General features: G+C 47.1%; 3 protein-coding genes, 1 long non-coding RNA gene and 2 pseudogenes across 4 annotated transcripts; 2 read left to right on the forward strand and 4 right to left on the reverse strand.

Annotated features, from left to right (window-relative positions):
• The first annotated feature begins 300 nt into the window (after positions 1–300).
• On the forward strand, positions 301–1119 carry LOC103629584 (60S acidic ribosomal protein P3-like). Its single transcript, NM_001329682.1, has 2 exons — positions 301–578; positions 707–1119. The coding sequence occupies exons 1-2, from the start codon at positions 378–380 to the stop codon at positions 866–868; spliced, it is 363 nt and encodes a 120-aa protein (NP_001316611.1). The 5' UTR covers positions 301–377; the 3' UTR covers positions 869–1119.
• An 852-nt stretch (positions 1120–1971) lies between these two features.
• On the forward strand, positions 1972–3035 carry LOC100277347 (uncharacterized). Its single transcript, NM_001150939.2, has one exon. It carries the CDS (start codon positions 2186–2188, stop codon positions 2828–2830), a length of 645 nt encoding a protein of 214 aa, NP_001144411.2. The 5' UTR covers positions 1972–2185; the 3' UTR covers positions 2831–3035.
• Positions 3036–5031: 1996 nt separating this feature from the next.
• Positions 5032–7736, reverse strand: LOC103629585 (uncharacterized). The gene is made up of 3 exons (XR_554502.3): positions 6474–7736; positions 5599–5973; positions 5032–5327 (listed from the first exon to the last, which is right to left on the reverse strand). It is a non-coding gene; the product is annotated as an uncharacterized lncRNA (long non-coding RNA).
• Positions 7737–8079: 343 nt separating this feature from the next.
• Positions 8080–12293, reverse strand: LOC103629586 (polyadenylate-binding protein-interacting protein 11-like; annotated as a pseudogene).
• A 257-nt stretch (positions 12294–12550) lies between these two features.
• On the reverse strand, positions 12551–14061 carry LOC103629587 (formin-like protein 5; annotated as a pseudogene).
• A 287-nt stretch (positions 14062–14348) lies between these two features.
• Positions 14349–16867, reverse strand: LOC109940621 (uncharacterized). The gene is made up of 4 exons (XM_020540214.2): positions 16635–16867; positions 15907–15971; positions 14871–15014; positions 14349–14706 (listed from the first exon to the last, which is right to left on the reverse strand). Exons 1-4 carry the CDS (start codon positions 16686–16688, stop codon positions 14649–14651), a joined length of 321 nt encoding a protein of 106 aa, XP_020395803.1. The 5' UTR covers positions 16689–16867; the 3' UTR covers positions 14349–14648.
• Positions 16868–72089: the final 55222 nt, after the last annotated feature.

Raw genomic sequence — 72089 nt, forward strand, 5'->3', positions numbered from 1 at the left:
AACCAAACACATGGATAGAGTACCTACGTGTGTATTGCTTGATGTGAAGTTGTTTTTGATTAGTCATAGGTATTGTAGTGTTCATGTCTATTATAAGATTCTAGCATACGCGAAAGAGCTAGCATATGGGTCGAGGCACTGAAATATTTTCCTCGATCGCCCCAGGCCCCAGCAGGGCAACAGCTAAGCCCAGAAAAGTCCTAGTCCGACCCACCAACGCGGCTCTTCCCGCGCCAGCATGGGCCCAGGAAAACAACCACTACACATAAAACCGGCCCACCCATCGCTAGGGTTCGCCCCACCAAAGCCTCCGCCCCCTTCTTCCCTGACACCCTCGCCGCCGCGCACGCACGCACGCAGGGAACCAGCGAAGAGAGATGGGCGTCTACACCTTCGTGTGCCGCAGCGCCGGCGGCGGCGAGTGGACCGCCAAGCAGCACTCCGGCGAGATCGAGGCGTCCGCCGCCACCCCCTACGAGCTGCAGCGCCGCCTCGTCGCCTCCGCCTCCGCGGCCGACTCCGCGTCCGGCGTCCAGTCGTCCTTCTCCATGGTCACCCCCAGCTCCGCCGTCTTCCAGGTCCGCTCGCCGACGCTGATCCAACGTTTGGGCAAGATGTGTCCCTGTATTGGGCAGCGATGGGTCTAGGCTGTAGTTTTTTGTCCATCACCCACACATCCAGATGTTGAATGCTTAACCCTGTGCAGGTGATCGTCGGTGGTGGCGCGATGATGGTTAGTGGCGGCGGCGGCGGCGGCGCGTCCGCCGCCGCGTCGGGTGGTGCTGCGGCCGAAGCTCCCAAGGAGGAGAAGAAGGAAGAGGAGAAGGAAGAGAGCGACGACGACATGGGATTCTCCCTGTTCGACTAGAGACAGAGTTAAGCTGCGTGTGCATGGTTGCTGTTCGGTCGTGTCGCGAAACGTGAAGAGCTCAAGCGGCCTTTTTGTTCCAGTCCCACATGTGAGAGCTTGATACGTTGTCTGGAATGAAAAATTTTCTCCAAAATTCACGAATATATATTGCGTACGCACAATACTGTAGATTAAACAATGACTTGTGTAGAGCTGTAAAATCGACGCAATTATATGAAAGCAGCACTGGAGTTTCAAACTGACAAGCATTTACATCATCACAAACTGTCAGATTCTGAGTCAGCTATCTTGTATGCTGCTGCTGTCCTCCAGAGCACAGATGGATTGGCAGTAGCGGCCACTCTTGTCCCTCGGGCCCACTCGCCTGTTGCACCGACCACCGAGGGAGGACCGGAGTAGGTGTGGGGGGAAAACTGTAGAACATGTGGGATGTAAAATCTAGTCTAGTTTTGGGATCGGTTACGAATTTGTCTAAAACAAATAGTTTGGATGAGACGAGTGGAAAACATGGGTGGTGTTGATTTCAGAAACGAATGGCGATATGACATGTGTTTTGGGATCAGAGTATTTTCGTATTTACATCCTACTTGAGTTATCGGTTCCGTACGTCGCCGGTTGGTTGTTTCGGAGTCCGTAGAAGAAAAATAGCCTAGGAATCGTGCTGCGGCGCGCACGTCGCACGGGACGGGATGAAGAGGAGAAGAAAGTCTGGAATTCTCTCTCGATTCCTCCAAGGAACGTAACATCGTGTCAGGACCTACAACCTTGTGAGGAGATTCAGTCTACTGCACTCTCTGTTTGTAACCCTGTTTCAATCAACGAACTGACCCTTTCTCTTAGGAAAAAATTAATTTTTTTTAAAAAATATTATATTATCATATAACATATTATAATATAATATAATGTATTATAGTCCCGAAAGCAACCGCGTAAAAAAAGAATACCTTTTTGTATTAGTGCAATGAAGAATAGAATTAGCTTCCTTGACCGACCTCCCATTTGATTTGGGTTTCCTGATCCGGTCCACACTCTTGCTTGCTTGCCCACCACTTCTACCTCCAATACTTGTACCCCAAGTCCCACCCAACCGAGAACCGACCAACCAAACCACCGGTGCGGTGCGGCCATGGTTGGCCTTGGCGACTCCAACACACTTGCCCAACCATCCACACGCGCATGGTCTGATGGTCCTGCCCTTTCCCCTTGCTTGTATAGTTAGTTGCCAATTGCCATCGCCAACTACCTCCTCTCCTCGCTCCTCCAACCAAACAAGCCACCCCCCACGAAACCCGCAATCCCAGCCGAAGCCGGACGATGAAGAGGGACGGATGGCAGCACGGCGCCGTCCGGGGCAGCCGCAGCAAGGTGCTGAGGACGGCCGCCGGCGACGACAACTCCGACGCCGACGCGGTCGTGGAAACGGCGGCGGCGGCGGCGAGGAAGCCGACGAACGCGTCCCGGAGCACGGGCAAGTGCCGGCGGGCCCGGTGCGCGGGCTGCCACGCGCACCCGGTCTCCAAGGCGCGCGACAAGGCCAAGGGCGCGCGCAAGCTGCGCGCCTGCGACGTCGCGCTCAACCACCGCCTCGTGTCCTGGCGCGTCGTCGACCAGGGCCCCGGGTACAGCGGCGCGTCCGCCTCCTCCCTGCTGGCGTACCTGGCCGGTGGAAGCAGCTGGCACGAGGAGGAGGAGGACGACGACGAGGGCGGAGCGGCGCCCGACGGCCGGCTCTCTGACCTCTACGACCTCTTCGTCGGCCGCGGGCAAGAGGAGGACGGCGTGGATGCTGTAGGAGAGATTCAGGCAGTTGAAGAGCAGGGGCTGCTGGATGCCAAGGATGGCGAGGAGGAGGAGGTGGAGGACGACGGCGACGACATGGGGTTCTGCATGGTTGGCACCACCATCGCGCTGGAGTTCTCCGACGGCGAGGAGGACTGGATCGTGGTCGAGGAGATCTGATTCCCATCTCGTCGTCCTCGGTTTGGCAAATTGGGAAGGGTTCCAATTTGCGAATAAGACATCCTGCCCATCCTCTGTCGGTGCTGTGGTGTGTATGTATATACTACTCCTGCTATGTTCTGTGTGCATATGGTAATCTGATCGTGGTCATGGATTATTACATGATTCAAAAAAAAACATGAATGAATTTCTCATCTGTGAATGAACGAATAATAAAGTTGACAATTGGATTCTTCAAGTGTTAATTGTTCCTTCCGAAGCGTTCTTGTTCCCGCTCTGCAGGTACACCGTTCGATCAACTCTTTCCTCTGCAATATTAATGAGTGTTTGGGTTCCTCTCAAAAAAAATTTCTTGGTTGCTTCAGTTCCAACTGTCACGGACCCTGTTGTTTGTGTGTGGTCTACGTAATAAACTTGCAGTTGTTGCGCTGTACTACTACTGGGTTCCGTTTTAAATTGTTTGCCACCTACCTACCTGCCCTGCCCCTTTTCACTCTCTCAAGCTTTCTTCATGCAAAAAAAAACTCGACCATAAACATATCTTATGATGCAGCCATGTATTTTTCTTCTTCTTTATATTGTGAAAAAGAAAGGAGAGAGCGTTTTACCCTCTATATATGTTAACTACCTGTATATCTTTTTTTTTGAAATATAACTACCTGTATATCAGTGGCCACCAAATTGCAAGTCGTTATCATCTTATGATTTGATGTCTGTGTCCCAACGGTTTGTCATTTGTGGTGAACACCTTTTCGTTCTAAGAAAGCTCTAGTTAATGGTGCTCCTGAAGACCTTTTCCATGGGCCCAAATCTCACCACACATTTCGGAGAAGGGCACCAAGAAGAACCGTCCGCGGACGCTTCAAGTTGTTCCTTCCTTCACATGGCTACTAGTAGAGTACAAGCCGGGATTCAGCGTCGGTGCAGTCTTCACATGGCCACATGCGCTGCGCGGACTGCGCGGATGGGTCCCGGACGGCCCGTGCCTGGTCAGGTGGGGAGAATGGGAGGAGATCTCGCCGTTGGGGGAGCACCGAGCACGGCGCGCTCGGTATCCAGCCCAGCAACCGTTTTGGCATCGTGTCCGGTCTACCATGGCCCGTTAACGGCCTATTACTTCCGGCCCAGCAACCCCCGGCCGCGGCGCTCACACACACAAACAAAACACCGTTGTCAAACTCGTCCCTTCTTTTCAAGAAACACATTCAGGCCAAGTATGGGCTGTGTCAACAACGAGATTATGCGTGTATGTCCACCGTTTAATTTGGAAAGAATTATCTTTTTGGTACCCGACGACTTTTATAAATCAACTAGTATAGTGCCCGTGCGTTGCGACGGCGACGACAAGTAAATTGTTCGATAAAATGTTAGTTCACAATGATTACAATGTTCTGTGACGATACGTTAGGGTGAAGACAGATAATTTACATTGGCAATACTTTCTTAAGAAGGAAGTTGAATAAGCAGAGGGAGACTGGTATTGCAGCGAAGAAGCAAGAAAGTAAAAAAAGGGATGCAAAAGTAACCACGTACTATTGTCCCAACAACAAATACAAGCGTGAAGTATGGGGAAGTCGTTGAATGTATCATAAAGAGCATAACAAAAACATGCAGAATAATCATCCATCTATTCTTTAAAAGAAATTATGTAAAATATAATTAAATGTGCCTATTTTAACTCAGAATACCGAATACAGATGTTAGATACACAAGTTACAGAAGTCATTAAAAAGTTGTGCCCTTCACAGTTTCAAAGAGAAAAACAAAATATGGCAACATTTAAACAGCGAACATGCATAACTTTATGCATAAACTACCCACATGAGTAGCGCCCAACCAAGCTCCTTAAGACGAGTATTTCTGTCTATCTCAAGCATTGCACACAGCAACATCAGCTGCAGTGCCCTGTGGTGTTAAAAGAAAATAATTTCAGCATAAAACTAATTTTCCAACAACGAATTGCAATAGAAAGTAACCACTTGCATAGGAGCATTGATAGCAGCATGCTTAATGTGACCTCTTTGGCCAAAAGTCGCATGAGCCATATTTAGAAAACGGCGTGTCACATGAGCCATATTTAGAAAACGGCATGATCGCCAAAGCAAAGTATAAAATTCACACTTCTCATGTGCTAGCTATTTCTGTTTCACTTGCCAAGCCAGAACCTTATTTCTATTGCTATACCAGAGTTTCGATGTATCTTTTGCTTCCTTAACAAAAATCTGACAAGAGAGAAAGGGTTACAAGAGCCCATGAAGGCTACATTTCTTGTAAACATCGCTACTCAACAAGTTTGTTGTTTTCAGGTTTCTAGCTGACCAGCACAAACCAATCCAAAGGCCAAAGCTCATATTTAAGTGTAATGAACACTAAGGTTGATTGCTGCTTAATTTAGAGCTATGTTTGTTTGACAAGTTTGTACCTTCCTACGTTTTTCCGTATGCAATGGAGAGATTTAGCATCTTATAGCTTTCCTCCTCTCAGCACCAAAAGCATCCTACATCACAAGAAAAAGCATTAGAGTCCATTTTGTTCCATACATGCCATGTATATTTTCATGCTAATAATATTTCATAGATCCATATCCATAATTAACCCCCACAGTGTACAAGTTCTGGACCAGACGACATGGAAGGTATAAGAAAAAAGAAAAAAATTGTATGTGTGTGGAAGTGCAGTACAAAAGCTAATAACCTGGTAGTGAACATAATTTTAACATTTAGAAGGAATCAACAGAATTCTCAAAAACACCATTAAAGGTAGCATACCTTCAACAACAACATGGGAGATTTCTCTTGATCGGGTTGAGGATGCTACTCAAGAATTACTTTCTCTTCTTCAACAGTCTCACGAATATGCTGATACATGCTCATGGTTGTCCTGGAATGGAAATCACAACCAGCTATGAAAGCATCTAACATGCTTTTGCAATCAGCAGGATGCACCAACATCACGAGTTCTAGCTGCACGCAAAACAAGTTTGCCTTTTTACTTGAAACAAAATCGCTTGACGATTCACTTTGGCTGCTAGATCTGATACAACCAATTGTAACTTTTCTCTGGTTCTTGAGCCAGCAACATGACCGACCTTGGCAACCTTGCTAAAAGCACCTTTTAGACCGAGAGTTCCAGCAGACAGATACCTGCAAGTTTAACAAAATACTACACAAAATCAGCAATACTCTAAGAAACCCATGAATGTAAAGGGATCCTCAAATACAACAAAGTGTGATTAATGAAGGTACAAAAGAACTGTAACTAAATTCCAAAACGTATGCTTAATTCAATCAAGCCAACTAACTTATCTCTGGTAAAACTTCTCAAACTAAATCAATTAAAACTCATGACACAAGCAAGAGCAGTCAAGATGCCAATGTAAAAAGCACACTCATCCTTCTGATCATGTCTCCTAAGACATCAGTAGGAACAACCATAGAACACATATACTTATCTATGATGAAGTCAATACAATGTCAAAATTGCATGGGGACAATTCAGATGTAATTCGCAAGACAAGGTGAAGAAAAAGACATAAAAATTAAAGAGTATGACTGTACGAGAGATTAGTAAAACAACTATACGTCACCATGCGAATAGAATTTTCAGTATGAGGGATTAGTAAAACAACTGCACATCACCATACTAATAGAATTTGGTGCTGCAGCAGGAGGATTGGATACATAGGATGATCCACCGAGAAATGACTGCAAACTGCCATTTCTCAAGTCCTTTCTCAACAAAGATAATAAAGAATGGGACCTAGAAGATACTTTTCGGACTCTGCGCCTGCGTTGCATGTATTATTCATTAAGGAAAACAATCTGTAAATTCTGTGTTCCAACATACCTATTGTCATGGTCGCGGTCATGGTCGGGCGCACGTACTCCAGGCGCCGCCGGGCCCGTGACGTGCACCCGACCATGACACCTATGTATCTTCAACTGTAGTATAATGTGAAAAATGTAAAAATGCAAATGATCAGCAACGACAACATAGTTAAAAAAGGATATCTTGAAATAACTTCCATGTTGCATAATCAAATGTCCTATCAAGTCCATTCCGACCCTTGTAGCACAGATGGGGCATGCCTGAAAGGGCATTTCAGTAAACTCCATAAGTTTTTGTTGTCTAAATCTATTATGTAGGATGATCTTAGTTGTGAAGGAGGCTAAATAGCAAACACTGATTTCATCATGCCCTAAAAAATAAGAAAAGAAGCGATTAATCCATCTGTTACAAGTTTGTAGCAGTCCTCAGAACAGAGAAAGAAGATTTCAAGCCTAAAAAAGTATATATTTATCAAATGGAAAGGAAATACTGTAAAGGGTAAAGAGCTAGATTGCTGGAAGGCAGCAATGAATCTGACAGAAACGAAAAGAGACAACGCACCAAAGTTTTCTTCAAGTCTCAGCAAGCAGAGAGAAACGATTGGTATGGCATCGAAAAAGAAACTCTGGATTGTACAGTACCCCGAATGAGCTAAAAATATTGTCTTAGCACAAGGAATGAAAAAGGCACCAATGTTTGTGCAATGTTGAATAGATGTGTGAGATCTATGTCAATCACATTTTGCAGTGGTTGGTCCTGATTAGTTTTGTGCTTCTGCTAGGACAAGAAAAGCCAGGGTAGTAAACAGTACCCTGTACCCTACTAAAGCTTGGCAGCAAATGGAAAGAACCCAATGAGCCATGGTCGCCGAGGCTGACGGCCCCCTCCACGGCCGATATGACCTTTGGCACCGAAATCCCGCCTGAGAGGATGATTTCTATAACAAATCCCTCACAATAAATAGAAATGACGTTTAGAAAAGATATATGGTAAACAATGGGAACTGATGTTTATATACCAATTACCAACTATAATATTCTAGCAACTGCTCCTTGCATACATGTAAAAAAATGGCATTTGACAACAATAGAATTCTTTGTTCGAGTTAATATTATTCATAAACTAGGGGAGAACATTTAATATTTAGCTTTACACACTTGCACTGATGTCATAAGTTCAGAAGCTCAGTCGTTTGAACAAGCTAGATAGTCAAAATTAGTCTATAGCGAATTTAATAGACTCCACAAGCTTATATTTATTAAGTAACATATGAATCCAGTTTATATATAGATTCGTATTCTTAGCAATTTAGAATCTGGAGATGATATAATGTGTCCTCACCCATCAAATAACGCTAAAACATATTTAAACCGCGCACCGCAGGCGATTTTTGCGCAAAGTATTTCCCTCAAAATAAATGCACAAATATGAAGAAGGTATGCTAGCTAACCATCACAAATTCCACAAAAGCGATGCGAGTAGAATGATGGTAGTCACCAAGCAACCTCAGCCGAAAGACCTGTAGCAGTCATTGCAGTGAGCCAATGATACTGTGCTGGTTGAATTGTCATTTTCTGCAAACATATAAGCAACACAAACTGAACGCAAGGGAAAGGAAGTTTCAAGTAAAGAATGACCAACCTCTCCACATATAGACTCAAAGAACAATTTCAGATCTGCCTGAGTGACCTGCAGCAAGTGCATATATTAAAACAGAACAATGACAGAATGGACACCTAGTGGTATAGCATGAGTGTAGGTAGGGAACCTTCTTGTCAATGTTTGTGCAGTAAATAGTCCTCGCACACATTTCCTATTCATCATCAGACTGCAGATCACAGAAAAATGGCAAACTTTTTTTAAAGAGCATACCAGAAACAAGCATGAACCTTGAGCCATGAACTTAAAACAAAGTATGTTGATTCCTGAAGGTTGCATACCCTGGGTAGGAATGTTGGATTGACTGGTGCAATGACAGTTTTTGATGGCAGAACGCTGACAGGATAATATCTGAGCACAGTTCCTGACAGATTCAGAGCAGCCCTTGCACCCTCTGGAACATGGATGTTTATTACCCAGTGAACAGTAGATTCATTACACAAAGTAAGCAAATTGAAATCTGGTTGGATATGGATATATTACCCTCATCAGTGAACTCTATGAAGGTGAACCGAAGGACTGAGTTTGGGTCTCCACACATGCGACAGTCCACAACCTTCAAACAGTGTATCCAAATATTACACACGGTTGCAACAAAAACAAATGGGGAATGTAATGGGATTACTATTGTCCCACAGATTCGTACTTGTCCACAATTTATAAATAGTGCTGCCAGGTTTTCTTCAGTAACCTGAACAACAGAAGAGAAATTAGCACCCAAACTACATATAATTGCTAGTTAGCAACTCAACATTATGTGACCTGGAGACACTAATTTTGAAGTGTGGTGGATACAGTGCAACATGATGGTCGGTGCACAAAGCAGGAAGGGTCTCAACTCTTTGATCATGTTAGGCGCTTGGACTATTTGGAAGCATCGTAATAACTGTGTGTTTCAGGGACAGACTCCTAATGTGTCCTCTGCCTTTCATGTTGCTAAAGATGAAATTTTCCTTTGGTGTGTAGCTGGAGCCAAGGACATTGCTGCCCTGCGGGCTGTGGCTGTAGGTTGAGCTGATCCTTGTTATGGATCCCTTTATGTATGTTAGGTTTTGGCCACCGTGAGGTGGCTTTGTATACTGTCTTGGTCCATTTTGGACCTTTTTTTCCTCCTTAATATAATGATGTGCAGTTCTCCTGCGCGTTCGAGAGAGAAAAAATTGTGTACTACATAGTACATATAGAAGCTAACATATAGAATATAACAATTAGATAAAGAATTACAGATTGCCCTAATACATTACCCAACCTTTTCAACTTCAATTGGAAAAAGTAACACAATCAGGTATGACAGAAAAGAAAGAAAAGGGCACAGCAATAAAAAAAATATGCAACAACTGCATGTACTAAGAAATGTTGACTATTCATAATCACTTTGTATTTCACATAAATCAGTAGTATGATTAACTACATCAGCAAACACTATCTTAATATGTGCATTGCAAAAGGTTTCTGTGCTCTGCATCCACAACAATGACAAAAGCCTTTTGTCCCAAACTCACAATGCAAGGTAGTGTAGGCCTCTTCATGTTCCATATGTTGAGAAAGAACAGGGCATATGCCCATTAACGTTTTACACCAGGAGCAATACCATAGGTGCAAGATCAGAGACAAGACTCGGTCTTGATCATCTAAGTGGCCAAGAGCCAAGTGCAACAAATCAATCTATACTATTAAGGCCTTAACATAACAATGACTTTAAAACAACATTAGAGATCCATAGTGTGCGTCCTACAAGCTAAAGCTCAAGCAAACCTATGAACAGGTTGTAGAAAACAAGATAGTATTGTTTCCATAAGTTGCGAAGCAACAAGGGTATGGTGAAACATAGGACATGCCCTGTTAGTACCAAACAACTTTCTCCCAGGCATAATCACAATCAAATACAACCTAGTTATGACAATGAAGAAGACATTGACTTATACTAACTTGCATCATATACATTTTCCTCAACAGAATTAATTTAAGACTGAAATGGTGACCATGCTTCAGCGAAGTTGCTTACATGTGTATAATGGAGTACATAACAATTAACAACTATTCTGATAATGTAAATTCATTATACACATGCAATACAGTGTAAGAACTATATTTTAGGACAGAGAAAATAATTAGTATCATTGATAGATCATTAAATCAATTTTATAATAAATTTATGCAAGTCTAGTCAAAAGTAAGGAAGTTTAATCAACATGATGAATACCATAGCGACGGATAAAAAGAGAACAGAAAGAGTAAGTTGTTATAAATATAAGAGCATAAAATAAGTAATTAACATTTAATTATTCAATACATATCTACTATTTCCATTGTATTCTCTAAAAACAATATTATGTTACAAAAAAATAATTACATTGATCAAAGATAAGAGTACTGTGATTTTACAGTGCCGGCACTCTGCTGTACATCTCGCTCCCTCAAACTGCAACTCATCTCAAAAACGAAAAAGAACACAGCAAGGCAGAGTTGACGCAGAAAAAAATCAATCCTCGGAATCAAATAGGTGTGACCCTTGAATAAATGAAGGGCACTTGACAGAAAGGAAAGAGGAAAAGGCACACCTATGAATTGGAAGAAGAATAAGAGAAACCTGACAAAACAAATCCATGCTAGGGAAAAGGAGACCGATGCAGGACAATGTGAAAATTGATGCGTCATTGCAGATGGTGATTGCGTTCTGCGAATTGACTGGCAGATGGCATGGGCTAATCAGATGTAGAAGAGAACTATTTTCACCAAATGGCCATTTGACCCAAAGATTAAATGAGACATTGGAAGTGTTGATGAGCAGGCTAAAAAAGTTGAAGAGCAATTTTTAGCTTGTTCCGCTTCCACTTCGGAAGCTTGCTAAATGCCACTCGAAGACATTGATGTAGTGGATCTGACTCACTATAAGGTGTCAGGCGGTCCGATGATGGTGACCTGCCACTCGGAGACATTGATGTCGTCGACCAGCCCAGCAGAGAACCCATCCACCGGGTGCTTCGAGAGATCTGCGCCAACCACCATACCGCAAACGAACCAGGTCAATCAGCCAAACAATCCACAAGTATTACTAATCTCACACTCAGATTTCCATTCAATGGCCAGTCAATCCATGATAGTAGAAATTTACTTCTAACCTTATTAACAAATCTAATAAAAATGGTAATCTAAATAAACTGTAAACTGTGAGATGATTCCTTAATTCATCATTTAGCAAAACATCAGATGTACAGACCTTTATTCAGAAGGCGTGTCGTAGGCGGTCGTGGAGTGAGAGGTGGGCGAGCCTTCTCGTCAGCGTGGAGGAGGTGCGTGATGGAGGCGGCTGTGGACGGAAAGGTGGGCGAGTCGGGGGGATCTCGCAGGCGGAGACGACGGTCAGGAGGTCGCGCGACCGCCAACGACGAGGAGGTGAGGATCGCAGAGCGACATCCCTGGAATGTCAGTCGTCGGGGCTCGGGAGAGGGGGACGGGGCATTGTCCTGGCTTCCATCTGAAGATGCCGCGCGGATTGGGGGCGGAGTAGCATTTGGAGCAAGGATTAGACGTGCTCCGAGATCAGGAAGATGCCACCAGTCGCGCCTTCCATCTAAAGAAGGTGTGGTGGCGAGGAAGGAAGGTGGCGTTGTTGACGGCGTGGTGGCTAGGTTTAGGGTTGGGCATAGCATGGTGTCAGGGGCTAGGGCGGGAGCCCATCGGAGCTCGGGAGAGCGAGCGCGGGACCGAGGATTGCGGAGCGAGCCATGGTGTCGCCTGCGCCCACTCTGGGAGCGCGAGGCTGAGGATTGCCGAGCCGGTTGTACGCGGTGGAGACGGGGGGCGGCATCTGGGAGCTTGGGCGGGCATCGCGGGGAGGAGGCTGCGCGCGCGGTGTCGCGGGGGCAGAGGAGGCGGGGGTAGGCGCGGGCATCGCGGGGACGGAGGCGCGGGCATCGCGGGGGAGGGCGCAGCGTCGCGAGGGCGGAGGAGGCGGGGGTAGAGGCACGAGCATCGCGGCGGCGTAGACGAGGGCACACGCGGGTGTCGCGAGCAGAGGCAGAACCGTGCGCGGAGAGGGTGTGTGGACGCCTACACTACTAACATAAGTAGTAGTAGAGATATTCTCTAAAAACAATATTATGTTACAAAAAAATAATTACATTGATCAAAGATAAGAGTACTGTGATTTTACAGTGCCAGCACTCTGCTGTACATCTCGCTCCCTCAAACTGCAACTCATCTCAAAAACAAAAAAGAACACAGCAAGGCAGAGTTGACGCAGAAAAAAATCAATCCTCGGAATCAAATAGGTGTGACCCTTGAATAAATGAAGGGCACTTGACAGAAAGGAAAGAGGAAAAGGCACACCTATGAATTGGAAGAAGAATAAGAGAAACCTGACAAAACAAATCCATGCTAGGGAAAAGGAGACCGATGCAGGACAATGTGAAAATTGATGCGTCATTGCAGATGGTGATTGCGTTCTGCGAATTGACTGGCAGATGGCATGGGCTAATCAGATGTAGAAGAGAACTATTTTCACCAAATGGCCATTTGACCCAAAGATTAAATGAGACATTGGAAGTGTTGATGAGCAGGCTAAAAAAGTTGAAGAGCAATTTTTAGCTTGTTCCGCTTCCACTTCGGAAGCTTGCTAAATGCCACTCGAAGACATTGATGTAGTGGATCTGACTCACTATAAGGTGTCAGGCGGTCCGATGATGGTGACCTGCCACTCGGAGACATTGATGTCGTCGACCAGCCCAGCAGAGAACCCATCCACCGGGTGCTTCGAGAGATCTGCGCCAACCACCATACCGCAAACGAACCAGGTCAATCAGCCAAACAATCCACAAGTATTACTAATCTCACACTCAGATTTCCATTCAATGGCCAGTCAATCCATGATAGTAGAAATTTACTTCTAACCTTATTAACAAATCTAATAAAAATGGTAATCTAAATAAACTGTAAACTGTGAGATGATTCCTTAATTCATCATTTAGCAAAACATCAGATGTACAGACCTTTATTCAGAAGGCGTGTCGTAGGCGGTCGTGGAGTGAGAGGTGGGCGAGCCTTCTCGTCAGCGTGGAGGAGGTGCGTGATGGAGGCGGCTGTGGACGGAAAGGTGGGCGAGTCGGGGGGATCTCGCAGGCGGAGACGACGGTCAGGAGGTCGCGCGACCGCCAACGACGAGGAGGTGAGGATCGCAGAGCGACATCCCTGGAATGTCAGTCGTCGGGGCTCGGGAGAGGGGGACGGGGCATTGTCCTGGCTTCCATCTGAAGATGCCGCGCGGATTGGGGGCGGAGTAGCATTTGGAGCAAGGATTAGACGTGCTCCGAGATCAGGAAGATGCCACCAGTCGCGCCTTCCATCTAAAGGTGTGGTGGCGAGGAAGGAAGGTGGCGTTGTTGACGGCGTGGTGGCTAGGTTTAGGGTTGGGCATAGCATGGTGTCAGGGGCTAGGGCGGGAGCCCATCGGAGCTCGGGAGAGCGAGCGCGGGACCGAGGATTGCGGAGCGAGCCATGGTGTCGCCTGCGCCCACTCTGGGAGCGCGGGGCTGAGGATTGCCGAGCCGGTTGTACGCGGTGGAGACGGGGGGCGGCATCTGGGAGCTTGGGCGGGCATCGCGGGGAGGAGGCTGCGCGCGCGGTGTCGCGGGGGCAGAGGAGGCGGGGGTAGGCGCGGGCATCACGGGGACGGAGGCGCGGGCATCGCGGGGGAGGGCGCAGCGTCGCGAGGGCGGAGGAGGCGGGGGTAGAGGCACGAGCATCGCGGCGGCGTAGACGAGGGCACACGCGGGTGTCGCGAGCAGAGGCAGAACCGTGCGCGGAGAGGGTGTGTGGACGCCTACACTACTAACATAAGTAGTAGTAGAGATAAGTGTACTTTGTTAAAAAGGATAAGGTAATTCTTTGACAGAATACCGATAGGAGAGTAAGGTCCTACTTAATGAAACTTAAAAACATGTTACTAACATTCTCAATCCTAACTGTTGGTTCTACGGAAATGTATTAAAACCCCATGGAGATTGAGGTTCAAAAAATGGGCGCGGTTAGGATAAAATTATTTATCATTATGCCACCAAGCAGAAGTACCTGTTAGATATTCCCTGGAGATGCTAATTTAAGACCATTAATTTCAATAAAACAATATGGTGTCAGTGTTCTAGAATTTAATCCAGATCTCAGCCTCCTTATAGCAGCAAGTACATTCATAGTCTGTTGATCGACAAAAATAAATGCAGAAAAATGGCTTAATGTTTGACCACAGCAGATGAGATAAAACCATAAATGTAGCAAGAAAAGTTAGTTTGTTACCTTGCTAGTACCAGGTACACCATGTATATAAGGCAGCGTCCTAGGCGTTGATCATTGCAGATTGCACATCCTTTACAAATATCAACATCTCCATTTCTCTGAAATCAGAATTTTTGGTGGCACCAAACATGCTCAGGAATGTTTTGTATCCCAGTCTTTTGTAGGCCATATATTCTAGCTTTTATTGAATTCTATGTGTAAATATTTCATTTTAGTAAAACAATACAAAACAATAGATGAAGAGAGAAGGGTTGTTTGTTACCGGTGCCAATTCATGTGATTGATTCCCTCTAGCAGAAAAAGAAGATGTAAGTTCTTCCTCCTCGTCATACTTTGAATCTTCATCAGTGTCACTATTATAATCATCACCGACATTGTAAGGCTCATTAATGGGATCTTTCTTTGCCTATAAAAAATGAATAGGAACAAGCTTGGTCAAGGGGAAGATTGGAATGGTGTCCCAGCTTCAAACAAGACTGATTTTCATCTCAAGAGTGTCCAAGGTCAAGAATGAAGCTGCAATTTATTATTATTTTTTTTTCAAAACAGACAGGATAATCTACTATCATTATAACTTTAAAAGTGCCATTTAAATTACATTTGCAATAGATAACTAAAATTGATTGAGTATCCTTGCCTCAACAAACTCCAAAAACTTAAATAGACATGTCACACAACAATTTCCATTCCTCTCGTAATGCCTACTTTCCGTACACGACTAAACATCTCCAGAGCTTGTAATGTGCAGCAATAAACAAGTGCTTAATATATTTAACAGAAAGTTAATATGAAAAACTTCAATGGCATTTCCAAAGCACTTGGGTCGGTGGAATGTAACATAATCTAATTACTCCTGGGACTGAATAAAGATACATATGTTTGTTTCAGTCCTCACCCCTTTCTCATTACGTCGTTGAGGCCTCTCTGCAATACCGTTACCACATCTGCTCCAAACTTTATCAATGTTCCCACCATTCAAACCCCAGTGAATTGATTCCATTTTCTGTTACCTTAGTCAAGAACAAGCCCAACATCGTCCTCATGTTCTCATCGAATTAGAATGTTGTGAGTCAACAGTTCCAACTCCTAGAAAGTTAGATATGAACTACTATAACCTAAGCAAAAACTTGGCTAGTGGTCACAATAGCACACAAAAAAATGAGTATACAGAGAAACTTATGGCTCTACCATCGAACGCTGATCAAACACCATGTCACCGTCACCACGGATCTAAATCAAACGAACGACCACAACAGCTAGGCGAGTAAGAGGGGGAATGAGACTGTGAGAGTACTCACAGATTCTTATTGTCATCGATCTCGAGCTTCTTCTGGCACCTAATGGTCGGGTTTGCGATGTTGAACTACACACAAAAACAAGTCAAGAGCCATAAAAATCAGAACCCAGACAACTGCAAATCTAAGCACGACACATGCATATTTCCACATGGCGTCCCATATCAGGAGCACGAGGCACGCGGTGGTAGGGGGATATTGGGGGTGGACTTGTGGCGTGGGCTTCTTGAGGTGATGCATCGTGCAGTCCACCTCGGGCGCGCCCGTGTGCAGCATGGCCAAGATCGCGGCAAGGCTGCGCGCGTGGGAGGGGAACGAGGTGAGGTGGTGGCAGGACCTTGATGACCATGCAGAGGCCGAAGCGCGTGGGCCGGCGTCTCGGGAGGAACATGGCCGAGGATCCCCCGCCGCCGGTGGAGGAGAGGGAGGGGGGCAGAGCTCGCAGAGGTCGGCGAGGTAGTCGTAGCCATCGTCAGCAGAGGCCGAGCTCCAAGATCTCGCGGCGGACAACTGCAAATCTAAGCACGACACATGCATATTTCCACATGGCGTCCCATATCAGGAGCACGAGGCACGAGGTGGTAGGGGGATATTGGGGGTGGACTTGTGGCGTGGGCTTCTTGAGGTGATGCGTCGTGCAGTCCACCTCGGGCGCGCCCGTGTGCAGCATGGCCAAGATCGCGGCAAGGCTGCGCGCGTGGGAGGGGAATGAGGCGAGGCGGTGGCAGAACCTTGATGACCACGTGGAGGCTGAAGCGCGTGGGCCGGCGCCTCGGGAGGAACATGGCCGAGGATCCCCCGCCGCCGGTGGAGGAGAGGGAGGGGGACAGAGCTCGCGGAGGTTGGCGAGGTAGTCGTAGCCATCAACAGAGGCCGAGCTCCAAGATCTCGCGGCGGTTTCGTGCGGTGAGCCGTGGGGGTTACGACCGGGGCAGACATCGATCTGGAGAGGGGATCACACGGGGGAGGGGGAGGGGCATCGGGGTGGAGAAAGAACCGGGAATGGGAATGAGAACGGCAGAAACAGGAATGGGAATGGCAGAACCAGGAATGGGGCAGCCTACCCCTTAGAGTCTTAATAGGTAGTATAGAATAGATGAACAGTTCAGCTGGTTTATTCACAGGCTAAGCTGCTGCAGCAGCAACTACATGGAACTAGTAAAGCAGCAACCAAGCTGACCGTGCACATTTTAAGACCAGCCGAACGACAAATATATCACAATAGCATTAAATACGGAGATAAGTCGATACACTAAATATAGAGATAAGTATCTACACTTCAGTTGTAATCATTTGAATAATAGTAAGGTTCTCGTGCTTAGCAACAGAGATATTACATTACAAATAAATTGTCATGGTATACGAATACAACAATAACATCAATGCATTGAGTTAATACACAATAGGAAACCAATGCAGCAGTCACTGAGTTAATATATCAAGGCAATAATGTCTACCAATCAAGTACTCAAACAAATTAATTATATAAGCACGAGGTACTGAATTTATGAGACTTACATTCCTAAGCTTAGCACATTTTTTCAGATGTCCAGTCCCTTCCATCTTCCTCATGCCCCTCATGATCAATTGAACTGTTGATTAGATTTAAATCCGACTTGGATGCCTTGACAAGAGGAACATTTTTACAATCAAACTAAATGTCAATTTTCTCAGCTATTGATATTGCAAGCACTTTTGATTTGATATAATCTACAGAAGCGAAGCACATACCATTTCAATCAGTGAAAGCCCCGGAGGATATGAAAAACAAAGAAAGATGAGTGCATTTGCTTCAAATCATGGTTCATAAAAGTGAATTCAATTTATACTTTCAGGAGTAGGCCCCAATTGGGGATTACCAATGCACATATGTAAGAAACCATATTTTGTCAGATATGTAGAGAGTTGAGCCAATCCTATCAGCAGGAATCATGTCTATGCAGCTTATATAGTTATATCAGATTACTAATAATATCTAATAGGCGTGGTTGGGGATACATAACACCATATTACTAAACCTTTTATCTAGTGAATGCAACCATTTATAAAGTAGAGGCCGAATAGAGCTTTGTTGCCATCACCCACTCCAAAAAGTCATACAAGGGAGATGACAGGGTGATTTTAAAACAGTGGAATCATAAATTCATAATAAATGTACATAGTATATGGAACATGAAAAGAACCCTTCATATCTTTGTAACCTTCGACATTAGACAATACCACCAATACAAATACTTGATAGAGAAAAATCACAGATAATTAACTATATGGAATTTAAGAATAACAAACTTCAATGAATGGCAAGAATTTATACAAAATAGGAGAACCAAAGCTAAATCATTTCCCGGACAGATCAAAACTGAAAACAAAGATTCATGACATATTACAAGTAATGCAAAACTGAAAGCTTTGGAGGCATCAATCTAGTTAGCTTATTTGCTTGTAGGCATCTACCATAACAAACACTGTGAATCAGCCTTACTTATGATTAGAAAAAAAGCTTAATGAAAGCTAGAATTTTCTATCATGCAAATGCGTAGGTAAAAGCATCATTGACCAATCAATTATGAAATAAATGTGCAAAAAAAGTGAAAACAAAAAACTTACAATTATCATTGTATATCAAGTTGGCCAGTATAGATGATATTAATTGGTCCAGATAGCTCATTGAAACTCAGATCGCTGGATCATTTCATGGTAAAATAAGTTTGTTTCAACACTTTCTTTACATATAAGGGACAATGCCTCTGTTTAGAATTTAGCAAACCTTAGAAGTCATCGTCTAACTTACAGCACTGCAAGCGCATGCATAAGGCCAATCATTGATGGAATTGGGAAGGGAACTTTTTCCTTTGCAATGACCTGGTACAAAGAGTTTACGTATTTTTGGACACCCAGTCATTTTGTCCTTCTGTGTGGTTTGACAACAAATAAGACAAAAAAATACTATTAAACGAAATTTGAAAAGGGCATACAAGGGATCTTAACAAGCATGATGTGGTTGCAAAAATGCACCTGATAAGACCCATACCATTAGCAACCCTATGGTGCCAAAATATTCAGCCAGCATAGTCTCATCAGTTCTAGGAGGTAGGTAAACTGAAGAAACGATTGAGAGGCATCTTGACATATATCTAGCCTTCTATAGCAAATCACCATTATTATTATTATTATTATTTATTATTATTTATTTTTATGGAATAATATGAAGAAACAGTTGTGCATAAAGCCAAGCTTGTCCTATCATTCGAGGAACAAAATACACTTGCATACCAAAATAGCAAATATGAACTGATGGTTTGTAATTAGCGTGATGAACATATATAGGGTTTTGAAAATACTACATCCAGACCACTTGATGCTATAGCAAAGCAAATGTGAATGGCAGTCACACCATAACTATTAGCGAGAGCGCATTCTTGAATGTAGCAAAATTTGAAGAGCTTTACCTTGAACCAGAACTCCAATTCAAGACGCGTCCTGTGTTTAGTCCTCAATGGTTTATCAGTTGGTTGACTGCAACACAAATCTTTAGTACATGAGAAATTTAACTTGTACCTCAAAAATAATTCACTGTCAGTTGTAGTGATGCTCAGCTATACAAAACCAGAACACAAGAATCTTTTCTTTCTTGCCTAAATCTGAGTTGATTTTAAAACCTTAGCAATTTCATATGTTTAAGTGTGGTACACTGGTCATCTAGCAGAACATGGGATAATTCACTATTAGTTGTAGTGGAAGCAGCTAACAACAAACGACTACCGCGCCAATGTTTAAGTGTGGTACTCAGATCATCTCTGAACTAAAAAGCAAAGACTGATAAGACCAAAACCTCGCCAAAAACTTTAGGAGCAAACAACGCTCTGTTGGCTTCAATCCTTTGATGACCTGCAGAGTTCATACGTGAGAACCATACAAGCAATAATTTATTTGCTGCTGGTAAATAAAAACAGTTATTCAACAAAAAATAGGCTGAAATACCATAACATCAAGTAGTAAAAGTAAAATGTGCCTTTGGGCCATTTCTAAATTATTTTGGTGATTAACTGTCCAACACACCACTTCGAACTAACCATCTTGGTATGAGCATGGACACAAGTTCTATTCAAGCAAATTGACAATGTAAAGTCCAAATGAGTGGATTAAAAGACCAAATAGTGTAACCTTGGGTAAAACTAGAAAATTAGAAGGTTTAAATATTTGAATAAGTAGCACTTACATTATACCATATTTCTTGCACTGTTATTTGGCTACTAACTGTTAGAGTACGCGGTTAGGGTTTGGGGTTTATCCCATGCAATTACCCTCTCACCCCTGTGTAATGGGCCAAGCCCAGCTATCTGAGTCTATTAATACAACACCCAACCATGTGTTAGGGTTAGGGTTTCCCACATGGTATAGAGCTAGGTTAGTTTTTTGTCCACTTCCCTCCCTCCCCAACCCCACCAGCCACCGGCCCCTTCCCTGTCGGCTGACGCCCTTCCCCTGCACCACGCGCCGCCGGCCTTCACCTGCAGCGGTGCTCCGCCTGCCATCCCCGGCAGCGGCGCCCCCAGACGTCGCACTGACCCTCTCTTCTTTGACAGGAAGCCGCCAGTCGCTGACCTCCTCTCTATCGTGGACACTCCTCACCACGCCCCGACTTCCCCAAGCGTCCTCCCCTCCCACGCTAGCCGCCCCTCATGTAGGGCTGGGCATTCGGTCTATTAGGGTAATTCGGTTCGGTCTATTCGGGTTTGTGAAATTTCGGGTTCTGAAAAATGAGAACCGAAATTTTCAAAAATATTTTAGGAACCGAACCCGAATAGACTCACAATTTCGGTTCGGTCTATTCGGTCCACCGAATAGACCCGAATTGTAGAGAGACTAGTATATTTTGTTAAAATATATACAATGAATAATTAATTGAAAGTACTATTACTACAACAAGTGACTATAAAAATTAGCATACAAAGATATATATACTATTATTAAGATGATATCATTATTTCTAGCTAATAAGTTCATAAATCATATAATAATACTATCACATATTAAGAGCTTTTTTATATTTCGGGTTATTATGTCTATTAGGGTTTTAAAGGTTAGGAACCGAACCCGAACCCATACCCCGAAATATAGCACAAATAGGAACCGAACCCGAACCCGAAAACCCGAATAGACCGACAATTCGGTCTATTCGGGTTCGGTTCGGGTTCGGGTTCGGTTTTCGGTTTTAAAATGCCCACCCCTACCCTCATGGATCTGACGTCCGCCGCTGCCGCATCTGACATGGCTACTGCAACGGCCCTTGCTGCTGCCACCGCGCCAAGAGCGGGTCTGAACGCCTCTCTAGCCGCTGCCACAGATCTAGCTGCTAGCGTGAGACCCCTCCTCGCCCACCCGTGGGGCGTGGCACCAGGCGCCGCTACAGCAAGTCTGCTCTCCCGGTTGGTCGTCGACACTGCCTCACAGGTTCGCCTCCTCGGGCTCTCTCTGTCTCACCCTCGGTGCGAGCACATCGGCCCTGTGCACCAGCACGCTCGCCGGGGACGGCCTCGAACCTCTCCCTGGAGCCCTCTCACCCACGCAGCAGTGCCCTCGTCGACCCCATCGGGCTTCACCCTCACTGCTTCCATGTGGGCCAAAACTGTTGCTCCCGCATCGACAGCACCCGCCACCGGCTACGCATTGGTCGCTGCCATCGGCACAATCTAGGTCGCCTCGCAGGAGCGCGAGCGCACCATGTCCCTCACCCTAGAGCAAGTGCGTGCCATGGGCGCCGCCCTGACTGCCCAGATGTCCACCGCACGGCGTCTCATCCTCGGCCATGTCACACCCAGATTTAAGGGCAAACCTAAGCACGTCTCAAATATGTGCTAGGATCAAGTCTCACATATATGATGACTCATGGTACAGAAATCAATGTCATATCTTTATTTCATGATAGGGGTTATGTACGAAATAATTAAATAAATTTCATCATACAACGACAACGATCATCTGCAACCATAGTTGATTGGGAGATGACATGCTAGACCTCTCATGAACTCATCACAGCGTCCTTCATGCTCCAGATCTTGCGGTACCTATTCTTGACCCACGTGGGGGGAGTACAGCAAGGGTGAGCTCATATACATTCATCACTCAACAAGTTGTGGGGAATAATGTGCATGAGCACACTTACGGTGGGGGCTCATGTGAAGTGTAAGGCTTACCAAGAGGAATGGTTAACGTTGAGCATTGCTTTTAAGGTTGGTCAAAATTTTATTAGCAGTTACTAAGTATAAGTAGATGAAAGGGAAATAGGCTCACACCTTTTCCTAAATGATTTTGGTGGTTGAATTGCCCAACACAAACAATTGGACTAACTAGTTTGCTCTAGATTATAAGTTATACAGGTGCCAAAGGTTCACAACAAACCAATAAAAAGACCAAGAAAAGGGTTCAAATAAAGAGAGCAAAAGACAACCCAAAGGCTGCCCTGGTCTAGCGCACCGGACTGTCCGGTGCACCAGGGAGCTCAACTCCAAACTGCTCAGCTTCGGGAATTCGGGAGGCCGCTCTGCTATAATTCACCGGACTGTCCGGTGTAGCACCGGACTGTCCGGTGTGCCAAGCGGAGCAACGGCTCCAAGCGCCAACGGTCGTCTGCAACAGTACATGAACAGTGAACTGTGTTCACTGCGCGCGCAGAAGTCAGAGCAGGCGTCAGAAGGCGCACCGGACAATGAACAGTGATTGTCCGGTGCACCACCGAACTGTCCGGTGGCCCACCTGTCAGAAGCTCCAATGGTCAGAACCCAATGGTCGGGTGACGTAGCTGGCGCACCGGACAGTGTCCGGTGGCGCACCGGACTGTCCGGTGCGCCATGCGACAGAAGCCCTCACCAACGGTCACTTTGGTGGTTGGGGCTATAAATACCCCAACCACCCACCATTCATTGGATCCAAGTTTTCAGCCATCAAACCTCATACAAGAGCTCTAGACTTCATTCCAAGACACAAACAAAGAGATCAAATCCTCTCCCAAGTCCAAAGATCATTCCAATCAAATAGTGACTAGTGAGAGAGACAATTGTGTTCATTTGAGCTCTTGCGCTTGGATTGCTTTTTCTTCTTCCTTCTTTCTTGTGTTCAACTCACTTGTAATCAAAACAAGAGACACCAAGTTGTGGTGGTTCTTGTAGTGGACTTAGTGTCCCATTTGATTGAAGAGAAAGGCTCACTCGGTCTAAGTGACCGTTTGAGAGAGGGAAAGGGTTGAAAGAGACCCGGGCTTTGTGACCACCTCAACGGGGAGTAGGTTTGCAAGAACCGAACCTCGGTAAAACAAATCACCGTGTCATCTGCTCTTATTCGCTTGTGATTTGTTTTTTCGCCCTCTTTTTGGACTCGTTTATATTTCTAACGCTAACCTCGGCTTGTAGTTGTGTTTAAGTTTGTAAATTTCAGATTTGCCTATTCACCCCCCTCTAGGCGACTTTCAATTGGTATCAGAGCCGGTTACTTCATTAGAGCCTAACCGCTCGAAGTAATGTCGGGAGATCACGCCAACAAGGAGATGGTGACCGGCGAGAAGCCCACCACAAGCCACGGGAAGGCTCCATCGGGTGAGTCCAGCAACAAGGTGAAGGGATCCCCTTCACACACCAAGTCGCATCGGAGCGGCGAGAAGAAAAAGAAAATGAAGGTGGTCTACTACGAGACCGATTCTTCATCACCTTCTACATCCGGCTCCGACGCGCCATCCGTCACTTCTAAGAGCCATGAGCGCAAGAAGTTTAGTAAGATTCCCCAACGCTATCCTCGCATTCCTAAACATACTCTTTTACCTTCCGTCCCATTAGGCAAACCACCGGTTTTTGAGGGTGAAGATTATTCTATGTGGAGTGCTAGAATGAAAGGTCATCTAACCTCACTCCACAAAAGCATATGGGAAGTTGTTGAGTATGGAGCGCAGGTACCACAGGTGGGGGATAAGGACTACGACTCGGATGAGGCCGACCAAATACGACACCTTAACTCCCAAGAAACAACTATACTCCTCACCTCTTTAAGTCGAGAGGAGTATAACAAAGTGCATGGGTTAGAGTCCGCCAAAGATATTTGGGACATGCTCAAAACCGCGCACGAAGGAGACGAGGTGACAAGAATCACCAAGAGGGAAACGATCGAGGGGGAGCTCGGTCGCTTCATGCTTCACCAAGGAGAGGAGCCACAAGCCATGTACAACCGGCTCAAGACATTGGTGAACCAAGTGCGCAACCTCGGGAGCACCAAATGGGATGACCATGAAATGGTCAAGGTTATTCTAAGATCACTTGTATTTCTTAATCCTACTCAAGTTCAATTAATTCGCGGTGATCCTAGATATAAACTAATGTCTCCCGAGGAAGTAATAGGAAAATTTGTGAGCTTTGAATTGATGATCAAAGGCTCCAAGAAAATCATCGAGCAGGGCGTCTCCTCCACACCCAAGATGCAACCCGTCGCATTCAAGGCGACGGAGGAGAAGAAAGAAGAGTCTCCATCAAGTAGACTCCCCATCGATACCTCCAAGCTCGACAACGAGGAGATGGCGCTCATCATCAAGAGCTTCCGCCAAATCCTCAAGCAAAGGAAAGGGAAAGACTACAAACCCCATTCCAAGAAGGTTTGCTACAAGTGTGGTAAGCCCGGTCACTTTATAGCAAAATTTCCTATTTCTAGTGACAGTGACAGGGGCGACGACAAGAGAGGGAAGAAGAAGGAGAAGAAGAGGTACTACAAGAAGAAGGGCGGCGATGCCCATGTTTGCCGGGAGTGGGACTCCGACGAGAGCTCCACCGACTCCTCCTCCGACGAGGATACCACCAACATCGCCATCAACAAGGGTCTCCTCTTCCCCAACGTCGGCCACAAGTGCCTCATGGCAAAGGACGACAAGAAGAAGAAGGTAAAATCTAGATCCTCCACTAAGTATGCAACTTCTAGTGATGAGGAAAATTCTAGTGATGATGAGGAGAACTTGCTCACCCTTTTTGCTAACTTAAACATGCAACAAAAGGAAAAACTAAATGAATTGATTAGTGCCATTCATGAAAAGGATGAACTCTTGGATAGCCAAGAGGACTTCCTTATTAAAGAAAATAAGAAGCATGTTAAAGTTAAAAATGCTTATGCTCAAGAAGTAGAAAAATGTGAAAAATTAACTAGTGAGCTAAGTTCTTGCCATGATACTATTGCCAACCTTAGGAATGAGAATGCTAAATTAATTGCTAAGGTTGAAAGTTCAAATGTTTGTGATGATTCAATTATTAATCTTAAAAATGATAATGCTAATTTGATTGCTAAGATTGACAAGTTGAATGCATCACTCTTTAGCCTTAAAATTGAAAATGAAAAATTAATTGCTAAGGCTAAAGATCTAAATGTTTGCAATGTTTCTATTTCCAGTCTTAAGAATGAAAATGCGATTCTACATGCTAAGATTGATGAATTAAATGCATGCAAACCCTCTACATCTACCGTTGAGCATGTTACTATTTGCACTAGATGTAGAGATGTTAATATTGATACTATTCATGATCACATTGCCAAGATTAAACAACAAAATGATCATATAGCAAAATTAGATGCTAAAATTGCCGAGCATGAATTAGAGAATGAAAATTTAAATTTGCTAATAGTATGCTTTATAATGGGAGACGCCCTGGCATTAAGGATGGCATTGGCTTCCAACAGGGAGACAATGTCAAGCTTAATGCCCCTCCTAAAAAATTGTCTAACTTTGTTAAGGGCAAAGCTCCTATGCCTCAGGATAACGATGGTTACATTTTATACCCTGCCGGTTATCCCGAGCACAAAATTAGGAGAATTCACTCTATGAAGTCTCACTTTGGCTCTCATCATGCTTTTATGTATAAGAATGAGACATCTAGTTCTAGGCAATCAACTCATGCTAAATTGCCTAAGAAGAAAACTCCTATTGCATCAAATGAACCTAATATTTCATTTAAGACTTTTGATGCATCTTATGTTTTAACTAACAAATCAGGCAAAGTAGTTGCCAAATATGTTGGAGGCAAATACAAGGGGTCAAATACTTGTGTTTGGGTACCTAAGGTGCTTGTTTCTAATGTTAAAGGACCCAAGACCGTTTGGGTACCTAAGAACAAGGCCTAAACTTGTTTTGTAGGTTTATGCATCCGGGGGCTCATGTTGGATAATTGATAGCGGGTGCACAAACCACATGACTAGGGAGAAAAGGATGTTCTCCTCCTACGAGAAAAACCAAGATCCCCAAAGAGATATCACATTTGGGGATGGAAATGAAGGTTTGGTCAAAGGACTTGGTAAAATTGCTATATCACCTGACCATTCTATTTCCAATGTTTTTCTTGTAGATTCTTTAGATTACAATTTGCTTTCCGTTTCTCAATTATGTAAAATGGGCTACAACTGTCTTTTTACGGATATAGGTGTTACTGTCTTTAGAAGAAGTGATGATTCAGTAGCATTTAAGGGAGTATTAGAGGGTCAGCTATACTTAGTTGATTTTAATAGAGCTGAACTCGACACTTGCTTAATTGCTAAGACTAACATGGGTTGGCTCTGGCACCGCCGACTAGCCCACGTTGGGATGAAGAATCTTCATAAGCTTCTAAAGGGAGAACACATTTTGGGACTAACAAATGTTCATTTTGAGAAAGACAGGGTTTGTAGTGCATGTCAAGCAGGGAAGCAAGTTGGTGTTCATCGTCCACACAAGAACATCATGATGACCGACAGGCCGCTTGAACTACTCCACATGGATCTATTCGGCCCGATCGCTTTCATAAGCATCGGCAGGAGTAAGTATTGTCTTGTAATTGTGGATGATTATTCTCGCTTCACTTGGGTGTTCTTTTTGTAGGAAAAATCACAAACCCAAGAGACATTGAAGGGATTCTTGAGACGGGCTCAAAATGAGTTCGGCTTAAGGATCAAAAAGATTAGAAGCGACAACGGGACGGAGTTCAAGAACTCATAAATAGAAGGCTTCCTTGAGGATGAGGGCATCAAGCATGAGTTCTCTTCTCCCTAAACACCACAACAAAATGGTGTAGTGGAGAGGAAGAATAGAACTCTACTTGACATGGCAAGGACCATGCTTGATGAATACAAGACTTCGGATCGGTTTTGGGCGGAAGCAATCAACACCGCTTGCTATGCCATCAACCGCTTCTACCTTCACCGAATCCTCAAGAAGACATCATATGAACTCCTCACCGGTAAAAAGCCCAATGTTTCATATTTTAGAGTCTTTGGTAGCAAATGCTTTATTCTTGTTAAAAGAGGTAGAAAATCTAAATTTGCTCCTAAGGCTGTAGAAGGCTTTTTACTAGGATATGATTCAAACACAAGGGCATATAGATTCTTTAACAAGTCCACTGGACTAGTTGAAGTTTCTTGTGACATTGTGTTTGGTGAGACTAACGGCTCTCAAGTAGAGCAAGTTGATCTTGATGAGCTAGATGATGAAGAGGCTCCGTGTGTCGCGCTAAGGAACATGTCCATTGGGGATGTGTGTCCTAAGGAATCCGAAGAGCCTCCACAAGCACAAGATCAACCATCTTCCTCCATACAAGCATCTCCACCAACTCAAGATGAGGATCAAGCTTAAGAGGATGAAAATGAAGATCAAGAAGATGAGCCACCTCAAGAGGAGGGCAATGATCAAGGGGGAGATGCTAATGATCAAGACAAGGAAGATGATGACGGTCCAAGACCGCCACACCCAAGAGTCCACCAAGCAATACAACGAGATCACCCCGTGAACTCCATCCTCGGCGATATTCATAAGGGGGTAACCACTCGATCTTGTGTTGCTCATTTTTGTGAACATTACTCTTTTGTGTCTTCTATTGAGCCATACAGGGTGGAGACGCATTAAGGGATTCGGATTGGGTGTTGGCGATGCAAGAGGAACTCAACAACTTCACGAGGAATGAGGTGTGGCATTTAGTTCCACGTCCTAACTAAAATGTTGTAGGAACCAAGTGGGTCTTCCGCAACAAGCAAGATGAGCATGGTGTGGTGACAAGGAACAAAGCCCGACTTGTAGCCAAGGGATATTCACAAGTCGAAGGTTTGGATTTCGGTGAAACCTATGCACCCATAGCTAGGCTTGAGTCAATTCGTATATTACTTGCCTATGCTACTTACCATGGCTTTAAGCTTTATCAAATGGACGTGAAAAGTGCCTTCCTCAATGGACCAATCAAGGAGGAGGTCTATGTTGAGCAACCTCCCGACTTTGAAGATAGTGAGTACCCTAACCATGTTTATAAACTCTCCAAGGCGCTTTATGGGCTCAAGCAAGCCCCAAGAGCATGGTATGAATGCCTAAGAGATTTTCTTATTTCTAATGACTTCAAAGTCAGAAAAGCCGATCCTACTCTCTTTACTAAAACAATTGCAAATGATTTGTTTGTATGCCAAATTTATGTTGATGATATAATATTTGGGTCTACTAACAAATCTACTTGTGAAGAGTTTAGTAGGATTATGATTCAAAAATTCGAGATGTCTATGATGGGGGAGTTGAAGTATTTCTTAGGATTTCAAGTAAAGCAACTCCAAGAGGGCACCTTCATTAGCCAAACGAAGTACATTCAAGACATACTCACCAAGTTTGGAATGAAGGATGCCAAGCCCATCAAGACACCCATGGGAACTAATGGGCATCTCGACCTCGACACGGGAGGTAAATCCGTAGATCAAAAGGTATACCGGTCGATGATAGGTTCTTTACTCTATTTATGTGCATCTCGACCGGATATTATGCTTTCTGTATGCATGTGTGCAAGATTCCAAGCCGATCCTAAGGAAGTTCACCTTAGGGCCATAAAACAAATCTTGAGATATTTAGTTTATACTCCTAAGTTTGGCCTTTGGTACCCCAGGGGATCCACTTTTGATTTAATTGGATATTCCGATGTTGTTTGGGCAGGGTGTAAGATTGATAGAAAGAGCACATCATGGACTTACCAGTTCTTGGGAAGGTCTCTGGTGTCTTGGGCTTCAAAGAAGCAAAATTCTGTAGCTTTTTCTATCACTGAGGCCGAGTATATTGTCGCAGGCCATTGTTGCGCGCAATTGCTTTGGATGAGGCAAACCCTTAGGGACTATGGTTACAAATTAACCAAAGTTCCTCTCCTATGTGATAATGAGAGTGCAATCCGCATGGCGGATAATCCTGTTGAGCATAGCCGCACTAAACACATAGCCATTCGGTATCACTTTTTGAGGGATCACCAACAACAGGGAGATATCGAGATTGCTTATATTAACACCAAAGAACAATTAGCCGATATCTTTACCAAGCCATTAGATGAGAAAACATTTACCAAACTTAGGCATGAGCTAAATATTCTTGATTCTAGGAATTTTGATTGATGTTTTGCACACATAGCTCATTTCTATATCTTTGATCATCTCTCTTTCATGTGCTATAACTAATGTGGTTTTCAAGTGTATTACATGCTAAGTCATAGATTGAAAGGGAAATGGAGTCTTCGGCGAAGACAAGGCTTCCACTCCACTCCATCGAATTATCTCCACTTCGTCGTCGCTCCACACCGCTCTCCAATTTGGTATAATCTTCACTCCTATATTATTTACCAAGGGGGAGAAAGTTTGAAAAAGGGTTTATATTTCACTCACAAGTATCCGTTTTTGGCGATTCATGCCAAAGGGGGAGAAAGTATTAGCCCAAAGCAAAAGGACCGCACCACCACCAATTTCAAAAATTTGTAGTCTTTCAATTTGTATTAAAGAAGTGTTTTTAAAGAATTTCAAATTGGTATCTTATTTTTGATATAATTTCAAATTAGTATACCCTCTTCAAAATTAATATATAAAACCCTCTTGAACACTAAGAGGAGGATTTCATTAAGGGGGAGTTTTGTTTAGTCAAAGGAAAAGCATTTGAAATAGGGGGAGAAAATTTCAAATCTTGAAAATGCTTCTCAAAATCTTATTCATTTACCTTTGACTATTTGCAAAAAGACTTTGAAAATAATTTACAAAAGAATTTGCAAAAACAAAACAAGTGGTGCAAGCGTGGTCCAAAATTTTAATAAGAAGAAAGCCATCCATGCATATCTAGCTGAGATGAATATTGGTTTAAATTCCAAGTAACCTTTGCACTTACCTTATGCAAACTAAGTCAATTCTGCACTTATACATTTGCTTTGGTTTATGTTGGCATCAATCACCAAAAAGGGGGAGATTGAAAGGGAAATAGGCTCACACCTTTTCCTAAATGATTTTGGTGGTTGAATTGCCCAACTCAAACAATTGGACTAACTAGTTTGCTCTAGATTATAAGTTTTACAGGTGCCAAAGGTTCACAACAAACCAATAAAAAGACCAAGAAAATGGTTCAAATAAAGAGATCAAAAGACAACCCGAAGGCTGCCGTGGTCTGGCGCACCGGACTGTCCGGTGTGCCACCGAACAGTGTCTGGTGCACCACCGGACAGTGTCCGGTGCACCAGGGAGCTCAACTCCAAACTGCTCAGCTTCGGGAATTCGGGAGGCCGCTCCGCTATAATTCATCGGACTATCCGGTGTGCCAAGAGGAGCAACGGCTCCAAGCACCAACGGTCGTCTGCAACGGTACAGGAACAGTGAACAGTGTTCACTACGCGCGCAGAAGTCAGAGCAGGCGTCAGAAGGCGCACCGGACAGTGAACAGTGACTGTCCGGTGCACCACCGGACTGTCCGGTGACGTGGCTGGCGCACCGGACTGTCCGGTGCGCCATGCGACAGAAGCCCTCACCAACGGTCACTTTGGTGGTTGGGGCTATAAATACCCCCAACCACCCACCATTCATTGGATCCAAGTTTTTAGCCATCAAACCTCATACAAGAGCTCTAGACTTCATTCCAAGACACAAACAAAGAGATCAAATCCTCTCCCAAGTCCAAAGATCATTCCAATCAAATAGTGACTAGTGAGAGAGACAATTGTGTTCATTTGAGCTCTTGCGCTTGGATTGCTTTTTCTTCTTCCTTCTTTCTTGTGTTCAACTCACTTGTAATCAAAACAAGAGACACCAAGTTGTGGTGGTCCTTGTAGTGGACTTAGTGTCCCATTTGATTGAAGAGAAAGGCTCACTCGGTCTAAGTGACCGTTTGAGAGAGGGAAAGGGTTGAAAGAGACCCGGTCTTTGTGACCACCTCAACGGGGAGTAGGTTTGCAAGAACCGAACCTCGGTAAAACAAATCACCGTGTCATCTGCTCTTATTCACTTGTGATTTGTTTTTTCACCCTCTTTTTGGACTCGTTTATATTTCTAACGCTAACCTCGACTTGTAGTTGTGTTTAAGTTTGTAAATTTCAGATTTGCCTATTCACCCCCCTCTAGGCGACTTTCAGTAGATATCATCATAATTAAATAAGATATCACAATTAATAGATTGAGTTTAATTCCATAAATTAATCATGTGAGAGTCCTGGGTCGTTCTGGACCGTGAGCACGACTGATATACCAGTTTTACACTCTGCAGAGGTTGCGCATCTTTACCCACAAGACATAATTCCTGTTTAGTCAGGGTTTGCAAGATCCTTAGACGCTCACAAGGTGAATGGCTAGGGATCCACTGTGAGGCCTTTACAAAGTTCCACTAGATGAGATAATCCGCTACGGATTCTGGGACGAAGGCGATATAGGAATTCCTCGACCGAAAAGCTTTACAGACAGTCCAACCCGAGGACCTCCCTGTAACTGCACTCCTCCACCTCGCTTGCCCCTTTCGGGAAAGGATTAAGTCACACTAGCTTTCCTAATTATTAAGTCAAGGGCGTCCCAGTCCATCCTTGTGGTAGCAATGTTATCTCAAGTTAAGCTCCATGTTTCAATTAACATCATACTCTTATCATGAACAATAAATAATACAGTAACAATGATAAATCATGATCATATGTCATATAGCGTTACTTCCCAACAACTAGGTAGAGCATAGCCAAACTACCCAATAGTTCATTTGTATGCAAGGTGTGGGGTAAACAAAACTAGGGCAACCTATTAGGTCACATCAAATTAATTTGAGCATGTCACAATGATTAACGGGAACATTATTAGGTAAAGAAGAGTGATCAAGGGCACAACTTGCCTTTTTGGTACAATTCCAGGTACTTCTCCAATAGAGACTTCAGGTTCCATGTGACCTCGCTTCTACTTGTAGCAATACATACAATCATTCGAATAATGGATATGGTAACTGAAAGGTAAATTGGGTTAACCATTTCCTATAATTAATTTTAGTGGTTGATCGTCAACACAAACACATGAACTAACTAGTTTGTCTAGAATTCATGTATTACAGGTGCATAAGGTTCAACACAAACCAATAAAATATTCAAGTTAGGGAATCAATTTGAAACGGAGCAAAGAACTTGAGTATGCTGAGAATTGGCGCACCGGGCTGTCCGATGCACCAGGACCGTACAGGTGTCAACCAACCACTCTCGGGAAAACGAAGGCGTGCTCCGCTATAATTCACCGGACTATCCGGTGTGCCACCGGACTATCCGGTGTGCCTGCGGAGCAACAGCTACCTGCGCGCAACGGTCGACTCTGCCAAATGAACAGTGCAGCAATAGTGCAGCACAAAAGTTAGAGGGGCACTAGACTGTCCGGTGCCGCAAGAAGACAAAGCTCCAACGGTCGATCCCAGCTCCGAACTATAACGGTTGGGTGACGTGGCGGCACACCAGACAAGGAACAGTGCCTGTCCTGTGGCGTACTGGACTGTCCGGTGCGCCCATCGCCAGTAGCCTCCCCAACGGCTACCAAAGTGGTTAGGGGCTATAAATACCCCCAACCACCACAACCTTTGGCATCCAAGTTTTTTAGAGATCACATTCAATACAAGAGCTAGTGCATTCACTCCAAGACACAATTCCAAAGATCAAACCCTCTCCAAGCCTAGAATTCAACTCACACATTTAGTGATTTGTGAGAGAGTGTGTTCGTGTTCTTTTGCGCTCTTGTTTCTTGGATTGCCTTTCTTCTTTCTCATTCTTGTTCTCAAGTGACTTGTAATCAAAGCAAGAGACACCTAAGTGTGTGGTGGTCCTTGCGAGGTCTTAGTGACCCGATTGATTAAGGAGAAGGCTCACTCGGTCTAAGTGACCGTTTGAGAGAGGGAAAAGGTTGAAATAGATTCGGTCTTTGTGACCTTCTCAACGAGGACTAAGTTCTTTGGAACCGAACCTCGGTAAAACAAATCACCATGTTCACTCGCCTTGATTCTTGGTTGATTTGTTTTCCCTCTCTTTCGGACTTAAATTTAACTCTAACACTAACCCCCAACCTTAGTGCTTGCTTAAGTTTATAAATTTCAGGTTTCGCCTATTCACCCCCTCTAGGCGACTTTCAATTGGTATCAGAGCCAGTGCTTCATTAAGAGTCTAACCAACTCGAAGTGATGTCTGGAGATCACGCCAAGAGGGAGATTATGATCGATGACAAGTCCACAAGCTCGGGGAGGACTCTCTCAAGGGAGTCCGGCAACAAACACAAGGAGGAATCCTCTTCCTCCATCAAGTCTTATCGGAGAGGTGACAAGAAGAAGAAGAAAGTGGTCTACTACGAGATCGACTTTTCATCACCCTCCACATCGAGCTCTGAGTCATCCACCGCTTCTAAGCGCCATGAGCACAAGAAGTATAGTAAGGTGCCCCTACGCTATCCTCGTATTTCAAAATGCGCTCCATTACTTTCCATACCCCTAGGCAAGCCACCATATTTTGATGGTGAAGATTATTGTATGTGGAGTGATAAAATGAGTCATCATCTAACCTCACTCCACGAAAGTATTTGGGATATTGTTGAGTATGGAGCACAGGTACCTAAGGTGGGGGACAAAGACTATGACTCGGACTAGGCCACCCAAATTAGGCACTTTAACTCTCAAGACACGTGATGAGGACATCACTTTTATACATACAATGAATGGACCGATAACACGATATCGTGCACGGCAGCTAAATCTCCAGGTACCTTCTACCCTAGTCAATTGTGTTTCAGAGCTTACGCTTGGGGCCATGGATGTTTTGATGATTAAGTACCTTGGAGAGGATCAGCAAGGACTTGGGAATGACCAAGGTGTTGAGGAGGAGCAGCAAGGGTGGCCACAACAGGAAGGAGATCAAGTCCGACTCGGTTGCGACTCCATCTCGGGTTCCAGGACTAGTCTGCACTAAAATGGATGCCCAGGATGCATCCGGACTCCGATTGCAATGGACTTGATATGGTTGGAAACATAAGTAGATGATCTAACCAACCCAACTGGTTCCACCATAAAATTCATCCGGAGTCAACGGGAATCGTCAAAACAATTCAGCGTTCAGATCCTGTTTTGGTGCTGCGACACCGTCTGTTGGGCCGTTGGGCCGTGTATCGCGTCGAAGCCCATTAGAGGCGAGTCCAGGGGTCACGCACGCCCTAATACTCTATTTATTCAGCAGCCACCGCCACATTAGGTTTTGGGTTTTTCTTAGATCAATTATGTCATCGAACAGTGTCGCCGTCATCGGTTTGTGAGACCCCATCCCGTAATCAATACAATTTTGGTTGCGTTTCTTTCGTGTTCTTGCTTGTGTTCTTGATTGCACTTGCAGGGATAAGCCTTCGTGGCAAGGTCATTCGTGTGTCAAGGGTGATAACCAATGGAGCCGTGGTGTAGTGATTGCGAGGAACCGTTCGCTCGGAGCCTTGGATCATCAACGACGAGATCTCCACTCAATCAAGTTATCGTATCTCACGGAAGATCGGGCCGCGCCTTCTATCAATTGGTATCAGATTTCCAGGTTGCCCGTGAGGTATAATCCTACCTTTAGATTAGTTTTGTTTTGTCCCATAGTCCACAAAAAGCCAAAAAATAATTACGATCAGTTTATTGCGACCTAAAACCATCGCCTTAGCCTTTGCACAATTCAGTTTTAGAGTCCGCAGTCCTGAGTTCGTGTTCTAGGTTGAGTTTGGTTGCTGGTTTATATTTGTTTTGGTTCAGTTTGATTGTGTCCATCCACTTCTACCCTACAAAACCGACCATATCTATAAAACAGATCCTATCTCTAAAACCGACCATATCTACAAGACAGATCCTATCTCTAAAACCGACCCTATCCACAAAACAGATCCTGTATCTAAACCGACCATATCCACAAAACAAATCTTATCTCTAAAACCGACCCTATCCACAAAATATATCCTATCTCTACAACCGACCCTATCCACAAAATAGATCCTATCTCTAAAACCAACCCTATTAAAAAAAACCGAATCCCCCACCCTTCCAACACCTCGCCAGAAACCCTGATTCAGAGTCTAAACTTAAAACGGCCATAACTTTTGCCTCGGAACTCGAATCGGGCCCATTTTTTTCAAATCGCATAGAATTAAATTTTGCATCCGATTCTTTCCCGCTTTGCCGGATTCGGTGTTTTTGAAATTCCCAAATTTGGCTTGGAAATAGGACTTCTCATTTTCCAAACATTTATTCCGATTTTAGGGCAAACTTGCAGAAATTCCAGAGGACGCGTCATTGCACAAAAAAAATCTAAAACTTGGTGTGTTATCTTCTTATGTGCTGCTGCAAAATAGAAAAATATAAAAAAAATATTTGAAAAAAAATCGCAAAAAAAGAAGGGTAGCACATAACCAGAAACGCAAGTGTTCTGTGCACCTCTGTGATTATTTTGCCCCAAGCCTATTTTCTTGCTGCACCCATATACTTGTACCTCCTTTCTTGTGCCTTGGTCCAACTGTTCTATTACATTTTCTAGGCCAGCAACTAGAATGAGTACTTGGAACACTTATTCAGCATTGCTATCTATTACTGACTTGTGTGCCACATATATATATTTAGTCAGCCTTCCCAGAACTCTAGCTTTCTCTCGAGCAGAATAGGTACTCCTTTGCAATCACACCCACACTAGTTGGACAGTCACACCGGTCACCGTTTGCCACCTGCAGTGCTGGTAAGAACGTTGTAAGAGCGGGGTAAGACGCTTCATAATTTGTATTCCACCACCACCACCACCCCGAGAGATAGTTGTAGGGTTCGCATTGTTTGTTGCCTTTTTGTTTCTGTTTTGTGCTAACAATGACAGGACCAAAGAATCAAATGGACAAGGACAAGGGGCTTAAGCTTAACGATGATGAGTGTGTCTCTCAGCTGGAATTGAAGGAGATGATGCACGTGATGACTGCAGCTTTTAAAAAAATACCAGGACTCTGCGACGACATTCTATGAGCAGCTTGATCGACGAGTTGCTGAACTTGTTACACGCATGGACATACTGGAGCCTCGTCCCCCACCACCAACTCCAGCCCCAGCTCACTCTCCTGTGGACGACGACGACGATGACGATGTTTATGCACCGCCGCGACAACATCTCGCACGTAATCGACAAGGTATGGGAGGTAATGGTAGACGTCGTCATCATAATCCTGAACCATACCATGATCCATTTGCTAAGATTAAGTTCTCTATTCCACCGTTCATGGGTTCTTATGATGCTGAAGCTTACTTAGACTGGGAGATGACGGTAGAACAAAAATTTAATTCCCATCTTGTTCCTGAGCAGCATAGGGTTAGACAAGCCACTAGTGAATTTAGAGATTTTGCTATCATTTGGTGGAATGAACTTTTTAACACACGTGCTGCACCACAAACATGGAATGCATTAAAAGAGGAGATGCGAGCTCGCTTTGTTCCCCCTTCTTATAGACGTGATATTCGAAAAAATTGCAACGCTTAGATCAGAGAGACATGTCGGTATAGGAATACTACCAAGAGCTTCAGAAAGGTATGCTACGATGTGGGGTAGTTGAGGATCCGGAGGATCAAATGGTTAGGTTTTATGGGGGATTGAGGCGGGATATTCAGGATATTGTTGATTATAAATAATATCATTCTATACAATGCTTGTTCCATCTTTCTATGTTGGCAGAAAAAGAATTGCAGGGTCGTCAATAGCGGAGGAGCAGCACTTTCGCGCCACACCAGCCACCGGCGCCATCCAAGGCGTCATCCTCTTTGGGCGTACGGACGTCCACATCTTCCTCCACCAGCGGCACACACAGCACCGCACCTTCGGCATCATAGGGACACGACAACAGCAAGTCCTTGGTGCCTTCGGGTGTTGCAGCAAAACCTGCTACGACCACCTCTTCCACAGGCCGCTCCTCCGACATCAAGTGCCACCGCTGCCAGGGACTTGGCCATATTCAGTGAGATTGCCCCAGCAAACGGGCATACATTGCTAATGATAATGGTGGGTATGTTAGTGCTTCTGATGTGGAAGATGTAGATACTATTGGAGCTAACATTGCAGAGACTTATGATGGTGATGAAGAGGTTCTTGGTACAACAGCGACCGAGACCTATACGACCTTGATTGTGCAACGAGCTTTGAGTGCCACGGCTAGTGACGACGACAACAGACAGCGCCACAACCTTTTCAACATGTTCCTCATCGTCAAGGACTGCCGTGTACATACCATCATTGACGGTGGTAGCTGCAACAACTTGGTGAACGTTGAGGTGGTCAAGAAGCATGGCTTGACCACACGACAGCATCCCCACCCTTATCACATTCAATGGTTTAACAACAGCGGTAAGTTCAAGGTAACAAAAACATCAAGGGTGTATTTGTCTATTGGCTCTTACCATGACTTTGCTGATTTCGATGTGGTGAGTATGGATGCTTGCTCTCTTTTACTGGGACGTCCTTGGGAGTTTGATACTGATGCTATTCACCATGGTAGATCTAATAAATATACTTTCATGCATAAGGGAAAGAAAATTGTGTTGCTTCCTATGACTCCCACTGAAATGGTCCACTTTGAACATGAGAAAAAGACTAATGCTAAGCAAAAAGGTGTTTTGAACTCTGAAAATCAGCAACCTATTAAGTTAAAAACTCCTACTTTGCTAGCCACTAAATCTGATCTTGGTGAGTTACATGCCTTTGTTGGACTTTGCTATGCCTTAGTGTGCAAAAATGTTTTCTATTCCATTGATGATACGTCTATTGCTCTGCCACCGGCTATTGCTAACCTTTTGCAAGAGTATATGGATGTGTTTCCCTCTAGATACCCCCTGGATTACCACCTGAGTTGCCTCCAGATTTTTGGGTTAGTTCCACCTTTAACATTTCAGATTTGAAGCCATATATGGGTGACGAAGATGAGATCGAGTCGAGGACGACTCCAATTCAAGAGGAGGAGGATGATGAGGACATCACTTCTATACATACAATGAATGGACTGATAACACGATATCGTGCACGATAGCTAAATCTCCAGGTATGTTCTACCCTAGTCAATTGTGTTTCAGAGCTTACGCTTGGGGCCATGGATGTTTTGATGATTAGGTACCTTGGAGAGGATCAGCAAGGACTTGGGAAAGGCCAAGGTGTTGAGGAGGAGCAGCAAGGGTGGCCACAACAGGAAGGAGATCAAGTCCGACTCGGCTGCGACTCCATCTTGGGTTCCAGGACCAGTCTGCACTAAAATGGACGCCTAGGATGCATCCGAACTTCGATTGCGACGGACTTGATATGGTTGGAAAGATAAGGAGATTATCTAACCAACCCAACTGGTTCCACCTTAAAATTCATCCAAAGTCAACGGAAATCGTCGAAACAATTCAGCGTTCAGATTCTGTTTTGGTGCTGCGACACCGTCTGTTGGGCCGTTGGGCCGTGTATCGCGTCGAAGCCCATTAGGGGTGAGTCCAGGGGTCACGCATGCCCTAATACTCTATTTATTCAGCAGACGCCGCCACATTAGGTTTTGGGTTTTGCTTAGATCATTTATGTCATCGAACAGTGTCGCCGTCATCGGTTTGTGAAACCCCATCCCATAATCAATACAATTTTGGTTGCGTTTCTTTCCTGTTCTTGCTTGTGTTCTTGATTGTGCTTGCAGGGATAAGCCTTCGTGGCGAGGTCATTCGTGTGTCAAGGGTGATAACCAACGGAGCTGTGGTGTAGTGATTGCGAGGAACCGTTCGCTCGGAGCCTTGGATCATCAACGTCGAGATCTCCACTCAATCAAGTTATCGTATCTCACGGAAGATTAGGCCACGTCTTCTATCAACACGTCTATACTCCTTGCCTCCTTGTGTCGAGAGGAGTATAACAAGGTGCAAGGATTAAAGAGCGCCAAAGAAATTTGGGACGTCCTCAAGACCACGCACAAAGGGGACGAGGTGACCAAGATTACCAAGCGCGAGACGATCGAGGGAGAACTCAGTCGATTTGTCCTCAACAAAGGGGAAGAGCCGCAAGCAATGTACAACTGACTCAATATGATGGTCAACCAAGTGCACAACCTCTGGAGCACCAAGTGGGATGACCATGAAATGGTCAAGGTCATTCTAAGATCCCTTGTTTTTCGCAATCCTACTCAAGTGCAATTAATTCGTGGGAATCCTAGATATAAACTAATGTCTCCCGAGGAAGTAACTGACAAGTTTGTGAGCTTTGAACTTATGATCAAAGACTCCAAACACATTGTCAACTTGGAGCAAGGCGCCACCTCCACACCCGAGGTACAACCCGTCGCATTCAAAGCAATGGAAGAGAAGGAGGAGTCTACATCAAGTAGGCTTCCAATCGACGCCTCCAAGCTCGACAACGAGGAAATGACGCTCATCATCAAGAGCTTCTGCCAAATCCTCAAGCAAAGGAGAGGGAAGGACTACAAGTCCCGCTCCAAGAAGGTGTGCTACCGGTGTGGTAAGTCCGGTCACTTTATTGCTAAATGTCCAATTTCTAGTGGAAGTGACAGGAACGACGACAAGAAAGGGAAGAAGAAAGAGAAGAAGAGATACTACAAGAGGAAGGGCGGCGATGCCCACATATGCTGGGAATGGGACTCCGACGAGAGCTCCACCGACTCCTCCGACGAGGACGCCGCAAACATCACCGTCAACAAAGGCCTCCTCTTCCCCAACGTCGGGCACAAGTGTCTCATGGCCAAGGATGACAAGAAGAAAAAGGTACACTCTAGAGCCACCCCCAAATATATAACATCTAGTGTTGAGGGTAGCTCTAGGGATAGTGAAGATAATTTAATGTCTCTCTTTGCCAACCTTAGCATGGACCAAAAGAAAAAATTAAATGAATTAATTGAAGCCATTAATGAGAAAGATGAACTTTTGGATAGCCAAGAGGACCTCCTCATTAAAGAAAATAAAAAAATTTGTTAAACTGAAAAATGCTTATGCTCAGGAAGTAGAAAAATGTGAAAATTTAACTAAGGAGCTTAGCATTTGTCATGATTCAATTTCTAGTCTTAGAAATGAAAATGCTAGTTTAGTTTCTAAGGTTAAAGAATTGAATGCTTGCAATGATTCATTTTCCTATCTTAGAGATGAGAATATTAAATTAAAAGCTAAGATTAAGGAATTAAATGCATGCAAACCATCTACATCTACTGTTGATCATGTTTCTATTTGTACTAGATGTAGAGATGTTAATGTAGAAGCTATGGATGATCACCTTGCCATGATTAAATAACAAAATGATCACATAGCTAAATGAACTGCTAAAATTACCGAGCATGAGCTTGAAAATGAAAATTTTAAATTTGCTCGTAGCATTGATTATAATAGGAGACGCCCTGGCATTAAGGATGGCATTGGCTTCCAACAGGGGAGCAATGTCAAGCTTAATGCCCCTAAAAAATTGTCTAACCTTGTAAAGGGCAAAGCTCTTATGGTTCAGGATAGTGAGGGTTACATTTTATATCCTGCAAACTATCCCGAACATAAGATTAGGAAAATTCATGCTAGGAAACCTCACTCTATTTCTCATCATGCATTTATGTATAAAAATGAGGCTTCTAGCTCTAGGCATACCACACATGTTAAAATGCCTAGAAAGAAAATTCCTGCTGCATCAAATGAGCATAATGTTTCATTTAAGACTTTTGATGCATCTTATGTTTTGAAGCGTCCCAATCCTCTGGGACTCAAATGTGATACAATTACTAGTCCCAGGAGGCTAGTAAACACATTTATACATCAGATGATTCCAGATCTGCTTAAACGAGACAAACCTATAAAGGTGGCGAACAACTTTAAGAGTTGGTCCACAACTCGGGACATATCATCAGAGTGGGGCTGAAGCAGCCCGATATACGCAGCGAAGCAAATCAGCGGTCCAACAGCCACAGGCAAGGTTGGGAACAGTCATAACTCTTACCCGATCTCCTTTTTTCTGAAAAACAACAAATAAGCAAGGGTGAGTACAAACGTACTCAGCAGCCCACCTTCACCCGCGGAATGGGGAAATCAGATATAATGCATGGAATATATGGAGCTCAGGATATTTTGCAGAAACAACAATATTTTATGCAGGGTTATTTTGAAAAAAACATTTTGTATTTTTGCAAAGCGCATCCTCTCCAAAAGGAGCAGGAAGTTTTTCAATATTAGAACAAAATCCCCTGGACTAAACCATCCAAGTATCTCAGCAGTTTCCCACTGGTTTTTATTTTCAAAAACAGCTACTGGACTTCCCGTCCACCATAGCTCACGGCTCAACCGCCGAACCTTTTAAAAACCACTTTTCAAAAGCATCTCTTTTTTTTGGAAAACAAGACATTAATTGCCATACCATACCAGACTCATCCATTCCTGTGGACACAGACTATTCGAATAGGTTTTCAAACTCTGCGCAGAGGTGTACACTTTACCCACTAGTCCGGCTCTGCGATCTCATGATCAATGAGATCCGAATCCGAATCTCTTTCTTTCCTCGCACGTCCTAACCTTAACGGTTATCCGGAAGGAGTCAGGCCACCGCCATGTCCAAATCGGACAAAACTTTCCCCCTCCTTATCCTCCCGGTGCTCCCCAGCCTTCATAACCCTGGGGTCGGACCGCACGAGTTCAGATTGAGTGACTGCCCACACAGTCTCGAGTGGTTGTACTATTAAAGAGTACAGGTAGTGAAGATGACAAACCGGTCCTTATATGAGGGGACAATCCTTCTGCTCACGCCTAAACCAGCTGAGCCAACACCTTAGGCCCTCCCCTAAACCAGGGAGTCCCTGATTATCCCACTCACAAGGTGATAAGGGTGAAAACCCTTCATCACACACATTTTGAAAAGCATTTTCTTTTGAAAACTCACACCTGTTCCCAAATCATTTAGAACATATATATCAGGGATTGATTGCGGCAAGCGGCTGGGTGGCCATAATAACTTGTCTCAAAATCATATCATGCATAAAATAACAGGCTGAGGGTTGTGGTTGAAAAATCATAGGTAATTTATGCATCAAAGGGATCCAGTGAGCTTGCCGTGCTTATTCGGCGAAGGGGGAAGGGGAGCTCGCGGAACTGGCTTCTGGCTCCACCGCCTGGTGTAGACTTGCAGATCTGGCCTCCACGAGACGGCACGAACGCTCCGATAACTATGCAACATGAATAAGCAAACATACAAACAAGCAAGTATACCAACAAATATTTAGTATAGTGGTCAGAACAACGATATATGGATGGGTAGAGTCTTGAGTAGAATTTGTGTCATGTGGTGTTGAGATACTACTAGTGTTGGAGCGGAGGTGCTTACCAGTAGGGTGGACTGGAGGCGAAGCGACACTATGCGTGTAGCCGGCAGAGCAGAGTAACTGAGTGGGTGGGGTGTTTGCCTTGGCTGAGGGTGTTGAGTGTGTGTGGAGAGGGAGAGGGTAGCTGGGTGTATTTATAGATGGGTGTATGTGGTGTAGCACAGTGAAATTCACTGTTGGTGATAATAGTGACGAATGAATCGTCTGGCTTAGTATGAACAGGAGAGTTATAGGCAGAATATGGGACAAGAGTATTTTGGGAGTTTTCTGGAATATGGACCATGCTTAAGGGATGACATGGTTGGATAGGGAATAGTTTGATAAGAATTTAGAAACGAGAATTATTGGAATCTGAGTTTGGAAGCCTGGTTCGAAGGAATCTCAAGTTAAGCGTGCTCAACTTGGAGAAACCTAGGATGGGTGACCAGATGGGAAGTTCCTACTGGAAGGAAAATCACAGTCACTGGAGTTCGTATGACTGGAACATGGGTCTGGCTGGTCTTAGGTGGACTGGACAGCATGATGGATGAGTAGTTGAAATTTGGGGCGATCGGATGATCGATGAATAGTAACGATGATTAGCAACGATGAATAGTGGTGACGGAAAGTAATTATAGATATCATCGATGAATAGTAACGATAATAAATAGTAATGATAAATAGTAACGATGATGAATAGTGTATGTGAATAGTAACGATGAATAGTAATGGTGAATAGTAATGGTGAATAGTTCGTATGAACGAACGGTGAACGATGAATAGGAACTATGAACGAACGGACGAACGATCGAATGATCGGACGAACGAACGATCGGAATTTCGGCAGCATAACGGCATGAAAAAGATTATTTGGACGAACGAACGGACGAACGATCGAATGATCGGACGAACGAACGATCGGAATTTCGGCAGCATAACGGCAGGACAAAGATTATCTGGAAGAACAATGAATAAGGACTATGAACGAACGATGAACGATGAATAGGGACTATGAACGAACGATGAACGATCGAATGATCGAACGAACGAACGATCGGAATTTCGGCAGCATAACGGCAGGACAAAGATTATCTGGAAGAACGATGAATAGGGACTATGAACGAACGATGAATGATGAATAGGGACTATGAACGAACGATGAACGATCGAATGATCGAACGAACGAACGATCGGAATTTCGGCAGCATAACGGCAGGAAAAAGATTATTTGGACGAACGAACGGACGAACGATCGGACGAACGGACGAACGAACCATGAACGATCGGACGAACGATCGAACGATCAGACGAACGAACGAACAAACTAAGAACAGGGGGACGAACGATCGAAGAACGATCGAACGATCCTTGTGCTAGTGTGTGCTAGTGTGGAACATGGAGTGTGTGTGTGGGGGGGGGAAGAGAGTTGCCATGAAATGGCTTGGGGTGGGATGAGAGGAGGCCCTTGCCCCTCTATTTATAGCCATGGTGGGGGATTAGGGGGAGGGATGAGAGGATTAGTGGGAGGATGAGAGGATTAGTGGGAGATTAGCATGTATTTGTCTTGTATAAGTGAGATTAGCTTGTAGAGCTCACCGTATGACACTGGAGGCATACGTATACGTATGAGCATGAGGAAAGTTATGAAGAAAATATTTGTAGGGACTTGAAAAATGATTCTGAAGGTATTTCTCAAGAGGAAAATACCTGGAGATATATCAGTGGAATATTTGGGCAGTATTTCTGGAAAGAACTTGAAGAGGATCACTAGGGAAATATCTGGGCAGTATTTCTGCAAACAATTTGAGGGGGATCGCTGGGGAAATATTTGTAGGATATTTTGAGGAGGATTTTAGAGAGAATATAGACCACTATACTTTATTTGTTGATATCAACTCGCAAACAAACATTTTGAAATGAAATTTGAAATTCATTTTGAATTTAGAGCGAGTTTGAGAAAATTTCAGGATATGAATTTTTGGGATGCTACAAATCTACCCCACTTAAAAGGAATCTCGTCCTCGAGATTTGGCTTAGAAGGGTTATGGGTATAGCTTTACTTCAGCTACATATCTTCACTTTGCAGACTCTTCGAGGAGATAGAGCTTCAACAAAATCTAGCCTTTGAGGGGCATCTGGTTGCTGATTGCAAACGCTGATTCTGGCTACTCAAAGATCATCTTCAGGCTTCTAGCTTTCGCTTGGTAGCTAGCTCATTGAAGAAGCATCGATGCCAACACGCAAACCTTTCTCTTGCGAACTTCCACATGGACTCCTTCCTTGATTGGTCTTCCTGGTGCTTCATCAACAAAACTTGGGTGACCACTTCTCATCCAGAAACTTATATGCTTCGATGATCTGGTCCTCGACAAGCTTGCTACAGGCCTTCTTCTTTTTTTTCTCCATAGCAGGAACCTTACTGGAACACTACCCCACTTAAAAAGAATGAGGGTAGAACTCTTGAATCTTGGGGATTTGAACTCCTTGAAGTACCACATAACAAGGGTGTTACGGGGCCTTCTTCTACTGTTGCTGCTTGAGCAGGCTGCGGAGGGATGACTGGCACAGGGTTGATTCTGGGAGAACCTTCTTCTTATCTTCTCTTCACTATCTTCTTTTCTCTTCTCACTTTTCACTTTTCACTGCCTCTTTCTTTCTCTTTTCTCTTCCCACTGGAGGATTCTATCGATGAGTATTACCATCATACAGAGGAGGAAACCAAAGACTATGAACCATGTGCAACAGTCTTCAACCCAAGAATCACCAAGCATTGTGATCTTAGGGGTGAGGGAGTGGAAAATGGAGTTGCTTGCGATTTGGCAGAGGGGATTTATCTGGAGTGTGCTTTGAGCGAGTTGGGAGTTGAGGGAGCTGGTGGGGGGGGGTTTATAGGCAAGTGGGGGTGCTCGGGGGGGGGGGGTGGAGTGGTGGTGATGGAGCGGGTGCCACACAGTAGTAGACGCGACAAGGGGAGGGGGGAGGGGGACTTGGTGTTGCCGGCGACGATGGCGGCGGTGGGTGCGCTGCAAAGGGGGTGGGTGGCGGTAGTGCGCTGCAAAGGGGGCTTGGGGCGGTGGTAGTGCGCATGGAGGCGGGCACGCGTGCGAGGGGGCATGGGTGAGTGGTGGGGTCAATGACCCTGATGTTTGTGGTCTCTGGTTCCAAGAATCTTTGCCTCTCTGTATGGTAATAACTCCTTCTGTCCTCTTTTCCTGTTTACTTTGACTCAGGGGCAGTGCTTTGATTCCCACGGTCGGTCCTTTTGACTGAGCGGCTGGACTGGTTTCTTCTGTAGCTTGTTCCAGGCTTCAAGGGTAAGCTTCCTGGTATCTTCTTGGGTAAGGCACTTTTCTCTTAAGATGGGTTAAGATGAGAATGGAAGCATAAGGTGAGGATTAGATCTAATTTGTGATCTATGTTTTTAGAGAAAACCTTTCTTAAAAAAGAAAACACACAAGCTCAGCAATGATAAGCACAAACAAATCAAATGTTTTGAATAAGGGAAGAATAGAGTTTTCCAAAGCACGGACTACTCAGATTCGGGGGCTAAGCATAACTACTATTGCTTGGCTCCTGAATTGAGAACTATGCTAAATGCAACTTATGAGCACTAACGTTAAAGCATCACATATGCACTCAAAAGAGGAGAAAACATCAAGCGAAATTCATTTTGAAATGCCCTAGGGGGCCACACAATTAGAGTTTTGCAAAACACGAGTCTACACGATTACCTTTCATACATGCAGGGCTCTAGCCAAAGTGAAGAAAAACTTCACTACCCAATGCATGCAGAGGACTGGACATAACTAACTTCAGACCAGACAGCTTCTCTTCTGGCAGGGCTGGCACACAACTTCAATCTGAGACATCTCCTGGATGGGTCAACAGGGAGCTGATGTTGATGACTTCTTCTGGCAGCGACTGAGATGGCAAGACGCGGTCGAACTCTTCTTCAAGCTGGACTGGCTCTTGTAGCTCCTCAGAGGGCGGTGGTGCTGGCGGGGTGCTTGCAGCTTCTTCCTTGACCTCAAGGGACGGTGCTAGAATCTTCTTCATGGCGAGGGGCTCAAACAACTCTGGCAAGGGATCTTGGGAGGATTCAGGGTGCTCTTGCTTATCCATAGCCTTAGGGGAGACTGGAATTCCTTCCAAGACTATGGCTCCTTCCGGGAGTTCCCAAGCCTTCTTCTCTCCTCTGATAGAGACCGGGTGACCTTCAAGAATCTGGGGGTCTTCAGCTCTCCTGGGTTGAACTGGGTTGGATGGAATGGACTCTTGGATCCGCAGGGCTCTACGTTGGTTATGGGTTACCAAGTAGGCCTCCATCAGCTTTTGGACATGCTCATCCTTGGCTTGCTTCAGGGCTTCAACATCAATGACTTCACGACTTTCTAAGGCAGCTACACGGGCTTGAGCTGTGGTGAGATCCACATGGAGCTTACGGTTGAGCTTCTCTGCATCTTCTGCTCGGGCAATCATCTGACTGTGGTGCCGAGCCAAGAAATCATATTGTGCATCCATGGTGAGCAGGTATGCGGTGAGGTACATGACTGTGGGGTCGTCCTCAAGCAGCTGCTGCCCTTCCAATGCACACATCCTGGCCATCCAAACTGGACGGTCTCTCTGAAAGGGCGGAAAGAATCTGAGCGGGGTGTCAGCCACTTCTTCTTCATAGATCTGACACAGGGTCCTCAATGCCTTGCGAGCGACGACTTGGCAGGTGTCTTTGAATCTGTGCCCAGCATTAGTGACACTCCATTCCACATGGTGCGGACTGGATCCAACGTATACAGTCATGACACACTTCTCTGTGCCATGCTCGATGAATTCACGACCATCATACTCTGGCTGGCTCCTGATTCCGAGGCGGACTGTGCATGCTCTCAGCAACTTAGGGAAACCATCTTCATTCTGGCGGTAGCTGGTTTGGCACTGAACCTCCATCTGACTTCTGAGAGAAGGAAAGGGGGAAAACATTTTTGAAATGAAGGGATGAGAGTAAGAATTTTTTTTAGAAAATAGTTTTGACTCAAAAACTTTTGATCAGGCTAAGGGTTACGTCCTGCGGCCAACCTAACAGCTCTGATACCACCTGAAGCGTCCCAATCCTCTGGGACTCAAATGTGATACAATTACTAGTCCCAGGAGGCTAGTAAACACATTTATACATCAGATGATTCCAGATCTGCTTAAACGAGACAAACCTATAAAGGTGGCGAACAACTTTAAGAGTTGGTCCACAACTCGGGACATATCATCAGAGTGGGGCTGAAGCAGCCCGATATACGCAGCGAAGCAAATCAGCGGTCCAACAGCCACAGGCAAGGTTGGGAACAGTCATAACTCTTACCCGATCTCCTTTTTCTGAAAAACAACAAATAAGCAAGGGTGAGTACAAACGTACTCAGCAGCCCACCTTCACCCGCGGAATGGGGAAATCAGATATAATGCATGGAATATATGGAGCTCAGGATATTTTGCAGAAACAACAATATTTTATGCAGGGTTGTTTTGAAAAAACATTTTGTATTTTTGCAAAGCGCATCCTCTCCAAAAGGAGCAGGAAGTTTTTCAATATTAGAACAAAATCCCCTGGACTAAACCATCCAGGTATCTCAGCAGTTTCCCACTGGTTTTTATTTTCAAAAACAGCTACTGGACTTCCCGTCCACCATAGCTCACGGCTCAACCGCCGAACCTTTTAAAAACCACTTTTCAAAAGCATCTCTTTTTTTTTGGAAAACAAAACATTAATTGCCATACCATACCAGACTCGTCCATTCCTGTGGACACAGACTATTCGAATAGGTTTTCAAACTCTACGCAGAGGTGTACACTTTACCCACTAGTCCGGCTCTGCGATCTCATGATCAATGAGATCCAAATCCGAATCTCTTTCTTTCCTCGCACGTCCTAACCTTAACGGTTATCCGGAAGGAGTCAGGCCACCGCCATGTCCAAACCGGACAAAACTTTCCCCCTCCTTATCCTCCCGGTGCTCCCCAGCCTTCATAACCCTGGGGTCGGACCGCACGAGTTCAGATTGAGTGACTGCCCACACAGTCTCGAGTGGTTGTACTATTAAAGAGTACAGGTAGTGAAGATGACAAACCGGTCCTTATATGAGGGGACAATCCTTCTGCTCACGCCTAAACCAGCTGAGCCAACACCTTAGGCCCTCCCCTAAACCAGGGAGTCCCTGATTATCCCACTCACAAGGTGATAAGGGTGAAAACCCTTCATCACACACATTTTGAAAAGCATTTTCTTTTGAAAACTCACACCTGTTCCCAAATCATTTAGAACATATATATCAGGGATTGATTGCGGCAAGCGGCTGGGTGGCCATAATAACTTGTCTCAAAATCATATCATGCATAAAATAACAGGCTGAGGGTTGTGGTTGAAAAATCATAGGTAATTTATGCATCAAAGGGATCCAGTGAGCTTGCCGTGCTTATTCGGCGAAGGGGGAAGGGGAGCTCGCGGAACTGGCTTCTGGCTCCACCGCCTGGTGTAGACTTGCAGATCTGGCCTCCACGAGACGGCACGAACGCTCCGATAACTATGCAACATGAATAAGCAAACATACAAACAAGCAAGTATACCAACAAATATTTAGTATAGTGGTCAGAACAACGATATATGGATGGGTAGAGTCTTGAGTAGAATTTGTGTCATGTGGTGTTGAGATACTACTAGTGGTGGAGCGGAGGTGCTTACCAGTAGGGTGGACTGGAGGCGAAGCGACACTATGCGTGTAGCCGGCAGAGCAGAGTAACTGAGTGGGTGGGGTGTTTGCCTTGGCTGAGGGTGTTGAGTGTGTGTGGAGAGGGAGAGGGTAGCTGGGTGTATTTATAGATGGGTGTATGTGGTGTAGCACAGTGAAATTCACTGTTGGTGATAATAGTGACGAATGAATCGTCTGACTTAGTATGAACAGGAGAGTTATAGGCAGAATATGGGACAAGAGTATTTTGGGAGTTTTCTGGAATATGGACCATGCTTAAGGGATGACATGGTTGGATAGGGAATAATTTGATAAGAATTTAGAAACGAGAATTATTGGAATCTGAGTTTGGAAGCCTGGTTCGAAGGAATCTCAAGTTAAGCGTGCTCAACTTGGAGAAACCTAGGATGGGTGACCAGATGGGAAGTTCCTACTGGAAGGAAAATCACAGTCACCGGAGTTTGTATGACTGGAACATGGGTCTGGCTGGTCTTAGGTGGACTGGACAGCATGATGGATGAGTAGTTAAAATTTGGGGCGATCGGATGATCGATGAATAGTAACGATGATTAGCAACGATGAATAGTGGTGACGGAAAAGTAATTTTAGATATCATCGATGAATAGTAACGATGATGAATAGTAATGATAAATAGTAACGATGGTGAATAGTGTATGTGAATAGTAACGATGAATAGTAATGGTGAATAGTAATGGTGAATAGTTTGTATGAACGAACGATGAACGATGAATAGGAACTATGAACGAACGGACGAACGATCGAATGATCGGACGAACGAACGATCGGAATTTCGGCAGCATAACGACATGAAAAAGATTATTTGGACGAACGAACGGACGAACGATCAAATGATCGGATGAACGAACGATCGGAATTTCAGCAGCATAACGGCAGGACAAAGATTATCTGGAAGAACGATGAATAAGAACTATGAACGAACGATGAACGATGAATAGGTACTATGAACGAACGATGAACGATCGAATGATCGAACGAACGAACGATCGGAATTTTGGCAGCATAACGGCAGGACAAAGATTATCTGGAAGAACGATGAATAGGGACTATGAACGAACGATGAATGATGAATAGGGACTATGAACGAACGATGAACGATCGAATGATCGAACGAACGAACGATCGGAATTTCGGCAGCATAACGGCAGGAAAAAGATTATTTGGACGAACGAACGGACGAACGATCGAACGATCGGACGAACGATCGAACGATCGGACGAACGAACGAACAAACTAAGAACAGGGGGACGAACGATCGAAGAACGATCGAACGATCCTTGTGCTAGTGTGTGCTAGTGTGGAACATGGAGTGTGTGTGGGGGGGGAAGAGAGTTGCCATGAAATGGCTTGGGGTGGGATGAGAGGAGGCCCTTGCCCCTCTATTTATAGCCATGGTGGGGGGATTAGGGGGAGGGATGAGAGGATTAGTGGGAGGATGAGAGGATTAGTGGGAGATTAGCATGTATTTGTCTTGTATAAGTGAGATTAGCTTGTAGAGCTCACCGTATGACACTGGAGGCATACGTATACGTATGAGCATGAGGAAAGTTATGAAGAAAATATTTGTAGGGACTTGAAAAATGATTTTGAAGGTATTTCTCAAGAGGAAAATACCTGGAGATATATCGGTGGAATATTTGGGCAGTATTTCTGGAAAGAACTTGAAGAGGATCACTAGGAAAATATCTGGGCAGTATTTCTGCAAACAATTTGAGGGGGATCGCTGGGGAAATATTTGTAGGATATTTTGAGGAGGATTTTAGAGAGAATATAGACCACTATACTTTATTTGTTGATATCAACTCGCAAACAAACATTTTGAAATGAAATTTGAAATTCATTTTGAATTTAGAGCGAGTTTGAGAAAATTTCAGGACTTGAATTTTTGGGATGCTACATGTTTTAACTAAAAAATCAGGCAAAATAGTTGCCAAATATGTTGGGAGCAAACACAAGAGTCCAGAGACTTGTGTTTGGGTACCCAAGGTGTTTGTTTCTAATGTGAAAGGACCCAAGACCGTTTGGGTACCTAAGAACAAGGCCAAAACTTGTTTTGCAGGTTTATGCATCTGGGGGCTCAAGTTGGATAATCGATAGCGGGTGCACAGACCACATGACAGGGGAGAAGAGAATGTTCTCCTCCTATGAGAAAAATGAAGATCCCCAACGAGCTATTACATTCAGGGATGGAAATCAAGGTTTGGTCAAAGGTTTGGGTAAAATTGCTATATCACCTGACCATTCTATTTCCAATGTTTTTATTGTAGATTCTTTAGATTAAAACTTGCTTTCTGTTTCTCAATTATGTAAAATGAGCTACAACTGTCTATTTACAGATATATGTGTTACTGTCTTTAGAAGAAGTGATGATTCAATAACATTCAACGGAGTGTTAGAGGGTCAGCTATACTTAGTTGATTTTAATGATAACCAAACTGAACTTGACACTTGCTTAATCGCTAAGACCAATATGGGTTGGATCTGGCATCACCGACTTGCCCATGTTGGAATTAAGAATCTTCACAAACTTCTAAAGGGAGAGCACATTTTAGGACTAACAAATGTTTATTTTGAGAAAGACAGTGTTTGTAGCACATGCCAAGTAGGAAAGCAGGTTGAAGCTCACCATCCACACAAGAACATAATGACGATGGACAGGCCGCTCGAGCTACTCCACATGGACCTATTCGGCCCGATCGCTTACATAAGCATCAGCGGGAGTAAGTTCTGTGTGGATGATTATTCTCGCTTCACTTGGGTGTTCTTTTTGCAGGAAAAATCTCAAACCCAAGAGACATTAAAAGGATTCTTAAGACGGGCTCAAAACGAGTTCGGATTAAGGATAAAAAAGATAAGAAGCGATAATGGGTCAGAGTTCAAAAATTCTCAAATCGAAGGATTTTTTGAGGAAGAGGGCATCAAGCATGAGTTCTCTTCTCCCTACACACCTCAACAAAATGGTGTTGTGGAGAGAAAGAATAGAACTCTACTGGACATGGCAAGAACCATGCTTGATGAGTACAAGATACCGAACCAGTTTTGGGCTGAGGCGATTAACACCGCATGCTACTCCATCAACCGGTTATATCTTCACCGAATCCTCAAGAAGACATCATACGAACTCCTCATTGGTAAAAAGCCCAATGTCTCATATTTTAAAGTCTTTGGTAGCAAATGTTTCATTCTTATTAAAAGAGGTAGAAAATCTAAATTTGCTCCCAAGGCTGTAGAAGGCTTTTTACTACGATATGACTCAAACACAAGGGCATATAGAGTCTTCAACAAATCCACTGGATTAGTTGAGGTTTCTTGTGACATTGTGTTTGATGAGACTAATGGCTCCCAAGTGGAGTAAGTTGATATTGATGAATTAGATGATGAAGAGGCTCCCAAATGGTACTCCATCAGTTTCTAGGGAGATCCCTGGTGTCATGGGCTTCAAAGAAACAAAACTCAGTAGCTCTTTCCACCGCTGAAGCCGAGTACATTGCCGTAGGCCATTGTTGTGCGCAATTTCTTTGGATGAGGCAAACCCTCAGGGACTATGGCTACAAATTGGGCAATGTCCCTCTCCTATGTGACAATGAGAGTGCCGTCCGCATGGCGGATAATCCTGTTGGGGCGAAGGCAAAGACGCCACCCTTCGCTCGAGGCCTTCGCTGCAGTCGTTGGTCCAACAGAGACAAGACAACGGGCAGGGACACCCTTCGCCCCATATGACATCAGACGAAGACCTGCGACGAGGTCATCCCACCGTGCGGCCTTGTCCAGCATGGAGGCCCACATGTGATCCGGCCCATGGTAACGGGCCCTGCGTGGCCGCTGCGTGTTACGGGCCTAATTTGTAAAGGCACCCTATAATTACAGTCTGTAACCCTGCTTTATGGGAATATTCTGGGGATAACCTAGGTGTCTGAGGGCACATGCGTCCTTAACACAGGACGCTGGGCACTCAGATACCTATAAATACCCCCGCACAGTGCCCGTGAGAGGCTAGATTAACAGAGCTATTGCCATCTTGCAGGAGAACCCTGTTTACGTCACTACACCCACCGTTGGATCCCCTTGCAACAGAGAGCAAGTTCCAACATTTGGCGCCCACCGTTCGTGCGACGAAAAAACCACCCGCGATGGCACCCAAGAAAGTTAACTCGAAGGCTGACGAGGCTGCGAAGGCAGCACTGCTGGCCGCAAAAAAAGGCAAGGCCCTCGCCCTCACCCACTCCACCCACCACGAGGCTACCGAAGACGACGTTCTCCGCACCTGCGAAGACGATGCTCTCCGCACCTGCAGCACTGAAGGACAATCGCAACCCCCAAGGCTTCGCCCCACCGGAGGGCACGGACCTCACCGAGGACGGCGAGGTCCTCGGCGTCTCGGCGGAAGAACAGCTACAGCTGCGCGCCCTACGCCTCAAGAACCGCAATCTCCAGAGGCAGAAAGAGATACTGGAGGCTAAGCGCCAGCGCGTGTCCGCACTAGCCAAGGTGCGGCAAATGATACGCGACGAAGAGCAGAAGGCCCAGGACCTCGAGCGGGAGATCGCACTGATGCAGCGCGAAGGCCACCTCGGCCTGCAGCACGGGCCACCCCTGCAACAGCGCGCACAACTGGAAGACACGCGCGAAGGCCACCTCGGAATAGATTATGTCAACACAGCCGCACTAAGCACATAGACATTCAGTATCACTTTTTGAGGGATCACCAACAAAGGGGGATATCGAAATAGATTATGTCAACACCAAGAATCAATTAGCCGATATCTTTACCAAGCCTTTAGATGAGAAAACCTTTAGCAAACTTAGGAATGAGCTAAATATTCTTGATTCTCAGAATTTTGATTGAAACATTGCACACATAGCTCATTTATATACCTTTGATCTTATCTCTTTCGTTTGGTACAAATGCATATTTCTCATTATTTATGTACCAAGGCTATGACTAATGTGTTATCAAGTGTATTTCCATACTAAGTCGTAGATTGAAAGGGAAATGGAGTATATGATGAAGACAAGGCTTCCACTCCACTCTAACGGCATCATTTACCCTTTGTCGTCACTCCACATCACTCTCAAATTGGTATAATCCTTCACTCATATTTCATTTACCAATGAAGGAGAAAATAACTTAAGGGCTCTCAAAGTCTCTGTTTTTTGGCGATTAATGCCAAAGGGGGAGAAAATATTAAGCCCAAAGCAAAAGGACCGCACCACCAATTTCAAAAAATTTCAAAATGAAGATTATTTGGTTTTCACAAATGTTGTTTTTCAATTGATATCACAAATGAAGCTTTAACTGATATTTTTCATTGGTATCTATGTCATGACAATATATCAATTGATGTTCTTATCTTGAGAAAGCAAAATCTCAAGTGGTATTGTTTGGAACTTCAATTGGTATCTTGTTATGATAATCTTTTCAAAATGGTATGTTTATTTTCAATTGGTATATTTAAAGATAGATTTTCAAAATTGGCATCTAAATTATATACTTCCAATTGGTATCTGCTAAAACCCTCTTGAAAACTAAGAGGAGAATTTCATTCAGGGGGAGTTTATTTAGTCAAAGGAAAAGCATTTGAAACAGGGGGAGAAAATTTCAAATCTTGAAAATGCTTCTTGCAATCTTATTCATATACCTTTGACTATTTTCAAAAGACTTTGAAAATATTTTCCAAAGACTTTAAAAATATTTTCCAAAGAGATTTGCAAAAACAAAACAAGTAGTGCAAATGTGGTCCAAAATATTAAATGGAAGAAAAGCAATCCATTCATATCTAGTGAAATTATCAAATTGGTTTAATTCTATGTAACCTATGCACTTACCTTATGCAAACTAGTTCATTTCTGCACTTTATATATTTGCTTTGGTTTGTGTTGGCATCAATCACCAAAAAGGGGGAGATTGAAAGGGAAATAGGGTTAACCTTTTTCCCACAATTAATTTTGGTGGTTGAATGCCCAACGCAAATAAATGGACTAACTAGTTTGCTCTAGAATACATGTTCTACAGGTGCATAAAGGTTCAACACAAACCAATATATATTCAAGTTAGGGATCAAATTCAAAGGAGCAAAGAAACTTGAGTGTGCTGAGGAATGGCACACCGGACTGTCCGGTGTGCCACCGGACAGTGTCCGGTGTACCATCGGACAATGTCCGGTGTCCCAGGACCATTCAGCTCAAACCAGCCACTCTCGGGTTTTTTCCAGGCGACATCCGCTATAATTCACCGGACTGTCCGGTGCACTAGTGGAGCAACGGCTACATCGCGCAATGGTCGACTGCAAAAGCCACTGACTCTGATGAACAGTGAAGAACAGTGAGCAAAGAACTGTCCGGTGCCACAAGAGGACAAAGTCTCCAACGGTCAACTGCTCTAGAACCCTAATGGTTGGGTGACGTGGTGGCGCACCGGACAGTGTCTGGTGGCGCACCGGACTGTCCGGTGCGCCCATCGACAACAGCCTTCCCCAACGACTTGTTGGTGGTTGAGGGCTATAAATACCCCCAACCACCACAACTCCAAACATCCAAGTCTTCTGAAGTTTTCATTCAATACAAGAGCTAGTGAATTCACTCCTAGACGCAAATCAAAAGATCAAAGGCTCTCCAAGTCCCGAAAATCATTCCAACCACCTAGTGACTTGAGAGAGTGTTTGTTCGTGTTCTGTGTGCTCTTGTTGCTTGGATCGCCTTGTTCCTTCCTCATTCTTGTTCCCAAGAGACTTGTAATCAAAGCAAGAGACACCAAGTGTGTGGTGGTCCTTGTTGGGTCTAAGTGACCCGTTTGATTAAGGAGAAATCTCACTCGGTCTAAGTGATCGCTTGAGAGAGGGAAAGGGTTGAAAGAGATCCAGTCTATGTGACCACCTCAAAGGGGACTAGGTTCTTTAGAACGGAACCTCGGTAAAACAAATCACCGTGTTCATCCGCTTTATTTCTGGGTTGATTTGTTTCCCCCTCTCTACCGGACTTGGATTTAAAATCTAACGCTAACCCCGGCTTGTAGTTTGTGTTTTAAGTTGTAAATTTCAGATTACGCCTATTCACCTCCTCTAGGCGACTTTCAGTAAGCTTTGCCTCGGTCGGACCAATACCAAAAAGGCCACCACGCAATGGGAGTGGAGAGATGGCGAGAGTAGCGTGTACCCTCCGTGGCAAGAGGCTGGACAGTGGAGTATCTATGCTCTCGGTTGGCGTAAACCCATTCTGGTCTTAAGAAAACCGATGGCGAGTTGACATATGCAAGGGTTAAGTGCTACATATGTCGTGTGGTTGGAGATCCCCAGCTGGGTATTAATCGATTTGGATCGCCGTTACTTCTCGGACATGAAGACTTGGTCACTGATTTACACTTAGCAATCTAGTGAATTGAAGAGATGCTAAAAGACAGCTAGTGTAGGTCAAGTGTTTGATCTAGGATAGAAATAACTCTAGATGTAGGTAACTACTTAACCTAATAATAAAAATGGACTTTTTAAGGATCCAATCATAGTAAGCTTTTCTGCAAACAGAGTATTTGAATCTTGAAAAGCTTTACCTTGAATCCCAAAAGCCAGCATGTCCTTGAGAGTCTTTTTACTTTGACGGGTAAGACTTGTGAAAGTACACTCCGTACTCAGGGTTTTCGAACCCATGTTGTTGTAGGTGATGAAACAGCTGAGTTATGTTGTTACTGCTCCAAGGTGGTGCCCAAGTAGGAGGAAGAACACTAAACTTATTTGGGGGAGGGTGTTTTGCCTCCCAGTAATGTAATAATAAGTTCCACACTCAAACACCTGGTTATGTAATAATTACTCTTTCTATATTTTGGTATGAATGTAAATTATATTATTGTAATCCTTTCCGCTCATTCTCTTCTCCGATTATGTGTAATGTCTGCGTGATGGGTTAAGCGCTCTTGGGTGATATCATGAAGATACAGATAACCGAACTTGCTGAGTCATTATGTGCACCTGCACGACTATCTGAGGTCCTTAGGACAAGGACATCTGTAGGTGGGTCTAATACCTTGGGAGGTTCCGTCACAGCTGGTATCGGAGCGAAGCCCGTCTCTTGGGACATTATGTATTAATTCAAAAGATTTTTAAAATACTTACCTTGAAACATTCTTTCATTCTTATCTTGCCACTTTCTGGTAGCCACTTATCTTTTAAAGTCGGGTAACAGAGTGCCAAATAATAGTATACGTAGGAGGTAAGGGATCAACGAAAAGGTTGATTCCATAATCATTAGGTCATGCATGCATCATGTTCAAACTATACTAAATAAATCTTCCCCTCTTATGTAGGTATGGCACGTACCAAGACCACCCAACGAAAGGCAACTGGACCTCATGGTGTGCCCCGACACTAGTTGGCTCCTCGACACGAGGGGAGCAGTAGTGGAAGCAACGATCCCATAGGGGGTCTGGAGGCCAGGGTGGAACGACTCATGTCAGAACTACAACATGGAAATAGGGAGCGTGCACGAGATAGCCGTCGCATTGCTAAGCTGTCAGCAAAGGTTAATCCCTTGCAGCAGGAAATCGTGGAACGAGACACGACTATTGACTGGGTCATAAACTCGCGCTCCTTTGCCTTGGATTGTGAGGCAATAGCTTTAGCCCGGGTAGCGGAACTAAGCACATCCCTGGAGAATCTGCATGCATATTGTAACACTCTGCATGAGGAAGTGCACGTGTTATACGACCGGTTGCATCCGAATGTACCACAAGAGGTTGCAGCAATGGGAGCCGGACCATCTGGAGCATCTAGTGGAGGACCTGATGGGGAGTTGGATCTTTTTGGAGCCCCTCCTTCCATGAACCTCGCAGATGAACGTTCTCCCAAAGCTGGCAGTGGAGCGGGAGTGGCCAAGGACGAAGATAATTAGAGTAGTGTAATATAAGTGGTGTCCTTATGTAAATTAAATAAGGAAGTTGAGTTCTACTAATGAGCATGTATAATTAGTACTAGTTGGCATAATGTAATAAAGGTGGTTTACTTTCGACATGTAATAATTCAGTATATTTTTCTTCCTCAGATGCCATCAAGAACGCGTGCTCAAGACGGGGCAGGAACTTCCTATGACGGGGAGGAAACTCCAAACCCGCCACATGTACCTCCTATATTGGCTGAGGCTATCACTGCCTTAGTTAATGCTACCGCTAACAACACACGTTTCCTGCGTGAATTGGCGGGGAATCAGTTTCAGCAACATGGAGGCAGAGGTCAACCTCACGGGCCCCAAGACACCACGTACTTGGAATTTTCTGAAACTCGTCCACCGTTTTTTGTCAAAGCAAAAGAACCATTGGAAGTAGATGAATGGGTACGGGTATGGAGCAAAATTTTGGACTGGTCTGATGTACTGAAACCCAGAAGCCTCTATTCACCGGCCAACAATTGAGAGGTCCTGCCAATATCTGGTGGGCAAATTTTTTAGCTATTTAGCCTGCCGGACATCTGGTCACGTGGGCAGAATTTAAACAGGCGTTCAGGAAACACTATATTCCTGAAGGGGTTTTACAAATGAAAATGGAGGAGTTTATACGTTTAAAGCAGGGGTGAGACTCGGTAATACAATATCTCAATAAGTTTAATCATCTCTCCAAATATGCTATTGACCAAGTGGACACGGATTTAAAGAAGAAAAATTGCTTCATGAGAGGTTTGAATGATCGACTCCAGCGCAAGATGGCCACATGCCTGGATCCCACCTATAGCCGGACCGTAAGCACAACGCTTGTAACGCCCTGAATTTAGGGGTAGAATTTTTTATTCTTTAATACTCACCAAATTTAGGCGTTACTCTCTTTTCTCTTCCTGTTCCGCTCCTTCTTCCCAGTTTCAAAGCAGTATAGCGACTGGTGTCCACATCGTGTGTAAACAAAAACCTAAGTTGTCATGGGTGTTGCATCATGCCAAAGCATATTTCTTTTTTCTGATGTCGTGTTTAATTGCGTGTTCGCCTTATCTCGTTTCGGATTTCGATTCGCGATTGGATTTCGATCAGTGGTTGTGCGTGCCGTGGGATTTCGACCCGCGACCCAGCCCAGCCTGGCCCAGCCTTGGCCCGCATGCCCCTGGCGCCCCACCTTCTCCCCCATGCATGTGCTCCCCTCTCTCTCTCCCTTTCCCTCATTCAATTTTCCCGCGCATAACTCCCTCTCTTCCACCTCTCTCTTCCCCATTGTACCCTAGGTGATTTGGTGATGGTTTTCGCCGGATTTGGATCCCCGAGGTGAGCCCTCACTCTCCCCCTCCCTCTCTCTCTCCCTCCCCCTCCCCTTCCTTCTTCCCCACACGGCACCCCCTGCTCCCCTGGCATGGCCCCCGCTCGGCCCCCTGCGGCACCCCTGCTCTCCCCCCCCCGCGCGTCCCTGCGCGGCCCCTGCTCGCCCCCCCCGGCGGTCCCCCGCTCGGCCCCCTACTCGGTCCCTCCCGGCGCGGCTGCGCGGCCTCGCGCGTCCCCGGCATGCGCAGCGCATTCCCGCGCGTGCAGCCGCACGCGCGCGGTGGTTAATTTTTTGTCTTAACTAAATTTAAATTTGGTGTAATTAATATGCTGCGTTGCGCGCTTCACCGTACAACGATTTATTTTAAATTCACCTTTATTATTGTGCTGCGTCGCGCGCTTCGTCGCGCGATGATTCATCTTAATTTCAGATTAATCAATATGTGGCTTCGCGCATCTAGTCGCACGACGTTTCGTTTTAAATTCAGTTTGGATGATGTGTGCCGTCGTGCGTTTCGTCGCGCGACGCCTGACGTTATTTTCATAATAATTCAAGTACCTCGTGGCGCGCTCCATCGCGCGACGAGTCGTTTCATTCTCAATTCAGTCTAGATGTTGTGTCACGCGTTTCGCCACGCGACAATCCTTTTAAATTTACTTTGGTCCGTTTATACTGATTAAATACGGAACGTGACTTTATCCTATGGATAGCGTGATAGCCAAATTAATACTATTCTGTTTAGACGAGTACTCTGATTTATAATCATGTAACATGATCGCTCTTCGACAGTAGCTCGACCGTTACTCTCTCTTTCTCGCTTAGTCGTAGGTGTGAGCCCTGCACCGAGCGTCTATTTATTTATAATATTTTATTGCATGGTGTACTGTTCTTTTGTATTAAATTTGTGGAATGTATATTTAAACTCGTATAGATAACGGTCAGTTGGTGGAGTCTGAAGGACTTGCAGGTGAAGACCCTGAGCAGCAGCTGGTTGGTGAAGGCAAGTGTCCCTTGATCCATCTATGTCCTACTCATTCTCATAATTCACTCCCCGCATTTACATAGTTTATACCTAAGTATTGACTAGTTTTTTGTTTATCTTGTCCTTGTTTACCTATTCTGGTTGGGTTATTTTGGTTTAGCTATATGCTTGTGCTTCACATTAATCAATGAACATGATGAGATTATCTATGATACGTTGTTTTTCCTTTTGATTATGATGATATACTTGTGGCATTTAAGGGGACTCGAGTTGTTTCTCGAGTGCCTCTCCGTAAGGACTGGTTCGTTGGATGACCGCCCGGGAAAACAGTGCAACCATGAGGGTGGAATGAGACGCCCTTAGCTGAATAATTAGAGGAACTGGGATGTAGTTTGCTTCGTCGTCGTGCCGTCAATGGGGCTCGGTATATGTGGCTCGCTCTACCAAGGGTGGTTTGCCCCTTGGGGAGGAGTGCGGTATATTTAGGAAACCTAACGGGCGGCTACAGCCTCAGGGAATCTTTGTAAAGGCTACATAGTGAAACCCTGCCTATTCACCTTGGTAGTGTTTAAGGGTTTGATCGGCCCGAGACAAGAGGGAATCACAGCTTGTGGGTAAAGTGCGCAACCTCTATAGAGTGTTATGAAACTGATATATCAGCTCTGCTCATGGTTATGAGCGGCCAAGGGAGCTCCATTGATTAGAGATACTTTGATCAGAGATGGTTGGTTTACAGGTGATGAGGATGATGGTTATGATTATGCTTATGGTAATGTTTCTGGTATTCTTTCCGTTTGGAAAGGGTACTTTTGGGTTAATAACTTGGGTTAATGCTAAAGTTGGCTCTTTATTAGTAATAATAACCTGACTAACTAAAATCAACTGCTTGACTTAACCCCACATAAAGCTAGTCCACTACAGCCAAACGGGACAATTGCTGAGTATGTTGATGTGTACTCACCCTTGCTTTACACACCAACCCCCAGGTTGTCCACGTTGCAACCACTTCTCAGGAGAAGATGAAGTCGTGGAGGAGGACTTCCAGGAGTTCCAAGAGTACGATGAGTTCTAGGCGTGGGTTAGCGGCAAACCCCTAGTCGGCTGCCTATGAAGGCCGTGTGTATCTATGTTTCTTTTCCGCACTTTGATAACTGTTAATGACTATGTGGATGTCTCGAACATCATGCTGTAATCAACTATTACTATCTTTTATGTTATTATTTGAGCACTGTGTGATGATGTCCAGTTATGTAACTACCGTGTACGTGAATTGCTGATCCTGGCACGTACATGGTTCACATTCGGTTTGCCTTCTAAAATCGGGTTTGACTTAGGTGGTATCAAAGCTAGGTTGACTGTAGGACCGCTAACCTAGAGTAGAATGGTCGTTCTAAGGATTTTAGACCCCTATTATCACCTTGACTTTGGTATCCCTTCAAAAGTTGGTCATATCGACCAAATCTATGTTCTACTTGTCGGGGACCATAATTAGGGGTACCCTCAAGGCTCCTAATTCTCAGCTGGTAACCCCCATCAGCATAAAGCTGCAAAGGCCTGATGGGTGCGATTAAGTCAGGGATCGGTCCATACGAGGGACTCGATCACGCCTCGCTCGAGCCTAGCCTCGGACAAGGGCAGCCGACCCCGGAGGATCTCCGTCTCGCCCGAGGCCCCCCTCCAGCGGCGAATGTGTTCCCGGCTCGCCCGAGGCCCTATCTTCGCTAAGAAGCAACCCTGTCCAAATCGCCGCACCAACCGACCAAGTCGCAGGAGCATTTAATGCAAAGGTGGCCTGACACCTTTATCCTGACGCGCGCCCCCCAGAGCCGAAGTGACCGCCGTCACTTCGCCGCTCCACTGACCGGCCTGACAGAAAGACAGCGCCGCCTGCGCCGCTCCGACTGCGGTGCCACTCAACAGAGTGAGGCTGACAGGCAGTCAGGCCCGGTCGAAGGCACCATAGGAAGCTCCGCTTCGCCCGACCCAGGGCTCAGACTCGGGCTAAGTCCCGGAAGACGGCGAACTCCGCTCCGCCCGACCCAGGGCTCGGACTCAAGCTAAGTCCCGGAAGACGGCGAACTCCGCCCGACCCAGGGCTCGGACTCGGGCTAAGTCCCAGAAGATGACGAACTCCGCACCGCCCGACCCAGGGCTCGGACTTGGGCTCAGCCCCAGAAGACGACGAACTCCGCACCGCCCGACCCAGGGCTCGGACTTGGGCTAGGCCCCGGAAGACGGCGAACTCCGCTCCGCCCGACCCAGGGCTCGGACTCGGGCTAAGCCCCAGAAGACGACGAACTCCGCTTCGCCCGACCCCAGGGCTCGGACTCCGCCCCGGCATCAGCCGGTGATCTCCGCCTCGCCCGAACCTGGGGCTCGGACCCGACCTCGGCCACGGAAGACAGACTCGACCTCGGCTTCGGAGGAGCTTCCACATCGCCCAACCTAGGGCGCAGACCAGCCACATCAACAGGAGGCGCCATCATCACCCTACCCCGAGCTGACTCGGGCCGCAGGGAACAAGACCGGCGTCCCATCTGGCTCGCTCCGCCAGATAGGCAATGATGGCGCCCTGCATACTCTGTGACGACGGCGGCTCTCAGCCCCCTTACGGAAGCAAGAGGACGTCAGCAAGGACTCAACCGCTCCAACAGCTGTCCCTCCGCCAGGCTCCATCGCTCCTCCGACGGCCACGACATCACACCAGCTGGGTGCCAAAATCTCTCCGGCTGCCACAATGGCATGTACTTAGGGCGCTAGCTCTCCTCCGCTAGACACATAGCACTCTGCTACACCCCCCATTGTACACTTGGATCCTCTCCTTACGCCTATAAAAGGAAGGACCAGGGCCCTCTTAGAGAGGGTTGGCCGCGCGGGGACGAGGACGAGATACGCGCTCGCTTGAAGCCGCTCGCTCCCTCTCCCGCGTGGACGCTTGTAACCCCCTACTGCAAGCGCACCCGACCTGGGTGCGGGACGAACACGAAGGCCGCGGGATTCCCACCTCTCTCACGCCGGTCTCCGACCGCCTCGCTCTCCCCCCTTCGCGCTCGGCCTCGCGCTCGACCCATCTGGGCTGGGGCACGCAGCGACATTCACTCGTCGGCCTAGGGACCCCTCGGACTTGAAACGCCGACAGTTGGCGCGCTAGGTAGGGGCCTGCTGCGTGTTGACGAACAGCTTCCCGTCAAGCTCCAGATGGGCAGTCTCCAGCAACCTCTCCAACCCGGGACGGTGCTCCGTTTCGGGAGCCTTGAGTTCATGTCCCTCGACGGCAGCTACGACATGATACTCCTTCCACCGCCGTGCGACAACGACAATGGCGGCCGACAGCCCGCCCGCCGGCGGCGGAATCGACGATGTCTTCTCCGCGTAGTAGAAGAACAACGTTCGAGCTCACCCCGTTTTCTCCCCCGCCGACGGAGGAGGAGGCGGGGCAACCAAGGCCAAGCAGGAGGCAGCGCCTCGTCGGCTGTCGAGCGAGTCGACGGCCCCAGCGCCCCAACGGGGGGCGCGACGGGCATCGACCTCACGTTTGAGACGAAGGCAAGCGCTGTCTCCCCGCGACACGCCAATCCCGAGCAAACGGACGACGCCAGCGCGCTCGCGAAAGGCTTGCTGGACGTCACCCTCGTACCTGAGACGACGGTGCAGTCAGTCCCCGACGTGACCTCATCGCCGCCCGTCGACCAAGAGGTACCGACCGATTTCCATCCCATGTCTTTCGGATTCAGCCTCGACCCGCCTAGCGGCTTCGCTTTGGCGGGCGCTCTCGTAGAGGCGAGTCCAAACCCTCTAGGGTTTCGTATGCGGTCACCTTGGGGCCGACTGACGGACGTCTCAACCTACAGGCCCTCTGGGTCCGAGGAAGACGACGAGCCCAGCATCTGTTGGGATTTCTCTGGACTTGGCAACCCCAGTGCCATGCGGGACTTCATGACCGCATGCGACTACTGCCTTTCCGACTGTTCCGACGGTAGCCGTAGCCTCGGCGACGAGGACTGCGGCCCAAGTCGCGAATGCTTCCACGTCGATCTGGGGGGTCCCTCCGAAGGCAACCATCTCGGCATGCCGGAGGATGGTGATCTCCCTAGGCCGGTGCCTCGCGTTGACATCCCACGGGAGCTAGCTGTGGTCCCCGTTCAGGCGGGGGGCCATGACCCACAGCTCGAGCAAATCCGCGGGGTACAGGCCAGGCTCGACGAGGGAGCAGGAGCGCTTGAGCCGATCCGCCGGGACGTCGAGCAGGCATGGGCGGGCCAACCTCTGGCCGGAGAAATACGTCATCTGCCCCAGGGCTTCCAGCACCGCGTCGCCGACGACGTCAGGGTCAGGCCACCACCCGCATCTAGTGGGGTCGGCCAGAACCTGGCTGCAGCAGCGATGCTTCTCCGCGCGATGCCGGAGCCATCAACCACCGAGGGGCGGCGAATCCAGGGGGAGCTCAAGAAACTCCTGGAAGGCGCCGCGGTCCGACGGGCCGAGAGCTCTGCCTCCCGAAGGCAGGGGTACCCCTCGGAACCTCATGCCGCGACTTCCCGATTCATGCGGGAAGCCTCGGTCTACACCGGACGCACGCGCAACACCGCGCCTGCGGCCCCGGGTCGCCTCGGCAACGAGCATCATCACCGCGACCGTCGGGCCCACCTCGACGAGAGGGTGCGCTCAGGCTACCACCCCAGGCGTGGGGGACGCTACGACAGCGGGGAGGATCGGAGTCCCTCGCCCGAGCCACCCGGTCCGCAGGCCTTCAGCCGAGCCATACGACGGGCGCCGTTCCCGACCCGGTTCCGACCCCCGACTACTATCACGAAGTACTCGGGGGAGGCGAGACCGGAACTGTGGCTCGCAGACTACCGTCTGGCCTGTCAACTGGGTGGAACGGACGATGACAACCTCATCATCCGCAACCTCCCCCTGTTCCTCTCCGACACCGCTCGCGCCTGGTTAGAGCACCTGTCTCTGGGGCAGATCTCCAACTGGGACGACCTGGTCCAGGCTTTCGCCGGGAATTTCCAGGGCACATACGTGCGCCCTGGGAATTCCTGGGACCTTCGAAGCTGCCGACAGCAGCCGGGAGAGTCTCTCCGGGACTACATCCGGCGATTCTCGAAGCAGCGCACCGAGCTGCCCAACATCACCGACTCGGATGTCATCGGCGCGTTCCTCGCTGGCACCACCTGCCGCGACCTGGTGAGCAAGCTGGGTCGCAAAACCCCCACCAGGGCGAGCGAGCTGATGGACATCGCCACCAAGTTCGCCTCCGGCCAAGAGGCGGTCGAGGCTATCTTCCGGAAGGACAAGCAGCCCCAGGGCCGCCCTTCGGGAGATGCCCCCGAGGCGTCAACTCAGCGCGGCGCCAAGAAGAAGGGCAAGAAGAAGTCGCAAGCGAAACGCGATGCCGCCGACACGGACCTTGTCGCCACCGCCGAGTACAAGAACCCTCGGAAGCCCCCCAGAGGTGCCAACCTCTTCGACAAGATGCTCAAGGAGCCGTGCCCCTATCACCAGGGGCCCATCAAGCACACCCTTGAGGAGTGCGTCATGCTTCGGCGCCACTTCCACAGGGCCAGGCCACCCGCGGAGGGTGGCAAGGCCCACGACGACGACAAGAAGGAAGATCACCAGGCAGGAGAGTTCCCCGAGGTCCGCGACTGCTTCATGATCTATGGTGGGCAAGCGGCGAACGCCTCGGCTCGGCACCGCAAGCAAGAGCGCCGGGAGGTCTGTTCGGTGAAGGTGGCGGCGCTAGTCTACCTAGACTGGTCCGACAAGCCCATCACCTTCGACCAAGCCGACCACCCCGACCATGTGCCGAGCCCGGGGAAATACCCGCTCGTCGTCGACCCCATCATCGGCGACGTCAGGCTCACCAAGGTCCTCATGGACGGAGGCAGCAGCCTCAACATCATCTACGCCGAGACCCTCGGGCTCCTGCGTGTCGATCTGTCCTCTGTCCGGGCAGGCGCTGCGCCCTTCCATGGGATCATTCCCAGGAAGCGCGTCTAGCCCCTCGGACAGCTTGACCTTCCCGTCTGCTTCGGAACACCCTCTAACTTCTGAAGGGAGACCCTGACATTCGAGGTGGTCGGGTTCCGAGGAACCTACCACGCGGTACTAGGAAGGCCATGCTACGCGAAGTTCATGGCCGTCCCCAACTACACCTACCTGAAGCTCAAGATGTCGGGCCCCAACGGGGTCATCACCGTCGGCCCCACATACAAACACGCGTTCGAATGCGACGTGGAGTGCGTGGAATACGCCGAGGCCCTCGCCGAGTCCGAGGCCCTCATCGCCGACCTGGAGAGCCTCTCGAAGGAGGTGCCAGACGTGAAGTGTCATGCCGGCAACTTTGAGCCAGCGGAGACGGTTAAGTCCGTCCCCCTCGACCCCAGCAGTGACGCCTCCAAGCAAGTCCGGATCGGCTCCGAGCTCGGTCCCAAATAGGAAGCAGTGCTCGTCGACTTTCTCCGCGCGAACGCCGACGTCTTCGCGTGGAGTCCCTTGGACATGCCCGGCATACCGAGGGATGTCGCCGAGCACTCGCTGGACATCCGAGCCGGAGCCCGACCCGTCAAGCAGCCTCTGCGCCGATTCGACGAGGAGAAGCGCAGAGCCATAGGCGAGGAGATCCACAAGCTAATGGTGGCAGGGTTCATCAAGGAGGTATTCCATCCCGAATGGCTTGCCAACCCTGTGCTTGTGAGAAAGAAAGGGGGGAAATGGTGGATGTGTGTAGACTACACTGGTCTCAACAAAGCATGTCCGAAGGTTCCCTACCCTCTGCCTCGCATCGACCAAATCATGGATTCCACTGCTGGGTGCGAAACCCTGTCTTTCCTCGATGCCTACTCGGGGTATCACCAAATCAGGATGAAAGAGTCCGACCAGCTCGCGACTTCTTTCATCACACCCTTCGGCATGTACTGCTATGTCACCATGCCGTTCGGCTTGAGGAATGCGGGCGCGACGTACCAGCGGTGCATGAACCATGTGTTCGGCGAACACATCGGCCGCACGGTCGAGGCCTACGTCGATGACAACGTAGTCAAGACGAGGAAAGCCTCCGACCTCCTTTCCGACCTTGAAGTGACATTCCGATGTCTCAAGGCGAAGGGCGTCAAGCTCAATCCCGAAAAGTGTGTTTTCGGGGTGCCCCGAGGCATGCTCTTGGGGTTCATCGTCTCCGAGCGGGGCATCGAAGCCAACCCAGAGAAGATCGCAGCCATCACCAGCATGGGGCCCATCAAGGACTTGAAAGGCGTACAGAGGGTCATGGGATGCCTCGCGGCTCTGAGCCGCTTCATCTCACGCCTCGGCGAAAGAGGTCTACCTCTGTACCGCCTCTTAAGGAAGGCCGAGTGCTTCACTTGGACCCCTGAGGCTGAGGAAGCCCTCGGGAACCTGAAGGCGCTCCTCACGAAGGCGCCTATCTTGGTACCACCAGCTGCCGGAGAAGCCCTCTTGGTCTACGTCGCCGCGACCACTCAGGTGGTTAGCGCCGCGATTGTGGTCGAGAGGCAAGAAGAGGGGCATGCATTGCCCGTTCAGAGGCTAGTTTACTTCGTCAGCGAGGTACTGTCCGAAACTAAGATTTGCTACCCACAAGTTCAGAAGCTGCTGTATGCGGTGATCCTGACACGGCGGAAGTTGCGACACTACTTCGAGTCTCATCCGGTAACTGTGGTGTCATCCTTCCCCCTGGGGGAGATCATCCAGTGCCGAGAGGCCTCGGGTAGGATTGCGAAGTGGGCAGTGGAAATCATGGGCGAGACAATCTCGTTCGCTCCTCGGAAGGCCATCAAGTCCCAGGTCTTGGCGGACTTCGTAGCTGAATGGGTCGACACTCAGCTCCCAACAGCTCCAATCCAGTCGGAGCTCTGGACCATGTTCTTCGACGGGTCGCTGATGAAGACAGGAGCCGGCGCAGGCCTACTCTTCATCTCGCCCTTCGGGAAGCACCTACGCTACGTGCTACACCTCCATTTCCCGGCGTCCAACAATGTGGCTGAGTATGAGGCTCTAGTCAACGGGTTGCGGATCGCCATCGAGCTAGGGGTCCGACGCCTCGACGCTCGCGGTGACTCACAGCTCGTCATCGACCAAGTCATGAAGAACTCCCACTGCCGCGACCCGAAGATGGAGGCCTACTGCGATGAGGTTCGGCGCCTGGAAGACAAGTTCTACGGGCTCGAGCTCAACCATATCGCTCGGCGCTACAACGAGACTGTGGACGAGCTGGCTAAAATAGCCTCGGGGCGAACGACGGTTCCCCCGGACATCTTCTCCCGGGATCTGCATCAACCCTCCGTCAAGATCGACGACACGCCCGAGCCCGAGGCACCCTCGGCCCAGCCCGAGGCACCCTCGGCCCAGCCCAAGGCACCCTCGGCTCGGTCCGAGGCATCCTCGGTTCAGCCCGAGGTACCCTCGGCCCCCGAGGGCGAGACGCTGCACGTTGGGGGGGGAGCGAAGTGGGGTCACGCCTGATCAAAGCTAGCAGACCCCGAACCTGCAATATCTCCACCGAGGAGAGCTACCCTCCGACCGAGCCGAAGCTCGGCGGCTGGCGCGGCGCGCCAAGTCGTTCGTCTTGCTGGGAGATGAGAAGGAGCTCTACCACCGCAGCCCCTCAGGCATCCTCCAGCGATGCATCTCCATCGCCGAAGGTTAGGAACTCCTGCAAGAGATACACTCGGGGGCTTGCGGCCATCACGCAGCACCTCGAGCCCTTGTCGGGAATGCCTTCCGACAAGGCTTCTACTGGCCGACGGCGGTGGCCGACGCCACTAGAATTGTCCGCACCTGCGAAGGGTGTCAGTTCTACGCAAGACAAACCCACCTGCCTGCCCAGGCTCTGCAGACGATACCCATCACCTGGCCTTTTGCCGTGTGGGGTCTGGACCTCGTCGGCCCCTTGCAGAAGGCACCCGGGGGCTACACGCGCCTGCTGGTCGCCATCGACAAATTCTCCAAGTGGATTGAGGTCCGACCCCTGAACAGCATCAGGTCCGAGCAGGCGGTGGCGTTCTTCACCAACATCATCCATCACTTCGGGGTCCCGAACTCCATCATCACCGACAACGGCACCCAGTTCACCGGCAGAAAGTTCCTGGACTTCTGCGAAGATCATCACATCCGGGTGGACTGGGCCGCCGTGGCTCATCCCATGTCAAATGGGCAAGTAGAGCGTGCCAACGGCATGATTCTACAAGGGCTCAAGCCTCGGATCTACAGCGACCTCAACAAGTTCGGCAAGCGATGGATGAAGGAACTCCCCTCGGTGGTCTAGAGTCTGAGGACAACGCCAAGCCGAGCCACGGGCTTCACGTCGTTCTTCCTAGTCTACGGGGTCGAGGTCGTCTTGCCCACAGACCTGGAATACGGCTCCCCGAGGGCGAGGGCCTACACCGACCAAAGCAACCAAGCTAGCCGAGAAGACTCGCTGGACCAGCTGGAGGAGGCTCGGGATAAGGCCTTACTACACTCGGCGCGATACCAGCAGTCCCTGCGACGCTACCACGCCCGAGGAGTCCGGTCCCGAGACCTCCGGGTGGGCGACCTGGTGCTTCGGCTGCGACAAGACGCCCGAGGGCGGCACAAGCTCACGCCTCCCTAGGAGGGGCCGTTCGTCATCGCCAAAGTTCTGAAGCCCGGAACATACAAGCTGGCCAACAGTCAACGCGAGGTCTACAGCAACGCTTGGAACATCCAACAGCTACGTCGCTTCTACCCTTAAGATGTTTTCAAGTCGTTCATATACCTCGCAACCACGCAAAGTTTAGTCATCAAGGAAGGGTCGGCCTCGCCTCGGCAAAACCCGACCCTCCCTCGGGGGCTAAAAGGGGGGGGAACCCCTCTGCGTCGAAATTTTCCTCGAAAAAAGATCTTTTCTTCCAGAATGTCTTTCGTGCTTTTTGACTACTTCGAAAGTGGATCCTGAAAACGACGGAGTACACGTAAGCAGCCAAGGCTGACCGAGCCGAAGGACTCCTACGCCTCCGGGATACGGATACCTCACTCATCACCTTCTGCGATAAGTAACTCGCGTTCGGATAGGCGATTCCGCGGACCGAACAAGTCTTCACGTTCGGAAGCTCTTCTGCCGAAGCGATTTCTTGAGCCTTCTAGACTGCGTCGGGAACAGAACCCCATGGACGGGCAAGAGTGCGCGTAAGCGGCAAGGCCGACCGAGCCGAGGGACTCCTACGCCTCCGGGATACGGATACCTCACTCATCACCTTCCGTGTGAAGCAACTCTCGCTCGCGCAAGACAATTCTGTTACCGATAAAAAAGGTCCAGATACTCGAAACAAGAGGAAAAGAGACGCAGCTTTACAACACGGCGAGGGTGTGTTTAGGCCTCGGCGGCCGCAGAAAACACACGCTACAAGATAATCCGATCCTGCAGGCTCGGATCTTGACGACTGAAGGGAGCAGCAGCACCCTCGGCATCGACGACACCTTCGGCGAGGTCCGACCTAGCCTCGGACGGCGACGTGGTCCGAAGATCTCTACTCTGAAGGACGACGTCATCGCCACGCCCGGGCCATCGCTGCCAGGGTCTTCTCCGGGAATCCGGCCCGAGCAGGCGGCTCGGCCGGTCACCCCGGGGCCTCGGCCAGCCGTCCTCCAAGGACGTCAGCCCGACCCGAGGCCTCGGCTGGTCAACTCCGACGCTGGTCCCGCTAACGGACGACCCGGCTAGGCTCTGGCCAACCAGGTTTCATTTTCGAGCCAACTCTGCCCCTGTTCATGCTGATACCGCTACCCCTAGCCTCGGCTCATCGAAGAGCGGCCGAGGGGTTCCTTTAACTAAGCTAGAGAAGCCTCGGACAACAAGGCCGACCGAGCCGAGGGACTCCTACGCCTCCGGGATACGGATACCTCACTCGTCACCTTTACACGGGGCGACTCACGCTTGGTGAAGCGGTTCAGACAACCAACAGGCGAGTCTTAGTGCTCGAAAATGAGGAAAATACGTGGCTCCGTGCCAAAAATACATACATGTTCAGGCCTCGACAGCCACAATGAACAAAAACACTGGCATTCAAAGTGCCATTACAAACGGAACTCCGGTTCCGTCCCCGCGGGTATGGACAACCTCCACGCCGGGAAAGCCGTGGAGCGACAAGCTCTGGGCGCCAGCAAACGCGGGTCGCCCCAAAGCGCATCGGCAGGTCCTCACCCCTGTCCTCGCCACGCAAGCGAGGAAGAGGACGGAATGTTGCATCCTAGCTGGACAGCAACAGCCTGCCTCCCCCAGCATGGCTGAAGGACGTCTCCTCCGCAGAACTGGAGGATGGTCTCCACCACCAGAAGCTGGAAGAGGAGGTGGTTGGCCGACCCGTGCGAGGGGCAGAGCACCGACTCAGCCCAGCCCCCGCCCCAGCGAGGATGATGAAGACCAGCTGGGGGCGGGTCCAAGATCACAGCCCAGCTTGCTCCTCCCCATCCAGGGGCTGGTGGTCACCGTCTCGGGTGACCCCCGGCAAGGGGGAGCAGCCAGGCTGGCTGATGAAAATCCTTGAAGCCGAACGATGGCTGAAAGGTACCCACTCCCACGGAGTTGCGTCCTCCAACGACGAGGCGGAAAGACGGCGGATATCCCCCATCCAGGGCTT

Source organism: Zea mays, chromosome 6, assembly GCF_902167145.1.
Source record: "Zea mays cultivar B73 chromosome 6, Zm-B73-REFERENCE-NAM-5.0, whole genome shotgun sequence".
Lineage (NCBI taxonomy): Eukaryota > Viridiplantae > Streptophyta > Magnoliopsida > Poales > Poaceae > Zea > Zea mays.

Coding starts and splice junctions, on each gene's coding strand:
- LOC103629584 (NM_001329682.1), top strand. CDS start 378: ATGGGCGTCTACACCTTCGTGTGCCGCAGCGCCGGCGGCGGCGAGTGG. Junction 579..706: donor CCAGCTCCGCCGTCTTCCAG/GTCCGCTCGCCG, acceptor AACCCTGTGCAG/GTGATCGTCGGTGGTGGCGC.
- LOC100277347 (NM_001150939.2), top strand. CDS start 2,186: ATGAAGAGGGACGGATGGCAGCACGGCGCCGTCCGGGGCAGCCGCAGC.
- LOC109940621 (XM_020540214.2), bottom strand. CDS start 16,688: ATGTTCCTCCCGAGGCGCCGGCCCACGCGCTTCAGCCTCCACGTGGTC. Junction 15,972..16,634: donor GCCTCCACGTGGTCATCAAG/GTTCTGCCACCG, acceptor TTTTGTGTGTAG/TTCAACATCGCAAACCCGAC. Junction 14,707..14,870: donor AATCACATGAATTGGCACCG/GTAACAAACAAC, acceptor TTCTGATTTCAG/AGAAATGGAGATGTTGATAT.